The sequence below is a fragment of the Pollicipes pollicipes genome, unplaced genomic scaffold (genome assembly GCF_011947565.3).
Source record: "Pollicipes pollicipes isolate AB1234 unplaced genomic scaffold, Ppol_2.1 Scaffold_4002;HRSCAF=4701_pilon_pilon_pilon, whole genome shotgun sequence".
NCBI classification, from domain to species: domain Eukaryota; kingdom Metazoa; phylum Arthropoda; class Thecostraca; order Pollicipedomorpha; family Pollicipedidae; genus Pollicipes; species Pollicipes pollicipes.
The window spans coordinates 33,339,934-33,405,691 of NW_023596420.1; the positions used below are offsets into that span (position 1 = coordinate 33,339,934).

At 56.5% G+C, this 65,758-nt stretch overlaps 2 protein-coding genes and 1 long non-coding RNA gene across 3 annotated transcripts; 2 read left to right on the forward strand and 1 right to left on the reverse strand.

Moving 5' to 3' along the window:
• Window positions 1-12,585: 12,585 nt before the first annotated feature.
• Window positions 12,586-45,243, forward strand: LOC119094397 (uncharacterized; the record flags this gene model as incomplete). The annotated part of the gene is made up of 23 exons (XM_037217458.1): window positions 12,586-12,748; window positions 20,477-20,544; window positions 26,773-26,931; window positions 28,707-28,919; window positions 30,581-30,766; window positions 31,531-31,671; window positions 32,797-32,991; window positions 33,585-33,794; window positions 34,282-34,491; window positions 34,847-35,707; window positions 36,101-36,238; window positions 36,954-37,172; window positions 37,591-37,920; window positions 39,187-39,351; window positions 39,717-39,968; window positions 40,513-40,703; window positions 41,007-41,107; window positions 41,515-41,714; window positions 41,961-42,117; window positions 42,681-42,877; window positions 43,169-43,333; window positions 44,139-44,305; window positions 44,656-45,243. Coding segments are annotated over exons 1-23 (5,139 nt in total), but the record flags the coding sequence as incomplete, so codon positions are not given.
• Window positions 45,244-45,369: 126 nt separating this feature from the next.
• LOC119093898 (uncharacterized) lies at window positions 45,370-46,418 on the forward strand. The gene is made up of 2 exons (XR_005093715.1): window positions 45,370-45,555; window positions 45,818-46,418. It is a non-coding gene; the product is annotated as an uncharacterized LOC119093898 (long non-coding RNA).
• Window positions 46,419-48,219: 1,801 nt separating this feature from the next.
• LOC119094398 (tubulin polyglutamylase TTLL5) lies at window positions 48,220-58,582 on the reverse strand. Its single transcript, XM_037217459.1, has 14 exons — window positions 58,433-58,582; window positions 57,608-57,754; window positions 56,768-56,888; window positions 56,220-56,312; window positions 54,990-55,246; window positions 53,521-53,623; window positions 52,777-52,873; window positions 51,827-52,035; window positions 51,204-51,450; window positions 50,251-50,490; window positions 49,702-49,730; window positions 49,144-49,340; window positions 48,440-48,526; window positions 48,220-48,328 (listed from the first exon to the last, which is right to left on the reverse strand). The coding sequence occupies exons 1-14, from the start codon at window positions 58,462-58,464 to the stop codon at window positions 48,220-48,222; spliced, it is 1,968 nt and encodes a 655-aa protein (XP_037073354.1). The 5' UTR covers window positions 58,465-58,582.
• Window positions 58,583-65,758: the final 7,176 nt, after the last annotated feature.

Consider the following 65,758-nt stretch of genomic DNA (forward strand, 5'->3'; position numbering starts at 1 on the left):
CCTAATACTGATCACGTTGTTTTTGTGGCCGTTTTTAGCGCTACATGATGTCGCCACACGAACATTTACGTCGAGTGAGCGAGGAGGCCTTTTTCCGAAGCACATGAGCCACACGGCACGGAAGCGCGTGGTGGTCTTTATCGTGTCATTCTCATCATGCTCAGAGAACCCATGAATAGTGTTATAGCTGAAAACCCTGCACTCTTTCGCTCAGTTTGCCGTTCGCATACGCGTCGTGCATCAGTCAGTCACTAAACTACCATCCCCTCAGCCGCCGGGCCCCGGTGAGTAAGCGCCACGCTGATGACAGACCACAGACCGGCTTAGCTGTCCGGCAGCTCTGCTGACCCGGCCCGGGTGTGGGCCGACGATCAGACCAGCGGCTGCAGACCGGCTCAGCTGTCCGGCAGCTCTGCTGACCATCAGGCCAGCGGCTGCAGATCGGCTCAGCTGTCCGGCAGCTCTGCTGACCATCAGACCACCGGATGCAGACCGGCTCGGCTGCCCGATAGCTCTACTGACCATCAGACCAGCGGCTGCAGACCGGCTCAGCTGCCCGACAGCTCTACTGACGATCAGACCAGCGGCTGCAGACCGGCTCAGCTGCCCGGCAGCTCTACTGACCATCAGACCAGCGGCTGTAGGCCGGCTCAGCTTCCTGGCAGCTCTACTGACCATCAGACCATCAGCCACAAACCGGCTCGGCTTCCCGACAGAGCAGCTGCAGCTCTGCTCAGCTGCTGGCAGCTCTACTAGCCATCAGACCAGCAGCTGCAGACCGGCTCAGCTGCCCGGTCGCTCTGCTGGCACGGCCCGGGTGTGGGCTGAACATCATACCAGCAGCTGCAGACCTGCTCAGCTGCCCGGCAGCTCTACTGACCCGGCTCTGGTGTGGACTGGCCATCAGACCATCATGGTGTTCATCTAGCTCGTCTGAAGGGTTAGGAATTGTCGGTGAGAGCTATAACCTCTTTCATGAGATATCGATGAATGTGTTATAGATCTGGATGGCTGCACGCACTGAGGCGGCCTAGTATTTATTCTGGTTTTTCTTCCGATCTCTAGGCTCTAAATACCAAAACCTCATTGGAGTTTCTAGCTCGTCGTGTTTCTTACGGAGGGAAGAGCTCCAAACCGGACGCAGACATGCTTCCCAACAACTGGCTCACCATCCCACCATCCCACCCTCTCGGGTCAGCTTCGCTCCGATGCGCGACACGCCTAAATGACGACGCAGGCAGAATCGCCTCTGATTGGCCGGGGCGGGGCACTGCACGGGCGTCACAAAACATCTGGGGCGTGCAGTGGCCGCGTTCTATGGACGCCAACAAAGGAGTGGTCAGAAGACCATACCGCTTACATGGAGAACCGCGAGACAATCGTGAGAATCGACACACAAGGACGCAAGACGCTGACACAGGAAGTCGGAGAACACTGCCGAAGGGCTCCGCAGGACATTCAAATGGTTTACAGAGGGCTGCAAGCCACGTGAAGTGGTTAGTACTGAGGACCACAAGACACTGGCTCAGAGGGCTTCAAGATACCGACACAGAGGACCGAAGGCACGAAAAATGGGCGACGCGAATGGCCGCAAAGCAGTGACAGAGAGCTGCAATGTTATCCGCTCCGCCGTTTTGTTTGGCGCTCCAAACACAAGACAACGCGGTCACCTTTGACCGCTTCCATCACCTCCCCACCTAGCCTCCATTTTATCTCGCCGAACCATATCGGGTACCGCTCCCGAACGCCAACCGGCCTGCCCGCGAACAAGCACAATTCCGTCCCGGATCTGCAGGTGTCCAGCCGCCCTGAAATCTCTCCCGGGTCGGCCAGGGCCTGCCCGCCTGCCCGGCAGCGGGCCGCGCAGTGCCAACCGACGGCGGTCGCTGAGTCAGGCCTAACGGTGGCCGACGCCTGGACTGGTTCTCACGTGGTTCGGGGCGGCGACGGGCTGCGCCGGCCGGCGAAATAGGCCAGCGCGGCCGGCCGGGTCGGCTTTGGGTCAGCGGCCGGCGCCGCGGGCCGCGTCGGCTCGATGCCAGGCTGACGGCTGGACGGTGAACTGGCCGGCGAGCCCGCCGCCAACGGCCGGCTGGGGCCGCCGGCGAGCCCGCCGCCAACGGCCGGCTGGGGCCGCCGGCGAGCCCGCCGCCAATGGCCGGCTGGGTCCGCCGGCGAGCCCGCTGCCAACAGCCGGCTGGGGCCGCCGGTGAGCCCGCCGCCAACGGCCGGCTGGGGCCGCCGGCGAGCCCGCCGCCGACGGTCGGCTGGGGCCGCCGGCGAGCCCGCCGCCAATGGCCGGCTGGGGCCGCCGGCGAGCTCGCTGCCAACAGCCGGCTGGGGCCGCCGGCGAGCCCGCTGTCAACGGCCGGCTGGGGCCGCCGGCGAGCCCGCCGCCAACGGCCGGCTGGGGCCGTGGCTGCTCCGCAATGGCCAGTTTGGGCACTTTCACATGTGTACGTGGAAATCACGGAGGAATCTTTATGTGTAGGTCGTAATGGCTGTACGTTACTAATGTTTTTGTAGCGTTAACAACTGTCACCGCGCGTCAACGTCTTTAAGCACGGTTTGAACGTTTTGTCCAGTCGTTGCTTAAGCCGTATGCATGATGTGCAAAGAAGGTCATAGCAATTATGGGCAGGTGCTGGTGCGAAGAAGACACGGATAACAATCAGGGACTGTCCAAACCGGTACAGTCGCTGGGGTTCGTTTGAAAGAAGCCAAGGCTTGCGTGACTGTTCGGACTCGAACAGTTTAAGACTCCTAGATGGTCGACGGAGGCTGCTTGCTTATTTCAAGCTGTCGGAATCACCAAGTGTTATTTTCTTGCCCCAGCTGCCAATAGCTACTCATGGCTTAGGCACATGCTCTCGTCCAATTTTGGCAAATCTGGCTTTTGACCATCATATTACTGACGCCGGCGATTGTTGGCACATCGTCCCCTGGAAAATCATTTATGTCGCCGTGTCCCCCAAGTACTGCTATGTCGTGCTCTCCAAATATGTCCAACTCTAATCATGATAATCGCGTGGTATTTTTGTTTAGTCAGTACATCCTTGCAAAATGTCTTTTTTCAGCATGACAAGTCCTATCTCGGCAAATCGAGTGGCTTGGTGCATGGATGGAGCCAGAAGGTGGAGCACGCGATGAACACGGACGAGGCCGCATGCCAGACCTGTCAGAGTACCAGCCGAACAGAAATCTTGCAGCTTTAGCGGCCTGTCCCATCCCCAGCCGGACAGCCTTTGGTGGGCTGATATCTCTGCAGCCACTGATGGCGCCGCTCTATCGTGGGAGTATGTTCAGTGTTGACAGCAACAAGTAGCACGACTTTTTGATGGCTGCGCTGTAAGATTTTAAAAGCATTTGCTGCGGTTTGTTTCACAGGGTATGGTTTCTCTACAGAGTTACAATATCACGTAAGCTAATCTTCTGCATTCTGCATGGGATACTGCGATCTGCAAGCCTCAAAAAGCTGAGCGGCACAAGTCAAAACCTAGTTCTGCTCACGGTAGTCCAGAGCCGCAATGACACGAGATCAGTATCGTTCGACGCAGCAGAACCCGGATAATCGTGTTGGCCATGGTATGATGTAAACAACCGGCCTGGCCTTCCAGTCGGCCACAGGCACTCGAGCAGAAAACATTGATCCACCGCTTTGGATCGTGTTTCAGCGAAGGTGTCGAATCTTGGCGACCAGGGAACACCATACAAAACCAACTGTACGGTATAGGTGAGAGTACCGTCTACAAATCACTAAGCCAGCCCAACACTTTCCGACCAACTTGTAGTGATACCACCCTGTGGTGATATTCCACTGTGGCGATACCACCCTGTGGTGATACCAGTTGGCCGGTAAGCAATGAATATCACCCTTTTACCCGGGCTCGAATATCGCACACACTGGGGCCTTGTGAGAGCCTGATGAATGAAAGCTGCACAAAAGCTGCACATGAGTGTGTGCCGGCTCACTGTGACCGGCATCCACATCAGAGCTCTGCATGGTCGCCATACCTTGGCCGCAGTTAGCAAAAGCGTACCACATTGCTTCAAGTTCCACCACTGTGTTGAGACAGGTTGCCGAGCCCGGACACACGCGAGGCCAGTTAATTTCCTTCCAGGATTATCTGTGGATTTGCGCGCTGACGCTTTGCATAAGTAAAGTTTTAATGAATCAGTCGGCTCAGGCTAATTTATCAGTCTAATGAGGCAGAAACGTTCGCAAGTTCTAATGAATCAGCAAGCCTTCTTTGTATTGGCGACCAAAGGCGAGAACGGCTCCATTCGGTCAGGTTTCGGGGCTGTTTGTATGACGACAACATTTTTGTTATGCAACAACAAGAACAGCATTATCACCTCGGCCGTGCCACGCCACGCAAGGAGTCTTGTTGTATCTGATTGGGAATGCCCAACTACGAAGTCAGACTGATACCGATATCAGACCGGTTCATACCGGTATAGTATCATAGCGATACCATTTTCAGAACAACCTCCTTTATCGTCGGGGCACGGCGGCTTGTATTTTGGAGCTCGTTCTTAAACTGCCGACACGACATGCCCCCTCGTTCTTTTGTGCTCCAGATGCCCAGTGGTGGACTCCTTTCCTTATAGACAAGGTAACCATATTCGTTGAAGTATTTTTGTTGGTGGCCTTTTTGCTCGTTACAACTCGTGACAAAGGCTGATGGGTTTGCCGATTGCACCCTTGAAGTGGTGTATTTTTCACTGCAACGACAGCGGCATGCTGCTCACCGAGCCGCAGATCCCCAGTGCCGACCAAGGCGGACCTTCGTCGCGTTTCAGTGCCGTCCAATTGAGGTCCTGTGCGGAGACAGATCACCGCAACTCGCCTGATTGCCTGGAATGTGGCATCAACAACAGCAATATGCAACGAAGGACTTGTTGCAGGACGTAGCTCGAAAATGCGCTATGGTTGCAATACTCGCAGCTATAATAAGACGGCTCAGACCTGCGCGAACTCAGTTCAGACGGACGTATCAATGTTCTCATCTCGATATCTATGTCTAGCTCTCGAACAACTCGGCTGGAAATGGGCCCGGAACTTGAATTGGCTCACTAACAATCTGATCGCTCTCGATGATGTACGACTGACCACCAGCAGATCAATGTAATGGTTTGTTCCCGGATTTGATAGCATATTAGGGGATGTTATCGCCATGCGCACATTAGCTTGATGACACCAATGATATTTCGTGTCAGTGCTGGAGTTTTTTGTTTCATTTATTTGCTTGTTACTGCAAGCAAGTTGTTTCTCCTGCACGCCGTGCGTTTGAGGCTTTATCGCTTAGCTGTCAACGCTTTTCACAGAGCAAAAATGACCCCGATGGAGCATTAACCTGCGTTGCAAAAAGGTAGCAGGGGAGCAAAGACCTGCGGCGTTATCTTTCACTTCTTTTATATGTGTTTATCGGATTATATTGGCGCTCCCCCACATGCAAACGTTCACGCGGTGTCGGGCTCTCTTTCTAACGACACATTCCGCCCTGGCCAACACTCCCGCCACGGGCTCGTCTCTCCGTTGTTGAGGCTTTCTCGGCCAGGTGTAAGATTTTCAAACTTGATCCGAGCTGGGGTTTGCTCGTATGCTCAATGAGACAAAGTCGTTTTCTATAATTATAGGTTGTCATTAAGTGCACGTGTTTACATCGCTAATAGCCACGTCCCATTTAAGATCGCACCACTTGAATGTGCTCACCGACTGCGATGCATTTTAAACAGCTTCAATGTCAATGATGTCCTTGTTCCGGCCTAAATATCTCTGAGACTCGCTTTCTCCATAACAGAGCATACACGGGCTTCATGCCGCGGAGTGCAGAACAGTCCGAAACATGTTTTCAGTAGAGGTGTAACATGTAAGAGAGTTTTACCCGGGGCAGGTCCTAATTTTTTCACTGCTGGGGGACAGTTATCTCCAAAATTACTCAAAAGATGGTAACCATGATAACCGGCCTCAACAATTTATCAGGACTTTCCCGGTGCGTTGGTTGAGGGCCTCCGTTCTAAGCCATCGCGTCTTTTGGTCGGAGATCACGGAGGGATTGCGCATATACATTCATTCGAAGAGCACATGCATCGGATGCTGATTGTCAATTTACGTCCATGAAATTTTTGGGTTAAAAATATGCTTTGTTTGAGCCTGTTGCAAACACGTGCAGTATGAAATATTTACTTAAAACTTAAACTTAAGGGTGGTTATTGGTCAGCAGTGGGTTTATTTCACAAGTACGCTTGGATTATGGGCCAGTGCACTCGGTTTTGACCCGGGAATGTTATATTTGAGACCACATGTTAAAAGCGTGGCATCACACACTATCCGGTCGATTACCAGCATTCTTGTACATCTTACTGCATCGAGTCATTTAGCGATCTGTGGGCGATACTCTCCTCTGCACTGGTATTTTTATCAACGGCGTGTATTTCCTCCGGCTTGAGATAACGTCAAGTCCCTCCTGCCCTCTTCCTTCCTCACCATAGCTGACGGATGTTTCGTTGTCTCTCGAGTGCACGCGACCCATCCCTTCGAGAGACGCGAAATGATAACGACTCGACGGGTCGTTCTTCTCTCAGCCGGATGTTGTTGGTTTTGTGCTGCCCTAACCCTGCGTTGTCGCGATGCAGACCCGTTCTCGACCTGTATTGTGACACGTTTCATAACTCGCGGGTTGTGTGTTTCGCATATTGAGTGAAAGACGCGCGTATGCTCGTACTGGCAACGACACAGCGGCACCACACACCCAAAGCCTGTCCTAAAACTCTCATGCACACGAGTCTGACTTGGTGCGGAAAATCGGCTCAGCAGCTTTTTTATTTACCATCTATTGTGCAGAAAGCCAAAAAAATCTGGCAAGCGCACGAACATACGCACAGCTCGTAATTAGGGAAAATATGGCAGAACATTGTACGTAACAGGTGTGGGTGCTGTGCAGAATGCCCGTCAAAAAACGGAAATATAGACCCTGTATACCGCTCATGTTGTTTTACAGGTACCTGAATCGAAATGATGCGCAATGCCACACTTTCACACCGAAAACTGAGCTGGAACAGTGCACACCTGCGGTAGCTTCCTCATGCACGAACTTAAACATATCGTACAAGTGGACTCACTGATAGCACAGCGATTGCGCTGAGCACTCAGCGCTTGCCTAATCATGCCGATCGTGTATTAAAAAAGTGATAGTAGACTCCACTACAGGTTTGGCGTTCTTTCCTGACCATCTTCATGGTAAAATGTCTTTGAAAATGTCATTTGTGCAGACCGTCATAAAAGACAAAGGTGACCCGCAGTATTCTAGAGCAGCAGGGAAAACATGCTACGGAGTCGGTGAATGTCATTCTTATGCCGTTTCTATTTCGCGGTACACCAGGCAGGCAATGAATTTCTGAAGGGTTGATGAGAGTTGTCTGGCTTCAATTGGATTGTACTTACTCAAAACAGTCTTACTTGATGTTCTTCGCAACGAACAGAGTTCCGATGTCAAAAAAGGTTATCCCTTTCTACACATCCTGAACGCGCGATATATGACTGCTTCTTCGCATCGTCTCCGGTACTAATGACCAAAACCGTCACTTAATTGCTTTTTCCACGATGTTGCACTGATCCCCATCGGGCCCATGATAAGAATAAAACTTAATAGAATTGTTACGAGCTCTCAGAAAGTCTAACTTAAGCGATCTAGTCGTCTACATTCCAGATACTGATGGGTTTGTTATCATTGATTTTGTAGGCTCATATATTTTTCGAAGACATGCAGAACAATTGAATAAAAAGCTGTACTGCATACATTGCTATGCCAACTTGAACGATCCCAAATATGGGATTCACCTAACCTATCTATCAATTCCGCTTTTTTCTCGGTTTTAGGTCACATTGGCTTTGTGTTCGGGCCATGACGAAAAATGCAGTGAATTGATACATAATGCGGCTGGAGCAGAGCTAGGAGAGAGTTGGAGCAGCTGTAAGCTGGCGGAACGAGGTGTTGAAATATGCGGTCAGCGGTGGGAGATTTAGCCGAGCACAGGGGTATGCCCTCCGCGAGCGATCAAAAAAGGATCTGGTGTAAATCCATGTATATCGGCAGCGAAAATGATAGCAGCGTTTCATCCTGTTTTCTGCCTTTTCCATCCAAATCTTTTGCGTTTTTCAAAAGCTTAGTGACAATTACCAAAAACTTAAATCGTAGCAAATTCAGTTACTTTGTTGACTGAAAAATTGTCGTCCCTTACCAGACTCAGTGACGGCTGTTTTTATTTTCCATCAGCCCGTAAATATTACATCAATGGAAATCCACCCGTTAGATTTGCGTGGACAGGAGCTTTCCAATGCTGTAGCCAAACCTCATACCAGTTTGAAGGTCATAGCCCAGCTTAGCTTAATACGCGATCTAAATGAACATAATGAGAAATTATCACATCTGTTGTGGTCTCGGTCCTCCCGCGCCTCAAAAGGCGTCTTACTGTTTACAACGTAAAGATGCAATTCCGAGGACATATAGATACAACAGATTACTTGAAGAAACTTTTCAAAATTTGTCACATATTTCATTCCAGTGCTATTCTTGAGGAGCGCAACCCATTAATGGTTCCCAAAATGGTATCTGCCATGCGAAAGTTTACTAGCCAGCACCAGTCAGTTTGTTATCGTTTTAGATCATTTGGAGACCATGTTGAACGGTGCTACACACTAAGCAGTCCCAGCCAAGCATTTTGCATCATAAGTTTGTTTGTTTATATTATATAAATATACATATATATATATATATATATATATATATATATATATATATATATATATATATATACATGATATAATATTATAAGTTTATTTGTAGAAGTTTGTAATTGTACCAGCGGGTTTAGAAAGCCTTTAATTCAACCAGCACCGTTCTCCGTTTGGCAGCATTCTCATAATGCTCCACGAAAGTTCAACAGTATTTGCACTTCTATATAATAAATTCACTATAAGGTTCGTCGACCCCAACCAAAACGCTTGGCCTCACCAACACCGAGCTACCGCACGAAACCTGTCGACAGCGACAAAGACGGAACACGCCGCGACGACAGCGTCCGAGTCGTGTCCGCCTGACGGCGCGCTGGCGCGAAGGCATCGTGCTAACAGAGACCTGTCTGAGACCGCGCGGGAGCGGTACCGCACCGAGACCTGACCTCGACAGCGTCCGAGTCGTGTCCGTCTGATGGCGCGCCGGAGCGAGGGCATCGGGCTAACAGGGACCTGTCTGAGCCCGCGCGGGAGCGGTACCGCACCGAGACCTGACCCCGACAGCGTCCGAGCCGTGTCCGTCTGACGGTGCGCTGGCGCGAAGGCATCGTGCTAACAGAGACCTGTCTGAGCCCGCGCGGGAGCGGTACCGCACCGAGTCCTGACCCCGACAGCGTCCGAGCCGTGTCCGTCTGACGGTGCGCTGGCGCGAAGGCATCGTGCTAACAGAGACCTGTCTGAGCCCGCGCGGGAGCGGTACCGCACCGAGACCTGACCCCGATTCGACATGCGGTCCATCATTACCCAATTACGCTCGCGTTTCGGCCGGCGACGCCAGGCGCTGTGTCTTGTTACGCAACGGGCTCGGTCCCTCCATTTGATCTGATACCGGGCCACCTCAGGGGGCTTGCTCGTTTTGTGGTAATCCGTGAGCATTTGTGACATTTCATGCCGAGATCATATTAGGAAAGCTAGAGCGTTCTTTACATCGATCGCTGGTCTTCAGGATTGTCGTTACGCGAGGGAGTAAATCTGCGGCGTTACCTAAACTCCTAAATTCTGTTGCGAATAGCGGTTATTGAACTTCCCACCCCTCGAAAGAATCTCTGGCATGATGCCAGGGTCGTCAGCCCACAGTGTGGACCATCTAGGTATGATATCCGGGTGCAGATGCGCTGTGCCGGTCAAAAGGAGCGCTGTCGCGTCACCGCCTTACTCATATCGGGGTCGAGTAGCCAGGAGGGCCTGCACGTTGAATAAAATGTTCGGCGATTGGTGACAACTTGATCCAACGTAACAGGGTGTATATTCATGTAAAGACATATTCGGGTGACGTCATGACTTGAAAGGGATGAAATATGACGTTGTTGTGAACCTGTCCTTAGTGGATCTATATGTACTTAGTGAATTCCAGTTGCGCCGGCAACTGCCAACATCCCGCGGTGAGTTGTGCATACAATGTATATGTGCACATACATGCATAAATACGAGCCCATTAGTTTCACGCAGACTTTGGTCATGACTTTTACCCCTAGGTTCTGTTCACATTGCTTCGAGGCGAGAAGCAAACACGCGTGGAGGTGGGCACCGGGTGGGCTATTGGGTTCCGAAGGCTTTCCCAACATCCAATAAAGTAGGCAGGGTCAGCACTCAATCTCCGCCTGATGAAATCGGGTCACTCGAACTCTCCGCCCGACCGCGCGGACAGCGCAGACACGACCAGCTCCTAATGATCAGTCTGGGTCTCGAGGGTCTGGGCCAATTTCGGGGGTAGGTGAACAGCACAATGCGTCCTTACGCCGAGTCGCCCGGCCCCCGACGACCGACATCTCACCGCGATGTCTCGGGGGCGGTTTGGAGGTCAGGCGTACAGCGGGCGTCGCGGCTCGGGAGATCACATCGGCTGGCTCCGAGACACGCTGCAGCGACACTAATCGATGGATGAACGTGTCATGCACGACGTCGCCCCGTTTGGCTGGACCGCAGAGGCGGTCAGATCAGGGCGGACTTTCCAAACGGTGCGCCGAAGGTTTGGAGCGCGCCAGACGGCGCTCCAGCTGCTAGCGGATGAGGCATTGCCGGCATTAACTTTGTACATGATACAGGCGTTTCTAATTAACTTTTTATGGCGTGAAATGAATGGTTCGCAGGTTTATGGGTGTGGGGAAACGGGCAAGAGTACGTTTTCTCTCTCATGGGATATCGGCTCGAGGGGGCCAAAATATTTGACGCTCAAGAAAGCACGGCAAGGTAAAAGTTGATTATCACCAAAATTTGGAATTCGTCTTTACCTGTCAAAAAACCCTGCCCTCCAGTCAAAGAGCAAGTGACATCTGCCAGCATTGTTCACAGCAAAATGTCAGGGAGCGTTTAAGGACAAGTAGCGGAATGGCAATGGACATTAACATAACGCGCGATGTGCGATCGTTTTCTTAGTTGGCTTGTCGCAAGCAGATCCCACTCTAGCAAACAATCTGGTTGTTAACGAAAGACTAGTCGGTTCCACCTTTGCTTCGGTTTCAGCCTTTGCGTATCAACGCATATACCGCGTTGCATATATTTTCATGTGTTTGCTTCCTGTAGTTCATTACACTCAACTGTCTGGACACGGAGCATGAACAACTCTATACGGATTGTTCAGACGTGTCCAAAGCTAGCGCCATAACTAATCAGCTCCTCACTCATTACTTACGGCTGTGGGCTTCGGACCCCGTGCTATTTTTAGGCCTTAAGGCGCTGGGTCCTGCCACTTCAGATGCCTAACGGGGCGTGGGGCCTGCGGTGTTGTCATAGAAGAACGTGGGATATCTCAGCAAGGCTTTCCTTGAAGTGACGGTGATGTGCTGCTTCCGATGGGTACTTGCCAACTACCAGACAGAATATATATGTATATATATATATATATATGTATATATATATATGCATATTTGGTTCATAGACGGCATGTTATTGCTATTTAAGGCATTACTACAGCCCTGCCGTCTTTTCAGTTCAATGCATGGATTATTACTGGACCAGCTTCTGCTCCCGTCTGTACTGGCCACCGTTTCCATCTGCCGGCGCATGTCCATTGTTCCACATTTCGTCGCGGCATTCTGCCTGCTGGGAATATATAGTAGATATTGAACGTGACATAATTCACACTTATTGAGTCCGCATTTCTACCCGCATGTTAACAGTTTGGAATTTGTCTTGATCGTTTTATTCATTGTCACAAACTTCTGAAAATTAAGTGCATTTGAGTATTTATAATAAGCAATATCTTGCGTCTGGTCATTGATGGATATGTTAAATATCAGTTTCCATGAAGCGTGATCAGACCAGAATTAACGTATGTACCTCTGAGCTGGCATGTTTTTACTCTCAATTAGTGCAGGAGCCAGCGCCGTGCTTGGCATGCATCTGGGCGGTTGAAATATTGATGAACAGTGCATGTGTCCGCGACAGAGACACATTTTTCTGACCTCTGCGGACATGTCTTCTGGTCCCCAGGTCAGGACGTCGCGAGGTCAGATCAGACTGTGACGGGTTCAGTCACGAATGACGATCTGGATCCTGGATAAAATTAGCCCGTGAGTGCACATCAAAGGATGTCACAAACTTGCAATCGTCAAGCCTTCCCACCCATCCGCCGCATACGTGTCCGACTCGCCCGTCGCGCAGTCTCGGGCACCAGCTGTCCGTTACATCCGTCTGCCGCCCCGGGTCGCGGCGCGGCCGGCGGGTATCCGGCCGCGGGCTGACCCAGCTTCGCTCTCCAGCGACGCGGCGATGACGCGCGCCGGCGGTGACGCGGCGCCGGTGGCGGCGGCCGCCGCCGCCGCAGCTCAGTTCGCCGCGCGCCGCCGAGGAAGTGGGTTGGACCGCGCGCCGAGCAGCGAAGCCGCGCGAGACAGAGTGCCCGCCGCCGCCGCCGAGTGCCCGCCTCTTCGACGTTCGTGTCGGCACCGTTCCGTTAGAGGGAGCCGGAGCAGGGCTCGGGACTATGTCCCCCCGACACATTGACGCCAGGTGAGGACTCGACCGCCGGAGAGATCCGGGAAAGAGGCGCCGCCGCCTCTGGCCGGTCGGTGACGCTCCGCCGGTGAAACCCTGTGCGCTCGGCCGGCGCAGGGGCGTCACCAGCGGGGCATTGTCGGACGCCAGCCGACCCTGGCCCGACGCGCTGGCTGGTGAACCGTGGCCGGACCGAAAACAAACGGCGCGGCGGCGCAGTCAGCGGCGACGGCGACTATTTGCGATGGGGTCGGTCGTTGGGGACTGTTCCACCAAAGCGTGCCGTCTCACCGTCGGGGTGTATCAGGAGTTGGAGCCGGGCCAGCCTAACGGCTCACCTTGTTGAACCGCTCGAATGTCCCACTGTGGCTGACACCGAGGTCTCCGGGCTGTATTGCGGGCGGCAGCCAAGGACTCAGCGAACGTTGCGGAGAGCGTTCACCTTTAATGCACGTCCCGAGTTTATGGTTGTGACCCCTGAAGCTGCCTGCAGAATGTTACAGAACGAACAGCTCCTCGCGGTGCCTAGATGACTGTCAGTCGCCAGACAACGAATTCTGACTGACGTGTGAACCAGGCGTGTCTTGCCTCGCCCAGTAAACTAAAAACGCATTTTCCTCGGCCTTTTATGGAGCTAAGCTGGTACAGAACGCTGATTCGCGTGTTTGAATCAACAAATCCTCCGTGTTTTTATGCTGGCATGTTGTTCGTTGTGCCCGATAGGACTGTGCTTCCCGTCAGGAATGACCCTCGCGTGCATGTTCGTTGGCGCGACTTTTGTCCCGCCCGTAGCCACGTTAGGGACGTGGCCGTCGCCGTCAATCTGTCTTCCAAATCACCCGAAGCGCAATCCCGCAATCACATGATTTGTAGCGGCGGTGGTACCGTTCGCGGCACCGGTGCGTCACTGGAAAACAGAGAGCCGCGCCGGCTCCGACGCCGGTGGGAGCCCGCCCGCCGCCCCCCCCCCCCCCCCCCCGTCTCTCCTCACGACGGGCCCGTCCTTGCCCAGCTGACTGCGCGGCCGCAATTCCCTGCCTGGGGCGTAAGAGAAACGGCCGCCAGACTGATGGGCGTCCTGCGGCTGACGGCCGCCCGGGCCGGGGAGCGGACGGGGCGGCGGCCGCGGCGCCGGCCAGCGCCGGTCTCGGCCAGCCAGCTGGATCGCCCCTCCGGAGCGGTGGGGGCACCATGGAGAAAGGCTGGATGCGGAAGGTGGGATGGAGCGTGCAATGGTGGGCTTAAGGCAGAGACACCATCCAAGAAAATAAGCTGGGGGCAGGGCACGAAAGATTTGCTCGTTTTCATCTCAAAGTTGCGGTTGTTGAAGCCTCCCCCCCCCCAACAAATAAAAATTACACCCCTGGCGTAAGGGAGCGCACGAGGAGATGGCCAGACGACGACCAGATGGCGAGGTTGTGATGATCGTTGTGAAAGGCCATTGCTGCATTGTTGCTGCCGTGTCGATCCCCTTCAGTCCCGCTCTTGCTTTTCCAAGCATGGCCACGAGGAAGCTGTGTTATCTGTGACATCCCACGAGATGCTGCAATTAGAAGGCTTTCTTGACCGCGTTGCCACACCACACAATGGCGATTTTTCGATTCCGGCACACAATGTGCCCGATGTTGGGCAACGGCACGCGGTCAGAATGAAGGGGCCCAGCCCGCCACACACACACACACACACAGCCAGACAATGGACCGAGCGGCCGACGGAGCCGACAAGAAGCCGCCGGGATGCTCTGACGAGGGTGTACGGTGGTGCAACGCCGGGGCTGACCGCGGCTGGGAAGCTCCAGACGGGGCTGCTGTCACTGCCGCTGGTGACGTGCCGACCGTTCCGCGCCGCGGCGGTGCAGAGCTGGTGCTCGTCACGGGGGGCTCTGGCTGGTGTTGGTAAGCGGAGAGTTGAGGACCACCACTTGGCTTGGACAGCAGTATGAAGGACACAAAAAGACCCATCGCGACAAAGCAGGACTTGAGCGCCTTCTCTGTAAAGACTCTGTGGCCTCTCGAAGAATGCCTCTAGCCTGATCCTGGCGTGAACGAAAGTTTTTTTCTAGTGTAAATATCATATCGATCACAAACGTTAGTGCCTACAATGCGCTTTTGATCACCAAGGCTGTAAAACGCATCCATGGCTGATGCCAAGCAGAACACATGCCGTTTCTCCTTGTCAGGTGAAAACGACGCCGTAAAATGCGCTGGCGGGGTGGCGGACATTAATTAAGCCCGCCGTGCGTTACGTTGGATGATATTCTGCTTGCGTTCGACCCCAAACCAGTGAACACGCAGTTCCGACGCTTATTGTTCGTCCCAACTGGCGTCAAAACTGACCCACTTGCGGTGATTTAGTGTCGCGGGTGTAGGCACGCACGTAGCATGTTTGGCCGTTGGGCATCGTGGGACGGAGGACCCATGTGCCCGGTTTTGCTTGCGTGCCCCCTGACCGGTCCAGCAACGCGCGGGTATCTTTGGGCGGTGCACCAACACGAGGCGAATGGCGCGCACAGCACCTGCTCCGCCGTACGGTTCCGGGTTGGCCCGGTAGTGCGGAGCAGTAGGTAAAGTATGCTTCACTTCGTAAAAGGAGAGAGCATCCGGCCAGGTCAAAAGAGTCTGCAATTCTGAGCTTCTTCGGTAATGCAGCGTTTGTTCCTCTGTCCTTGTCGCAAGGAACGAGAACTGTAAACGTTTAGTTGGTTTGGGTGACGATATTTATGCCGACATACTGATGTACCTTAAAGACAGTATAAAAATTAATGACTGTTTGATTCTGGCCAGATTGTTTTCTAGCATGCCTGAGTATGGTGAGCTGAGTATGTCTGGACTATGGGATTGAGGCTCCGTATGCTCAGAGCGTTCCCTCACCTGTTGAATAGCCCATTTGTCGTTAAGTGATCTATTATGCTCGAGGTCTTAACCCATTTTCCACGGCGATTAGCTGGCGCAGGCCCTTGTGCGGATCCGGCCGCTTTTATTGTTGCTCGGGTACGCTGATCAGCTGCGCCTATGCGCTTCTGAGCCGAACCGTCGTGCACACCCAGTCTGACCTCTACCCGTGACTGGAATGTGTGCGCTCGATACGCGCGCATCCCGTTGTCCGGTTGTCCACGTGCCTAACTCGCGTGTGACCCAGCTCCATCACCCACCGTGTGCTTGTGCCAGCGCCTTGTCATCTCTCGCTCTTTATCCCTGTCGAATCCTGGTCTCCGTTCCTGACCCGGTTTTGACGCCACTCTGCCCTCTTTGGTGCGTCCGGGCTCACCGCCTTAGCGCTGTTTATTCGACTCTGTAACGGTCTGACATTCCGCGGGTCCGTTCTAGGCCTTGTCAATCGTGCTGGCTTTGTTGTCGTATCGAGCCCAGCGGCTCTACCAGAGAGCTACCGTTTGTGGGATCTGGCACACCCCGCCACCTGGTGCTTATTAACCACATGTAAATCTCAATGTGTGCTGCGCTGCGTTGTCCTGATTGGGGCCCGATGGGGCTCCGGATGGGACCCAGCACGCGGGGATGCGGCCAGATTCATTGCAGCTTATCATCTCTCTCGTTCGAAACACATGCCTCATTCGTGTAAATGCTCACCTCACCATTAACCTTTCAATGGTCACCTGTGTCAGCCTCACCATTATTCCAGGCCTCTGGAACGTTAGTCCCAGCCTCACGTGTTTCTCACCTCACCTCACCCTCGCTGCCATCATTCTCACTGTTAGCGTAAAAGTGGCCCTGGTCCTATATCGATCTTCACCAGCTCCTCGCAAGATAGCCTGTGGATGGCCATGCTCGCACCTCGATCCTTCTCGGCTCCCTTCACATGGGGTCCTGTGGATGGCCATGCTCGCACCTCGATCCTTCTCAGCTCCCTTGACATGGGGTCCTGTGGATGGCCATGCTCGCACCTCGATCCTTCTCAGCTCCCTTCACATGGGGCTCTATGGATGGTCATGCTCGCACCTCGATCCTTCTCAGCTCCCTTCACATGGGGCTCTATGGATGGTCATGCTCCCACCCCGATCCTCCCCAGCCCCCCCCCCCCCCCCGCTTCAGTGGCCCGGTGGATGGTCATGCCCCCACCTCGATCCTTCCCAGCCCTCCACGTCCGTGGCCCTGTGTGTGACGAGGCCACGTCCTGCTCAGCCGGCCGCCGGCTCCCTGCAGTGCGGCTGGCGCGGCTGGCAGTCCGACCATGCTGCCGACCGTGACTTCAGGGATACGTCCCCACTCAACGGCACCGCAGCCAAGGACAGCTGACGGCCTCCGCTGGCTGTCGCGCAGTGGCCACTTTTCATGGAACGCCGACAGTCAGCTGGTGTTAACTTGTCGGTTATAAATGAGCCTGTATTTTACGACTCGTTGCTTTGTTAGTGCGGAAACGTTCCCATTGTGATGGCGTATCCGTTTCAGCTATGATATCCCCTTTTCGAGGTTATTTCATTTTAGCTGTCAAGACTGGAATAATAAACAGGTGTCTGCTGTTTTGAACGAGACTGAGACATATTAATTGACACTTGTTCCAGAACCGGACATAAAGAAGTCGACCATTTTAAGGTGATGTGGAGATGAAACTTTCCTATTGAGTTATTTCGATAGATGGTGGGAACCACAAAAGCGTCCAAATTAACCGCGATTGAACATCCTCTATAACTCGCACTTGCTGTTGCTGTAACTCCGCAAGACCCAACCTCAGAAGCATTTAAATATCCAGCCCTCTTAGCCTTTGGAGCCTCCTCCTGTCCACAATCATGCCTGAGCTCTACCCAGCTGATTCTTGGTCCGTGGGCTTCGATCGCGGAGCGCGGCTCTGACCGTTACCCGGACCTGTCGGGAGTGACGCCGTGAGTCGGCCCGTTTCACCGCTCCCCACCGCCGCTTCCGGCCCGCAACAGCACGCACCGCGCTGCTGCGCCGGCAGCAGCCCACAGTCGCCCGTTACCTGCCTCCCCCCGCCCCCCCCCCATCCCCACCCCGTCCTCCTGCCCCTTAATCGAATGGTACTGCCGGTCAGCTGATATCGGCGCCCTCGGCAGCGGCTTCTCGAACGCTCGCCGCCACCTCCTGTGGGCCACGTCCGGACGCCAGCGCCGCCGCCGCGCGCCTGCTGACCCACTGGCCTATATGGCTGCGCGCGCGCATCCGCCTTCCCACCTGGCCGCCGGTCCCGAGTCGCTGTCCCCAAAACGCGGCACCCCTCCGCCGCAGCGGCGCTCCCCGCGGCGCCCGCGGCGCCCGCGGCGCCACCAGCGGCCGCCGCGCCGGGAGAGAGGCGCCCAGGACAGGACGTCCGGCTCTTCTGGCGCCAGAAGCTGGTGACGTCACGGCGGCAGTGAAAGTTATTGGTCATCGGCCGACACGGAGGCGCCGCTCTTTCGCGCGGACGCAGTCGGACTCTGCGCCGGTGTCCGTCGCGCGGGCGGGTTCCTCCGCGTGACCCGCCGCCCGCCGGCGGGGCCGACGGGGGACCGCCGCTGGCCTCCTACCCGGGCGACTCGCGCCCTCATCCGGTCCCGGCACGGACGGTCCTCTTGCTGCCGGCCGGGAGCGACGTGGCTGGCGTTGCGTGGGCGCGGCGGAACGCTTCTACCACTGGTCCGAGGGTGGCCACCGCCGTCTGGCGCCCTGCCCGCCGCCCCGGGCGTGGGAAAGTCCGTTCCGTCGGCGCTGTCTGCCTCGCCGCCGTCGGACCAATGACCTGGGCCTGCGGTCGGCGCGTGCCAGGAAACCGGGCCACCGCGCTGCCGCCGCTGGAGACCCTCGCCTTTTGGTTCTGGGGTGCAGTTGATTAAACTGTCTTCGGGGAAAAGTCGTCGTAGGTCGCTATTTTCTTCTGTGCACAGGGGCCCTTCTGCGTCAACCTTCTGGGCGTTGATGCAGAAGGCTGTCGTTGTCTGTGTGCCCCGCTAGCTCTGCCGCGCGCTCCTGTTGTTGAGCAGCATCCGGCGTCAGCTCTCGTTCCAACTCCGCTGCTGCAAACGCGCCCGTCAGCCGCCGCTAAACGGCGCCGGGCCGTTTGTCTGGCCGAGCGAGCCGCCTGCCGCGTTATTGGCTTAGCGGCGGTTGCCGAGACCAGCGCGCGCGCGCGCAAAACGCCGCGTAACGGTCGGCGAAAACGGGGCCCGGTGGCGGCGGCGGCGGCCGCCACCCGGCTGCTAACTGCTGTGCGACCGCGGCGGCGAACGACGGCGCGCGGCGGCGTTCTCACCGCGCGCCGCCGTCGCGTGGTCTATCACGGCGCGGCGACATTTCGCCGCGACTAACGGCGCGCGTCCGCGCCGGATGGGCCGCGGCGGCTGTAGCCATGATTTGCTTCCTCTTGCGGCAGCTGGCGAGCGCGTGCGGCGGCTCCCAACGGCCGGTGCGGAACTCGGGGACGGAGAGGGACGCGGAGGGTGGCGCGCAGACAATGGGGTCGGGGCTGCGTGGGGAGTGGTTTCAGCTCCTCCCTCCAACCGACCCTGTCCAAGAGCCATGCGCCGAATGCTCGATGGCGGCGAAGTGAATCCTGCGATTTTGTTTTACGAAAGGGCTACGGCGCGCACATTGTCTCGCGCCTTTGTGGAGGGCCAGTGGGTACGGTATAAAAATGTCATAAAGGCACTGAAAAGCCCTACCTTAAGTCAGGAAGCGAACCTATGTGCCAGACAGCTACAGCGAGTTACCCCAAGTCATAAATACAGCCGCCTTCAAAGCATCCCTGCGGAGGCACGTGAAGAATTTCCCTGGAATCTAGAACGGCTGGCGTTTCGCGGAGGAAAATGCGTGCGTTCTGGAAATAGCATGTGCGCACTTCCGGCTTACTCACATCCGGTGTTACCCAGAGCGCCGTAAAATGGGGCGGATTCTGTTTGAGTTGTCCAGGAGAAAGTGCGACCTGTTAGCATTTTTACCACGGAATATCGCCAGCGACATGAAATTCGCCGCACTACCATAAATCCGAGTCCGGTACGCGCATTAAAGCGAGAAGAAAGAGTGGTCAAATATCACCATACGTCTGGAGAGATGGGGAAGTATGGCCGATAGTGGACCTTTGGAAGGCCGTCATTACTTGGTGGCCAGGAAAGGATTCTTTTCAGCGCTTTGACGTATTGGGCGTTTGCATAAATTGATATGAAAATTCCCCATGCACATGTTGTCCATGTACTTAGGAAAAATGTTTTCATTCAGGCTTAGGTGGCTATGCGTCAAGATATAATTGGTCCTTATCTGCCTTTTCTCATTTTTTGTATATGACGATTCAGAATGAGCTGTCCAGGAGAAAGCGAGACCTACCAGTATTTTTTGTCCAGCGGGTAAGAGAGAGAGAGAGAGAGAGAGAGAGAGAGAGAGAGAGAGAGAGAGAGAGAGAGAGAGAGAGAGAGAGAGAGAGAGAGAGAGAGAGAGGGAGAGAGGGAGAGAATCAGAGACAGAGACAGAGACAGACAGAGAGAGAGAGAGATGTACACACACACACACACACACACGTATATATATATATATATATATATATATATATGTATATATATACATATATATATGTATATATATACATATATATATATATATATATATATATATATATATATATATACATGTGTGTGTGTGTGTGTGTGTATAATCATTCTACTTTAAACTCCTGGGGGTCGTCTAGTGATGTGTCTGATGAATATGTTCCAAGGGATCTGGTGCCATCCAGCAAGCACATCGGGTGGCCATTGTGTGACCTCTGTGCCCTGCGCCCGTGCTGACCCGGATGTTCTGCTTTCAGGTTACCATGGGCGTGCGCTGTCCTAGTTGTCGCCCTCACGCTATGTCGTCCTGTCGCGTCTGAGAAAGGTGAGATGAGCGTTTTTTGTGCTGTAAGAGCCTGTCTTGTTTGGCCCTTTCTGAGCCGTCATCTTAGATCGCACTTAGTATCAGTAGCACAGCTCACTGGAGGTGACCATCAGAATCGTGCCGCGGTCGAAAAACACGTCGTGCGTTTCGGGCCCCGCGTCCCAGATTTTGGATCCGGATGCAGGATCTGAGACTCAGGTGTGTCGTGGCCAACTACGTCCATCACCACGTCTTTTTGAGACGGCAGAACATTGGCCCGATCGGACGGTTATGTTCGGAAGAAGGGTGCGTGCGTGAAGGGTGCGAAAAGGGTGCCCTTTCTGTGACATGAATCCTACATCCGGAATTACCCATAATGCAACTCACGCTTTGGTTGTAGGACATTCTGGGTCCCAGATTGTATGCTCCATTTGCCCTTCACGACCCGTTAATGATGGCATGCATATTCTTGCTATCTGTGGAATGTTTGGTTACTGCTATGACCAGTGACCAGTGGCCAACCCACTCTGCTTTTGAAGGGAAGGATGGCGCTGTGCAGCCTATGGATAAACATGAAATCGAGATCAAATACACTGTCTGGGAATAAAATCAAGCCAATCCCTTAGAGTGAGTCGGTATATATAGGCACCATGTATGTTGGAAGGTGCTGTACTAATTGCCCACTGAAGTACGTTTTCGTGACGCATTGAATTTAAACGTCACAGTAAACGCATTGAGACTGACTGGGTAATATTTCATGCCATGCCCACTTGTGACAATGTCCCAGCAACTAAATGACTCATTAAGTGACCTGACCGGTCGAGCTTAGGCCCACCACGTTAAACTACACACAGTGGGAAAGTCGTCTGATGACTGGCCCTTGCACGTCGGGAGCATTTCTTTTCTCATGGGTGGTATTCTAGCCTGCATGAAAATCAGACGCTCTGTCCATTGCCGGACATGCCGGTAAACCAGCCGTCTCCTTTGAGAGACCGCTGTCGCCGCCGCCGAACGTCACACCGCGGCCGAAGCCGTCCCATCCGCCCGCGGCTGTGGCTCTCGTGCCCACGCTCCGACCGGAGCGTGGGCACGAGAGCACCCGGAGAGCGCCGCTCGCAGTGTGTTGACGTGACCTGGACAGATCCGGTTGCCTTGTTGATGCGACCCGGCCGCGCGCTCCACCGCCGCGACCGCCGGCCGAATGGAGCGTAATTGTTATTTACCGTAGACGAGCGGACGGGCCGGAAGCAGCCGCAAGTGGACTAGGGCTCCGACCAACCCGCTACTTTCGGAGGCGCAAAAACGGCCGACGAGGGAAACCGGCGGACGTCACACGAGACGTGCTTGGTCGGCCCTGGCCGCCTCCGCCGCGCTGCGCCGAAAGAACGCGGGCTCACACGGGTGCGACTGGAGGGCGCGGGCTGACGAGGCACGTGGTTCCCGGAAGCGGTTGAAGGCGGTGGTTTTCCATGTCGGTGCCACGTAACCCGGCGATTCCCAGGCAGGCCGCCTAAGACATCGCTTCGTAACGGGACTAGAAATGTGTGCTGCCGCGAAACGTGTTGATACAGGCGACGAGAGTGAGAGAAAAAGAGAAAGAGACACGGGAGAGAGAAGGAGAGAGAGAGAGAGAGAGAGAGAGAGAGAGAGAGAGAGAGAGAGAGAGAGAGAGAGAGAGAGAGAGAGAGAGAGAGAGAGAGAGAGAGAGAGGGTGAAGCCACTGGAAAGCTTATCATCCTCACGGTTATCACTGCTTAAGCGTTGTGTTACGTTTGTGCCTCATGTTAGGCTCGTTCAAAAACATATTGTGATCAATGGAAAAACGATCGATTTGCCACGCAAAATAGGGCAAAAAATGTGGACCGAAAAGTGATGTTGCTGGGCGCTGAAATGCTGCAGCGGCAGCCCTTGCCGTCGGCTACGGCTGCGGAGCGGCGCGGCCCCGCCTCGACCTCGAGAACGCAGGCAGTGCCGACCGTTCAGAAAGAGCAGGGTCGATGGCACTAGGATTCAGCTCCGCTTTGTACGCCGCAGGGATGTGTATAGACGACAAAATAGACCAAAATATGTTCCAAGAAAGCGACTGACTTTGTAGAACGTTAAATGTGCACGACCCTCATGGCCTGTGGGAGCTGTCTACGTCAGTTATCATGCCTTTCTTTGCGGACATTTGAGGAGATGGTCGCAGTTGTGCAGAACTAGAGTCAAACACGCGAGGGGGCCGGTGCGGAAACCATTTCCGTTGCTGTCCACGTTTAGATGCGAAGTCACGGAAATGGTCTGTTCATGTTTCATCAGCCATGATTACCAGAGAAGCACAAGTCACACAGCGATTCAAGACAGGCGCGACGGGATCGTTTATCCCGAAATAAACACGCCCCGACGTCGCATCGCTTGATGTACGATGAGATGTTCAAGTCACTGGGCAAAGCTTAGTGCATTTTCAAGTGCCTTCATGCGAACAATATTCTGAGCATATGCCGTTTTGATGGCGTCCTGGACGATGGCTTATAATGATGCTTTCCGAGAAAATAGTCGTTGCAGACCTGGCACATAGGTCACAGCTCGGCATATGTTCGCTGTTGACCAAGAGGAGACATTTGTTGCTTGGAATCAGTGGTGTGGTGCAGTTGCGTCATTTGGAAGCCTACCTAGATTGAGCTGCCCTCAAAACAAACAATCGTATTGTCACAGTTGTAGGTTGCTATGTGCAAACAGTCACGTGCTCTGGACCGCAAACCATGGATCACACCGTTTTTAGGTCGTTTTAATGATTGCTGTAAGATCTCAGCTGCCATAGAAAATGGAGGTAGGACGTGAACTGCGCCGTGCAGACGAGTTTGCCGTCAACAAACCTGCTAACGGATCTAAAATTTGCGATAGTTGCTCCGGTAATCGACCGGAATGCGGCTAATGTCACGCTTTCCGAAATGGATCCGACGTACACTCGAGCTTTGCCGAGAGAGATCGGCAGTCGAGAATTACACGGGCGCGTGGCTTTGTTCATTAGGAGGCAATATTCTTCCAAATATTTGCGTTTTTCTCAAGAGTTTTATCACAACTGCCAGAGCCGTAAATCACGGCGACCTAATCGATTTCATCGATTAAATTGTCAAGCCCGTCCAGATGTCTGGCCGACTTTATTTCATGTTTTCTTATCAGCAGATTGGCGTACAGGTGCTCATTAGCGGGCCAGGGCCTGTTAGATTCTATTCAAGGTAGACTTTCCAACGTATCGATCAAACCCATTGATGTCGGCGACTGAAAGTGTCCGGCTTTATTAGCCCAGCTTTTGCTATCATCTGGGCGATAACAAGTGATAATCCTCACAGCTTTCTTGAACCCGCTCGTCCCACGCTGCATAGCGAGTTGCTGTTGATATTTTCGTTCCAATACGTGTGTACGCTGCCAACTATACTGCAACGTGATTGGCTGAGGCAACACATGTATGATCAAACACAGCATAACACAAAATTGCTACACTCGTACACGCGCGTAACGCCGGAAACACGCTTTCATCAATTTTTTTCTCATTTATTCATTGTCTTCGCTAATGCCCGCTTTGAAAGTTGAGCTTTGGAGCACAGCTTTGTCTATTGTGTTCTGTGAAAGTGTTGGCAGGCTATAATCAAGCACATTCATCAGACCATACACGTGTGGGCAAACAGCCTACGAGACATCACAGAACATCTGGTGTCCATGTGACGTCAAACACACACTCAGCATAGGCAGCGCAATACAACTCACAGGTCAAAGCGTCACAATCAACCCAAATGCGATGTCGCCAGTCAGTGCCCTGTTCTGCCCCGCCTGCCCGCCTCGTGGAGCGTCATCCGCGTCGGAGCGGCCCGGCCCTGATCCGTGACCCCCGCCCGCGGCCGTGTCATCGGGCCACGACCGCCTCCGTCACGGCACGGGCCCGTGACGCAACGGCGCGAGCCGGGTCACCGCGGCCGCCGAGGGGCATCGCCGGAGGCGCCGCGGGAGGAGCAGCCTGTGACGGCCGGCTGCAGGGTGGCGCGCCTTTCACGACAGCAGACGGACGTCATTAGAAAGGAATGCCGGGTGGCGGAGGTCGGGGACTCTCCGAGAGGTCTCCGAGAGGTCTCCAAGAGGTCTCCGAGAGGTCTCCGAGAGGTCTTGGAAAGCGTCATGCGGGCGGCGCCGGGTCCTCGGGCAGAACGCGCGGCTCGGGAGTAGTTGAGAGGATTCTCAGAGGCTGCCACGCCCATCTGGGAGAGCGCAAGCAGCCGGGAGGTTGGTAGTTGGCAATGCTTGACGGTGATAGCCATAATTCATACTCATTGGTCCATCACATGCATGCGGAATTCGGGAGCACTCGGAGCTCACAGAGTTGAATGGTCCCACAGAGACGTTCATGGATACACCATCGAAGAGCAGAACCCCTAAAATGGTGTCAGGTTGAGTGTTCACCGACGGCAGTCGGATGACGCCTTCTTATCGACTTTCGAGGCAATGACCCATGGAACTGAGTGGGCCATAACTAAACCATGTTTTCAGCAGTTTTCACAACGCGTGCCTAGTGGTTGCTCTTCCAGAATTATCTGAGACGGACGCGACCCGCTGCCGCTTACGTAACAGCTCGGGTAGCGAGCGTGGTCCGAGCTCCTGACCTACTGTCGGCGCGTGCACGCTGTTGGGCTCCCTTCACCGATGCCGTGTGCGCGCTGATGGGTTCCCTTCACCCATACTGCGTGCGCGCTGATGGGCTCCCTACACCCATGCCGCGCGGTCCAATGGACAAGTTTGGCTGCGCATCCAGTGACCAGCGGGCAGGTCGGGACTTCGAGGGATGGGACTACCACGCATGGTAAAGCCTGTTCGCCTGACTGCGGCTCATGTTGAGACGTGTATGGAGTTTCCAATGCTGCCTTCGACGCCGGATCATAACATAATGGTCGATTGTAACGGCAAGGCTGCAGGCAAGAACTGCTGGCAAAATGTGACACATCACCTTGAAAGGCGACGCCAGCTGACCCACAGTGCTCACGCCGTGACCGGATAACCTCCGACGCCACCGCCACATGCCCCGGATGCTGCCCCCCCCCCCCCCCCCGAAGTGTGACACGGCGGCGGCTGACCTGGTCTTTTTGCCCGCCAGGGGGCGGCGACGCCCCGCGCCGGCCGGGCCGCCCAGCCCACCGCCGTACCGTCACACATGCAGAGGCGGGACAAAGCGCGGCAGGCGTCCCGGGCGGTCGTGTTTGAGCTCCGTGACTGGGTGGGAGCGAGCGGGCGCTGCCGGCGGCGGGCGCTGTGTGACGCGATGTTTGTGCGCGCCGTTGGGAGGGGCTGGGAGCGGCGGTCACGCAACCGTCGGCGCTGCCACCAGCGGGCGTGTGTGTGTGTGTAAGTGTGTGCTCACGGCTACAGAACGGGTGATGTCGCAAAACACGAGCGGGACGGGCAGCAAAATAAGAGCGCTTGGGAGATGGTGCTCTTGCAAGAAAAACTCCGGAGGAAGCAAGGCTGTTCTCTAACGTAGGTGAACCATCTTCGGGTAGCGTATCCCCTGTGAGTTCACTAACAAATTTGTCATGGACATTATGCCTCATGTGCATGAAGTCAGTTACCAAGAATTCATAGACATATGTTGATTCCATGCGGTCGGCAGCGTAGTCAATTCCCGTGAATCATGCCTGTCATGTAATAACAGTGTCCGGTCGCGAAGCGTCCAGTGAGCCGTGCTCGGCCATTGCCGTAACCAGACCGGTGGCACACCGCCGTCCGTCTCCGGAGAAATTCTGCAGCCCTTCCAGCCATGCACCTTTCCTGGAAGTGAAACGCGATGGTGCGTGGACACGTCTGGCGGGCAGACCGGCCACGGCGGTCTATGCAGGGCCTAACCGCCGGCGCCGGCCGGCGTCCAGCCACCCAGGAGTCTGGTTTCGATCGGCACGGGACAAATGCCACGAGCCCGGTGATCACGCTCGACTGCTTTCCCCCACTGCAAGCGATGCAACGAAAGTGACCCGGCGATGAGCGAAAAGTCTTCATTCTTTTCAAGCTGGATCAAGTCATCAAATGATCCCTACGTTCGTTGTGCAATAAACGCTGCGTAATGCGCCGTGTGGTGTTATTTCTCGTATAAGCTGGTTTTAAAAACCAATATTTCCTGACTTACAACACCACTCTCCGTCACCATTCAGGCTTGGCGACCCAAGCTCCCATGAGTTGGCGACCCAGTCATGTTTATGATCCGTCCGTGACCCCCGTGACCTATTGCAGGTCTGGTGAAACCGGGCAACTGCCCGCGGCATGTGCTGCCATCTAGCCGCTGCGTCTGGAACCAGACGGACGAATGCGTCTCCGACGCGGAGTGCAGCGGCGTCGCCAAATGCTGCTCCACTGGCTGCGCCAAGTTCTGCGTGATGCCGCTGTACACCGGTGAGCAGGGACGAATCGAGGGAGTTTCACGGACACCGATAGCGTTCACCCCCAGCAGAACCCGTTGTTGTCTGTGGCCTCACCAACATCAACTGTTGCGACATGCTTAACAGCACATACACAACACAGCAAACATGAAAAGGCGCACCGAAACGCCCATCCGTTACCTCTTCTGACTAGACTGAAGACCAAGTCGGCTAAGCAACATCAGGAAAATCGCTCGGCTGCCGTCCGCGCGCCGCCGGCCGCCGGTAGCGGCGGGCCGTCGCGAGTCTCTCCCCCGCCGAGCGGCAGCCGGCCGGCTCCGGCCGAAGCGGCGCCGTTCCTGCACACTTGACCGAGTGGACGGCGGCCGGACCGGGCCGGCCGGCCGGCCGGACCGGCGCCGTTTCACTCTCTGTGACATACTACCCCAGTGTTGCCGGCGGTCCAGGATCCGGTCCGGGCCGGGCCGCGGCCGGTCCGCCGGCCCGGGCTGCCTCCTCGCGACTACCGGCGCAGGCCGCCGGCAAAAACAGGCAGCTGTGGACGAGCGTGTTGACGCCCCAGCGGCACCGCACTGTCGTTAGGGCGGCCTGCAAATGGTGTTGTGAACGGCGGGTGGTTGGCGGTATAAGTGGAGTGCCACAAACAACAGGCACGGTGGGAAGCGTGGGGCAGACCCACTCTTAGGTCGGCTACAGCGCGGCGCCCCTGTCAGGTGTCTGCACTGCTTATTTAGTGGGCTCGTTGCCCTCGGGCGTTACGTGGAGCCGCCGCAGCCCACGCTGGCCCATTTGCAGCTGGGCCTCCCGCGCTGGGAGGGGCGGTGGGAGGATTGCGGCGAAGCCTGGGTCATCACCCGAGCAATGGCGGCTTTCTCTGCAAACTGGGGCCTCCTGCAGAACACAGCGCCATGCGCGCGGCCAGGCTCGCAGGGGGCTGCAGAGAAGGGCCGCCACACGCTCGGCCCGAGTCATCAGCAGAGACACGGTGACAGAGGACTGTGGCGGGCGAGCGGCACAATTATTGCACACGTCTTGAGTAATTCGGCACGACAGAGCTGTAGTATAGAATATCCGTGTGGTTAAGGATGCTACCCCACATAGTGTGTGGCCTGCCATTTTCTGTACAACTAGCCCAAGGTTTTTCAGATGTCCCAAATACCTTTCCCCACTTGATCAAACCAAACCAAACTAAACCACGGGCCGAAGCCGTCCGATTTGTAGCATGGCTTCATTGATAACACCTCCAATCATAGCCTCACTTTACGGAAAATAACCACCTACGCCAACTTCCCACTCCCATGCTACCGAATGACGGTGTGATGTAATCGCTAACATGGTAACACCTGAGAAACGCTCCACAATGACCACCGTCGGCGCGGCCGGCCCCCGCGCCCCTGTCCATGTGAGGCCCGCGGCTCAGCCCCGCTGCCCATCCATGTGACCCGCCGGCCCGGCCCGCTGCCGCCACCGTCCTGTGGACCCACCGGCCGGCCCCGCTGCCCTGTCCATGTGGGACACGCCGGGCCGGCGCGCTTGCCCTCCATTTGGGACCCGTCGGCCGGCCCCGCTGTCCCGTCCATGTGAGACCCGCCGGCCGGCCCCGCTGTCCCGTCCATGTGAGGCCCGCCGGCCGGCCCCGCTGCCCCGTCCATGTGAGACCCGCCGGCCGGGCCCCGCTGCCCCGTCCATGTGGGACCCACCGGCCGGCCCCGCTGCCCTGTCCATGTGGGACCCGTCGGCCGGCTCCGTGTCCGCCGCTCTGTATGACGCAGCGCCTGACGTCGGCAGCGTGTGAGCAGCAGCTGAAGTTCTCGCTGCGGAGGAGCCGTGCGCTGACGGGCGAGGCGGCCCGACGCGTGCGCATCCCCGACTGCACCCCCGACGGCCAGTTCAGGCCGGTGCAGTGCGACCCGGTCAAGGAGATCTGCTGGTGCGTCGACGACAACGGCTTCGAGCGGGCTGGCACGAGAGCGCGCTCGCTCGAGCTCACCAACTGCTCCAGTGAGTACCGACGCGATCCTTACAGAGACTGTCGGGAGAGAGAAGCGATGAGTAGAGCCCACATATTGTTGGGGGGAGTATCGGCGTTGTGGTCAATGCCCAATTTCGGTGGGTCCTTATTCTCTTACCCGAATTGGGGGCAGGTATTGCTCCAGCGTTTCTTCGATGCGTCTTTGCAGTGAATAGCTTAAAAAGCAGAGTAAGGTATTTCCCAGCCCCACCCCTACTCCCACCCCCGCTTCGCTAAAGCAACGTCCGCCAGACATGCCCCGCGGTACATCCGAGTCATCTGAAGTCATCTGCACGCTTACGCCGCCGACTCGCGGTAGCGCAAGAGAACTGGGTGAATGGCATGCCACCGGTGCAGTTTTCCGGTGAAAACTCGCCCCGGCGGGACCGGTCGGCGACGGGGGCGTTGACACCGGCGTCCGCCGAGCCCGAGCGTCCCGCCGCCCAGCCGATGGCCATCTGGGAGGGGACTCGTGTGGGCTGCACAGCCGCTGCAGGCACGAGATCAAGAGACGTCTGGCGGCCGGCCACCGGCCAAACACGAGCCGCCAGGCGGATGCGCGGAGTGGATTGGCACACTTACTGGGGCGGGTGGTCCTGACAAACGTGATAAGCTGCGGTGTTGGGGGCGCCAGCCGGTCAGGTTTTCACGCGATGTGTTACAATAAAGTCACGATTCCTGCATCAAAACTATGGCCTGGTGTATGCATGACATGTTTTCATCTTGACAAAAACGACATTGAAAAAAGCAATGGAGAGCACGATTGAGATGCCTTTTATAGTCGGCTCCTGCGGGCGCAGCAAATACAGTATTCATGCGCGTATTCGGCGGGTGCAAAGGAAGCCATGTGTCAGAATCAGTCCATAGGTTGACGTGTTAGCCCTGACGAAGCCATTCGTACTTCCTCCGGAAATCCGTCTCCCACGGCCACGTTTGAGGCCGAGTTGTTTGTCGCCGACCCTGCGATAGTGACGCGCTGGGCGGGCGCTTATACGGAGCCAACAGGAAGCTGAGACAAAGGGAGACAGACATATTAAGTGGGAGAGAGGGAGGGGTCAGGCTAGCAGAGAGAGAGAGAGGGAGAGAGAGAGAGAGAGAGAGAGAGAGAGAGAGAGAGAGAGAGAGAGAGAGAGAGAGAGAGAGAGAGAGAGAGAGACAGAAAGAGAGAGAAAGAGAGACAGAGAGGGGGAGAGACAGAGAGAGAGAGAGAGAGAGAGAAGAGGAGAGAGAGGGAGAGACAGAAAGGAGAAGAGAGAGAGAGAGAGAGAGAGAGAGAGAGAGGGAGAGAGAGAGAGAGAGAGAGAGAGAGAGAGAGAGGAGATAGAGAGGGAGAGAGGATTGCGAGAGAGAGAGCGATTAGAGAGAGATGAAGATGAGAGAGAGGAAGCGAACGGATGAACATGGAAAAAGAACAGATTTTGAGTGCGGAAAAATGTCAGATAGAAAAGATGCTGACGGTACAATAAGAAGGAAAGGTGACACAAGTACATTGGGCATCTATTACCGAAAAATCATCTCGATCTATCTTATCGGGGCGCTGTATCAGCCCGCTCAAGTTCGAGCTCGCCCGCTATCAGCCCCCCTGAGCTGCTGTGCCGGCCGTGCAGGCGCGGTCTCGCCGCCCTCTGACCCCCTCGCCCTCACCCTGCAGGGCAGGACGACTGCGCCTCGGTCAACTGCCGCATGCTGTGTCCGTACAGCTTCAAGCTGGACGAGCGGGGCTGTCCGCTCTGCCAGTGCTGGGACCCGTGCCAGGACGTGCAGTGTCCCGGCCAGCTGTCCTGCCAGCTGGAGGAGATGCCGTGCGCCAACGAGCCCTGTCCGCCCGTGCCCACCTGTGAGTATGACGCGGATCCCCTCACGCTCCGCATGGCTTGTGACGGACATCAGCTGCATGGAAGCGTCGTTCTGTGATGCTTAGAAGGCTTGGTTTGTACGTTTAAAGTTTGAATACAGAGTAGCCCATAGTGGTGTTGTGAATCGACGCGGTTAGTCGGGCATGGTCTTTGTGACGGCTTGGAGCGCTGAAGTAGAAAATGGATTGCTTAGATTACTGGCCCCAATGGAAAAATTCATACCTTCCCCCCATTGACCATAGCAAACATAGTGATGTGGCCACCACGGCCCTTAATGCACTGCGTGTGGGCGTCGACATATCTATTATAACCGTTTGACTGTGGGTGGGGTGAGCCTTACACCAATGTGTTGTAATGAGCGGCTGCAGATGGACGTGTTGCTTTTCTGTGAGGACCTGTCATTCCAAGATAGTCGTCCAGTCTACCTGTTAGGCAACAGCCTCAATCATCGAGCGTAATCGACCACATGTCAGGCATAATTGTGGACAGAAGTCCGGTTACGTTGTACAGTTACCAGCGCATGTTATGCCATTCGGAACCATATGGTGGGAAGGCTGTGCTATAGGAAAGTGAAGAAATTTGTTAGCCACTGCCCAAGTGGTTATAAAACTATGTGCCAACAGCTTGGAGGCACCATCTTTGTTTCAAAGAAATCGGACAGGCGCTTACGGAACAGATCGTAGTGGGCACAAGGAAGAAACTCACTTTCCCCAGCTCACTATCGCTCTGACGTCTTCCATTCCAGGCAAACAGCCCCGTTCCCTGGAGACGCTCTGCCTGGCGGGACGACCCCTGACCTTCGCAGAGGGCAACCGACCGTTCCTGTGCGGCACCGACTCGGGAAAACCTCAGTGTCCGCCCCTGCACGAGTGTAACGTACCCTCAGGTCAGCCACGGTGTCCATTTGGCGGCGTCCACTTCCCAGTGTGCGTCCCATGATATGAGTGAGTCTGCTGGCGGCATTCCGCAAGATCATCGCACGTGCCGCGTCAGAAAAGCGGAGTTCATGACGCGTCGCATCTTCGGTTTGCGTGCCTGGTGTGGCTTGCTGAGAAGGGCGCGAGATACTTAGAGACAGAGTTTTTTAGAGTTTTTTTTTTACTTAGAGTTTTTTAGCGTTGCGCCGCTTCTGACAGCATCCTTGTCGTCCCATGACAGTTGTCACACCACAGCTGATCTGGGACAGTTTCGACGCTCTATTGTGATGAAACCGGTCTTTGTGGAAATAGAAAATATGAAAGAGAGCGAGAGAGAGAATGTAGCGTTCGGGCAGTTTAAGATTCAAGAATAACGGAGTTTGGCTAGTTGATTAGACACGCACACACACACACACACACGCACACATCAATATTATATCATATATGTATATATATATATATATATATATATATATATATACATATGTGATATAATATTGATGTGTGCGTGTGTGTGTGTGTGTGCGTGTCTAATCAACTAGCCAAACTCCGTTATTCTTGAATCTTAAACTGCCCGAACGCTACATTCTCTCTCTCGCTCTCTTTCATATTTTCTATTTCCACAAAGACCGGTTTCATCACAATAGAGCGTCGAAACTGTCCCAGATCAGCTGTGGTGTGACAACTGTCATGGGACGACAAGGATGCTGTCAGAAGCGGCGCAACGCTAAAAAACTCTAAAAAATATATAGATATTGGAGAGGTTTCATGATTGACGTTAGAGCGCTGGTATCTTTCGGTTCGTTTTTGTCATGAAAAGATTTTGACAAGTTTGAGCATTCGTGCTCCTTTCTCTTTGATTGACTGTACTCTCACCAACCATCCCGTTCACATATTGCGGCCAGCTTCTCTGTGCCATGCCGGTGTCGATGTCCCCACCACACGCTACACGTAGTTAGTGCTCTGATCCCAACTCGAGTGCGAAACAAAAATAACGTAGATAAACCTATTTAAGAACGACTACCGACTTTCCGCCCACCATCTATGACCTGTCGGAGCTCTGGCTTGTGTGACCCGCGTCGCCGTTTCGCCAGGCGCTGACTACGGTGTATGCTGTCCGTCGATGGAGAAGGCGTTGGCGCCACCGGCCCGCTGCCCGGCCCCGCCGCTCGGCGAGCGGGAGGTGTGCGGCGTGCCCTGTCAGTTCGACTTCCAGTGCTCGCGCTACGACGCGTGCTGCCGCTCGCAAGAGTGCGGCACCCACTGCGTGCCCACCACCAACAAAACCAGTGAGTGTGATGCCGTGGCTCGCCCCGCCCGCTCGAGACGAGCATCAGCGGCATGGCGTTCGAGGTCTGGGGCTGAGGCTCCAGGGTCCGTGGCCTGGGACTGAGGCTCCAGGGCTCGAGGTCTGGGGCTGAGGCTCCCAGGGTTCAAGGTCTGGGGCTGAGGCTCCAGGGTTCGAGGTTTGTGGCTGAGGCTCCCAGGGTTTAAGGTCTGGGGCTGAGGCTCCCAGGGTTCAAGATTTGGGGTTGGGGCTCCAGAGCCCGCGATCTGGGGCTGAGGCTCCCAGGGTTCAAGGTCTGGGGCTGAGGCTCCCAGGTTTCAAGGTCTGGGGCTGGAGCTTTTAAGATATGTTTGGTTCATGTACTGAAAACGTTAATGTTATGACCAGGAGGTACCGCCAGACGAATACGCCGACCTATCGGCGGTACCGCAAAGGTACCGCCAATAGGCCGCCATACGTTCACCAGGGCTTCCGTGAGCATTTCTTGTGTTCCTATCACACCTGAGTGGGTCACCGGCCGTCCTCTCTCGGAGCGCGGACGAGCCGCACGAGCCAGCCCTCGCAGCCCCCTAACCCGTCGGCGCCGTTCGACAGAGTGCGAGCAGAAGCGCCAGCTGGCCGAGCTGATGATGATTAACGAGAAGCAGGGCCGCGGCTACGTGCCGCAGTGCACCGAGGACGGCAGCTTCGAGCGGCGGCAGTGCTCGCGCAACGGCCTGGTCTGCTGGTGCGTCGATCCGGACGGCACCAACGTGCGCGGGACCATGGGCCCGGCCGACGGCGTCGTCTGCCACCCGTCCGACGGTGAGTCACCGGGGTGGCGACCACGCGGGCACGGGCGGGGCCGAGCACGGCGGCGACGGCCGCGCCCGAATGACCTTTCTGACCGTGTGAAATTAAGTGATAAGCTAGGGATTTATTTCGCTTCCCATTGTGAGCTTTTGTTGTGATTTATTTAAAAATTACAAGACTCGTGTGCAGCGATATTCTATGCATGAATGATTAAGTTAGATGTATAAGATGTTAATAAAGCATGCCTGCATTATATATGTTTATATATATATATATTTATTTATTTATATATATACATATATATATATATATATATATATATATATATATATATATATATATATATATAAATACAGTACATAATCGAACGTCCATCGTATGTAGCATCAAATGTTATGAGGCACACCGCTCAACAAAGGTCACACTTCCTCAAGGGAAGTACAAGTCCCCACCTCACCCGTCACCAACTGACATCTGCCGTGCGCCTGGCTCTCGGCAGTCAACCGCATCAGCAGCGGCCGCTCTCTGGGCTGCGCAACGCTGCGCTGCGCCGAGGTCTGCCAGTACGGCCACCAGCCGGACGCGTCTGGCTGTCCCACCTGCCAGTGCGTGCGCCCGTGCGACGAGTACCCCTGCCCCGAGGGCACCGTCTGTGTGGCCACGCCCACGCCCGGCTGTCACGGCCCGCTCTGCCAGGCCACGCCCAGCTGTGAGTGTGGGTCGGGGTGGTAGCAGGGGCGTCGGCGGGAGACTTGAGAAGCCGAAGCCGGCTGTTCTGGAGATGGTTGGGAATGGCGGGATGGAAGATGGGCAGTGGCCAAGGGGATAGCCTTAGTGGATACGGATTATTCCTTTTTTCCTGGCATCTGGCGGCTTAATCTTGTTATGGAATGCATTAGCTGCTGACAATGTGTGTGCCATCGTTGCGATACCACGCAGTTCGATCTATAACTTTTTCGGCTTCGATACGATTGGCAAGTAAAAAAATCATGTTTTATCCGAGGCCAACCGTGTATCTCGTGTTCAGGGATAAAAGTGTTTTAATACCGGTACCGGGTCCGCAGGTGTTGCGTTCGAGATCCAGGGCACGCCCGACATCCCAGAGCAGCCTCAGACCGACAGTCAGCAGACGCCGAACGAGGGACTCACAGAAACTCACCAAAGCGAGCTGATGACTACCAACATGCACCAAATGAAGGCAGCCACGGAGCAGAACCAGCTGCCGACCGAGGGTGCCACCGGCTCGGACGCGACCGCCGAGCCGGTCGCGGCCAGTTTCCCACTGGAGGGCGGCTGGACGGTGGACGAGACTCCCAACGGTGTGGCGCTGGACGGGGACTGGTCGGCGCCGACGCCGGTCAAGGTGCCGCTGCAGGGCGACTGGGTGGAGTTCGAGGAGGGCAGCGGCGAGCTGGAGGAGCCGGTCGCGCGAGGCGCGGCGCCGCCGGCCGACGGCGTCCTCCAGGTGGTCGACAGTGTGGTGAGCGTGCTGATGGACCACCGCGCTCAGACCGGGGACGGCGAACAGGCGGAGGTCGTCAGGGACTACCGCCAGCAGGGCCAGGGGCAGGAGAACGTCGGCGTCGCGCCGGAGGAACTCGACACTCCGGAGGATGGCGGCGAGCAATCCCAGGGCAGCGTCGAGAGCGTGCCCAGCGAATACGTGGGCGACGCCGACGTAGGTGACTTCGTCGAGTACGAAGTGGAGCAAAAGCTGCCGGCGCCTGCGCCTGAGGACTACACGATCGAAGCCAGGGTCAGCCACCAGGGCCAGGGGCTGGGCGGCAGTCGGATCCAGGCGCTGGACGCCACGGAGTTCCAATTGCTGGAGCATGAGCCAGAGAATGCCGTCGACCAGAGGTTCCCAGGCAGGCTGGATGCTGGTGGTGGCGATCTACTGCCGCAGCGCCCCTCTGAAAAGCCAGGTAACTCGCATGTTTAGTGATAGACGGTGAATAATCCTTTCCGTCCAACATTGTTCAGTAGCGTCATGTGACGACAATGCTTTCATATTTTTGCTTTCAAAGACGAATCATCTGTCATGAGATCAAACTTGATACATATCCATGGCTCGCACACCACAAGAGATGTCTAAGGATGTTTGACCTTCTCATACCTGTGATAGAGATGAATTTGCAATTCAAATTTATGTTTTACACATATCGTCCTGCTACTTGCGCCACAAACTGTGTTTGCCGTCATGTTAAATGACACCCTCCCAGCGCACAGACTTTCGGCCTTTATCACGCCCTGCCCACGTGCCGTCTAAGCGGTGCGTGTCGTCACGGCGCGAGTGTGATGACGTCATCGGTGCGCAGGCCAGTGCCCGTACTCGGGCCCGGTGGGCGGCGGCAGCTGTGACCTGCAGTGTGCCGACGACGCGGACTGCACCGGCGAGCACAAGTGCTGCTCCAGCGGCTGCGGCACAGAGTGTGTCCGCCCCCTGCTCGCCACAGGTCAGTCCCGCCCTGCGCTGGTCACAGGTCAGCTCTGGACCACGCGCACTGGCTGTCGAGCGGCGCTGGGGTGGGGTCACGGGAATGGTGGGGCCCCGGGCTGTATGGGCTCCGCACAGGAAAATGTAAACAGTCGACTTGTTGGTAGTGAATGCGTAGGACTCCTCCAGACTCAATGCTTGCGTTGTTAATGTTTGCATGCTCTGCAATTTAGTCATCCGTTTACGATGACGTGTATACCCACGTGGGATCTTCTACCATGGTCAGAAGGCATGCTCCCCTGACCCGAGTACATGGTGCAAGCTCGGGGTTGCCACATCGTGAGGAAAAGTGTGCGTCACGCGGGAACTGCAGGCCTGCATAACACAATAGCACGCACCTGGAGGCCGTGTGCGCCCACCGCAGGCCGCGGCAGCCGCGGAGACTGCAGTATCACACAGCACAGTATCCTACACTTGCGTCAGGAAAAATTGGAACAGCAAGTTTCGGCAACCGGTAGCTGAGCTGCCACCACTGTTGTCGTTACCTTATGGCCTGCCGCGATTTATGGTGGAATGTACTCACCATGACCGCCTCAAAACCGGGGACGGCAAGAACACTTTCGCCAGGATGTGTTCGGCGTTTCGTGTTCGCCCATTGTGAAATGACTTTTTCCGCGCACGGACATTCCGCCATGGCCACCTTGACAAGCGCGCCAAACGCCCGGGTTCCGCAGCGTGCCAGCACGAGAAGGCGGTGCTGGAGGAGCGGGCGCGCTCGTCGGGCGTGCCGCTGGGCCGCACCTACATCCCACACTGCCGGAACGAGGACGGCCACTACTCTCCCGTCCAGTGCCACCCGGTGCTGGGCGTGTGCTGGTGTGTGGACGAGGCCGGTCGGGAGCGGCCCGGCACGCGCGCCGCCGGCCGACACAACGTCAACTGCAGCCGGCCCGGTCAGTGGCGTGTGGACGGATGGATGGCAGAGACGGATGGGGCCGTAGAGACGTCGGCTGGTTACAAGTGGGCTGTTCGGTACTTCAGCCCACGCAACTAGCAGTACTCGATGTCTGACTGAAGTTAATACGGAAGCTAAGAGCTTTGCGACCATCCGGGACCAATCACATGAAAAAGAGGTGCACCTACACTACCATGCAATTTCCAAGCAAAAGTGGCTGTTGTAGGTGTCATAAAACGGGGTTTCTCCCACACTGCCACGTTTTGAACTTCGTTTGCTCGAAGATGGTCGATCCCGCCCTTTTTGCAATCGTATTACGCAACCAATAAACATGAATATCCAGACAGGTCTCGGCGTGTTCCCTCCCGCACGCACTTCTTCCCCGGCGCGGCTGACGCGTTCCCCTCTGCTGGCAGCGCTCTCCTCCTGCCCGCGGCTGGACTGCCCGGCCTACTGCCCGGCCGGGCGGCGGCTGGACGCCCGCGGCTGCCCCACCTGCCAGTGCCACCACCCGTGCGAGGGTGTCCGCTGCTCGGAGGGCCTCGAGTGCCGGCCGGTGCCCGTGCGCTGCGTGTCGGGCCCCTGCCCGCCGCTGCCGCTGTGCCTGCCGGCCGTGGCCGACCCGTGCCCCCAGGGCAGGCCGCTGCCGGGCGCCCGGTGCGGCCCCGGCCAGGAGGCCTGCCCCGGCTCGCACCAGTGCCACATCAGCCCCTTCCACGAGTACGACGTCTGCTGCCCCAAGCCTCGTGAGTACTGAGCGGGTGTTGACGGAGCTCTGGACGGGTGCTGGGTGCACAGGCTGAGTAATGACGCTGATTGGCTGATTGACTGAGTTCAGATGGTCTTCGATGGTGTCTCATTTTTTGCACGGATACTTCTTTTAACTGACGAATAACTAGAGTTGTAACGGTGCATACATGGCTTTGGCTGAACTGACTAGTGCTCGGAGCATGCATTCTGGCAATGTTTCGGTAACTCAGGCTAAGCTTGTCTGAGTATTTCTGTTAATTTTATTACTGCTGACTTAATTCTTCGCGTTCGTTATCAGAAAGGGTTCAGCTTTGGCGACGAGACTGATTAGCAGAAACATATTATCTTGTTATGAAATAGTTCCATTGTGATTAATGCATGTTCCATCAATTCGCACTGTGTTTAGTTATATATTTGTATTATACACTAGCATGCAAACACGCTCGGGGAGCGCGACTAAAATATATGCGTGTACTTTTTGTACCTAGCACTTTGCTGTAGATCGTTTCATTCACCATGTCGTGTCTCTGCGAATATTGTCTCCCGTCAGCGTAGTCTGGCGATCCTGTCATGCGCTTTGGATGCTTTAATCCAATATTTGGCTGGCACGAAGACTCGCTTCGAAAGCCATGCTGAAAACAATTCAGGTCACAGTGGTTGAAAGCTGTGATTGAAACGGTAAGGAATTTTTTTAGCTCAACTTATCCTTCGACCCGAATTTTTACACCATCGCCTGTCCAATCATTGACCGCACTAGCACTTCGGGTGTCAAGATTTGCAATGCCTGTGGTGGTTACATACTGCCGATTTAAAGGTGTGCATGCGTGTGGCATAAGGTGGAACCGGATGTGCGACTCGCTTGTACGCTGGGGACCATTCTCGCATGTCATAGTGTGCATGCCGTCTCGTTTGAGCTGATTTGTGATGGAAATACACAGCATGCTGTTACGGCGGATTGAGTGCATTTTATTTTGTAGCGACATTCCAAACCGGCCGCAAGTTTGATATTCGAGAGCGAAGTGCATGTGTTGCACGCGACGCGTCGGGTTTTTCTCGGAACCTTGCGACATCCCCTCCCGACACCCTCTCACAAGAACCGTCCGTGACCCTTCTGGCCCTCTTAGCGGACACGCGGTCTCCAGATCATGGCCGTTCGCTGCCTGTCTCCGGTTCCAAGAGTCGACTCCGCACCTTCGCTGTGACCTTGACCTGGTATGTCTGCGGTGGCGGGTCGGTGACTGACCTTGACCGGACGGCCACAGGTGACGTGTGCCAGCTGCCGGTGGCCGAGGGGCGCTGCGGCGAGAGCCTTGTCCGGTGGCACTTTGACCGCGAGACCGGATCCTGCCGAACCTTCACCTTCAGCGGATGCGGCGGCAACCAGAACAATTTCGACACGCTGGAGGAGTGCAAGGCCGTCTGTCCAGGTGCGTTGGTGCAGTCGTCAACGAATGCATTGGTCACAGGAATCGTGTATTTCCATACCGGCATAGTTCATGATTTCAGTGCTCTGCCAATCTTCATTGGAAAGACAGCACTTGTGCCGTGCTCATTGTGTACCGTGTATCATAAAATGTGGGTTTTTGTAGGTCACAGAGTCCTTCACAGCCTTTTAGTGCTTCGGTGTATCATGCCTGACTCATTCACTCCATACTTTGCACTTACATAAAGCTAAAAGTCGCTCAAGGTCTCATATCCCCTTCTCCAACCGACTGCAGGATATCACGTGTAAACCCAACCCCTCGCCCCCCCAAAAACCTCGCCACTCACCTTCCCCTCCCGCGCCCGGCAGTGCTGACCCAGTGCCAGCAGCAGCGCGAGAAGAGCCAGCTGGCGGCGCAGCTGTACAAGCGGGTGGCGTTCATCCCCAAGTGTCACCCGGAGACGGGCGCCTGGGAGCCGGTGCAGTGCCAGCCCGAGTTTGGCCTTTGCTGGTGCGTGCATGCCAACGGCACCCAGGTGCGCGGCTCCATGGTGGCCGGCGTTCCCTCCTGCTCGGCGCGCCAGGGCCGCCGGCTCAGCCTGCTGCCGCAGCGCACGCACAGTGAGTGGTCTCGAGTGGACAGCTCCGCTCGCCAGCGCGCGCCGTGTGCGGAACGTTGCTGCGCTGTGCGTAGCGACGTTCCGCAGCTGTTGCTGCGCTGTGCGCTGCGACGTCGCGTTTGACGAGTCACAGCTGCATCGTCGTGCAGCTGTGGCAGCGTCGTCTTATGTCCGCCACAGACAATTTTTTGGATTCGATCAGAACCTTTAGATCGGATGGATTTCTGGAACCGGCGCCAACGCTATGCACTAAGAAGTGCTCGTTGCATGAGAACCTTGCTCCCCGTCCGGGGTCTACGGAAAAAAATTTGCGGCAAAAGCCGAGCGTGACGCAATGCTAGGCACAGTCCGTCCCTCCCTCTGACGTCATCTGACCTCTAGCGTGGCCGCCGTCACAGGCCACAAGCCATCTCAGTCTGCATTCGACCTGGCTTATCTCGTAGCGATGAACTTTAGACCACGCGGTAGGTACGCCCTTCGCTAATGTTAGCCTGCCGCCCGCGTGACTCTGCGATGTCCACTGACCGCCGTCCGCGGCCCGGCAGTCTGCGAACGGGGTGAGACGGTGCACGCGTGCCCGCGCTCCCTCTGCGAGAACAAGGTGTGCCTGTCCGACCCGAGCGCCACCTGCCGGATCGACCCCTGCGGCCGCTGCGGCTACCGCTTCTACGACGCTGGCGGCAATGAGGTCGACTGTTCCCGCGGCCTGACGGCCTGCCAGCGGGAGCGTCAGGAGGTGAGGCGGCACGACCCGGGCCGCTCCGCAAGCTGTGGACGCGGTTTGAGGCGAGCCCCTATAGCTCCGGGATGGGCGGGGATTTACAAGCAGCGATGGCCTACACATTCTGGGTGCGTCCTTCGTGGTTAAAAGAAATTTGGTTAATCAAGGTTGCGTTGCTTTTAGCAGTCTTTCTTTGTTTTGCGTGTCAGCTAGAGGAAAGGGTGATATGGAAAGCGTAGTAAGTGTTACAAACTTTCTATGACCTCGTCCGATTTTTGGCGTGTACCCCCACGTGACGGCTCGTGTCTGCGGTGCCAGGTGTTGAACTCGGCCGCCTGGAGACAGCACGGCCAGTACGAGGCCCGGGATAGGTCGTCCGTGCGGCTCTACGCAGCGCTGCGGGGCATCCTGTCGCAGAGGTGAGTGTCCGGAGCATAGCGCCGTCCCGAACACGTCACACTTGCGAGGGCTGCGCCTCGTGACAATATTGGGAGATGCTCTGCATTTCTCAGCTTGCATGGTGCTATGAAACTTCCAACGTCCGGTTCGGTTTGATTTTCGCATTTGAAACCGTTTCGTGGCAACACTTTCAAACGCGTTTGAAAGTGGCCAGCTTGGCTTAAAACGAGCGTAACTGCCCGCCAGGTTGTGTCGTTGTTCAAATTTAACACCTAAGTGTTACTGCGCCGGTCCCAATCATAGCTGCAGACCAAAAAGCGCAAACCTCAGCTGAACATGTTTGATAACCCCCGTCGCCACCGCGCAATGCTCCACCGGTCGATGTATTCGTGGGGTCGCCGTGTAACCTTGCACCGTCCTGTGGCAGCGGCGCCGAGCCGGGCCGCGGCTCGTCACTGCACGGAGACCTGCTAGCCGACGGTCTGGTGGTGGGGCCGCCCGTCTGTGACGAGCTGGGGGGCTACCGGGCCGAGCAGGGCTCCGGCGGCCTCATGTGGTGCGTGGCCGAGGACGGCGCGCCCCTACACCGCACCATCACCCGGGGCCTGATCCGCTGCGACCGACAGGGTAAGCACGCTCACGCTGCGGGGGCAGCTTCCCGGGGCTCAAGTGGTTACCGCCATGCTCGTTTCTAAACGTGTAGCAGCAATCCCGTCGCTTCCACCGCATAAGCTAGGTGCAAATGCTTTGGATCGATGTCGCTGAGATGCGTGACGGATGGGAAAGTGTATTTCTCAACCAGATAATCCTTTCTCTTTTTTCTGCCTTTCCGATTGCTGGACAGCATCGGTAACTCGCCTGGCGCGTCCCCAGGCAACGTCGTGGAGCGCCAGGCGCTGTCCCCGGTCTGTGACTCAGAGGTGGCGCCGCGGGTGTGTCGCCACGAGTGTCTGCGCGCCGCCTGCCCGGGACACACGGACGCCGTTTGTGTGGCCGACCCCTGCAACAACTGTCACGTGACCTTCTTCAGGTGAGGCGTCCGCATTGGCGAAGAGCTGGGAGTGGACGAGTGAGGGAAAAGGTTGTCTGAGATGAGTGAGCCGCTAACCTTCCTGTCTTTCCAGCATGATCTCTCTCCATCCCCCTGGCGTGACCTACCTCCACTCCCAGCGTGACCTCCTTCCATTTCCTCAGCGGGACCTCCCTCCCGTCTCCCCAGCGTGGCTTCCCTCCGCCTCCCCAGCGGGACCTCCCTCCACTTCCTCAGCGGGACCTCCCTCCCGTCTCCCCAGCGTGGCTTCCCCCGCCTTCCCAGCGGGACCTCCCCCGTCTCCCCGTCGTGACCTCCCTCTCGTCTCCCCAGCGTGGCTTCCCCGCCTTGCCAGCGTGACGTCCCTTCGCTTCTCCAGCGTGACCTCCCTCCGCTTCCCCAGTGTGACCTCCCTCTGCCTCCCCAGCGTGATCTCCAGTCTCCCCAGCGTGACCTCCTTCCGCCTGCCCAGCGTGACCTCCCTCCGTCTCCCCAGCGTGATCTCCAGTCTCCCCAGCGTGACCTCTCCGCCTGCCCAGCGTGACCTCCCTCCGCCTCCCCAGCGTGACCGGCCGCGAGGTGCAGTGTGACCGGCCCTGCAGCCAGCCGGTCGTCTCCGGACAGTGCCGCGCCAGCATCCCCCGCTTCTTCTACGACCAGCAGCTGGGACAGTGCCAGCCGTTCCTCTACGGAGGCTGCGGCGGCAACGACAACAACTTCGGCAGTCTTGATGACTGTCAGGCGCAGTGCGAGCAGCCTGGTAAGCTTACGTGGAGCTGAGTGTCGTCCTCGGGTCTTTCCTGAGAGGTGAAGTGATCGATTCCCAGACGGTAACGGCAAACTCAGACCGAGGGGCTATGCATCGGTTAGTGTGTGTGCTTTTTGGCTGTTTCTAAGTGAATTGGCTCCCGAATTACTTCACTTAAAGTGCCTATCACCATCACCAGTCGAATTCAAACCAGCTGTGTCTCATGTGTAGGTCGCCTGTAGGTTCCTTTCCTGACCTCTGTCACTGTCTCTGCGCTCATGTGAGCTGTGGGTGCCGTTCCAGTGGACATCTGCTCGCTGCCGGTGTCGAGCGGCCCCTGCTCCGATGCCCACGTGCGCTGGTTCTACAACTCCGTGACCGAGGACTGCGAGCCGTTCACGTACGGAGGCTGCGCCGGCAACGGCAACAACTTCCGCTCCCGACAGGCGTGCCAGGCCCGCTGTCCAGGTAATGAGCGGCCAGTCACCGATCCCACCTTCCGCTCCCGACAGGCGTGCCAGGTCCGCTGTCCAGGTAATGAGCGGCCAAACACCGCCCCCGCCTTCCGCTCCCGACAGGCGTGCCAGGCCCGCTGTCCAGGTAATGAGCGGTCAAACACCGCCCCCGCCTTCCGCTCCCGACAGGCGTGTCAGGCCCGCTGTCCAAACAATGAGCGGCCAAACACCGCACCCGCCTTCCGCTCCCGACAGGCGTGTCAGACCCGCTGTCCAAACAATGAGCGGCCAGTCACCGATCCCACCTTCCGCTCCCGACAGGCGTGCCAGGCCCGCTGTCCAGGCAATGAGCGACCAGTCACTGATCCCACCTTCCGCTCCCGACAGGCGTGCCAGGCCCGCTGTCCAGATAATGAGCGGCCAGTCGCCGATCCCACGGGCGCTGGCTGCTGCTATGTAATGCCACGCTCATCTTCTGTTCATCGTATCTCTTTGTGTGATGACATCTGCGGGCTCTGGCTGTCGACGGTGCTTTAATAACCAGCATTGTGGTGGGATTTTCTAGCTTGTGCTCAGAAAAAAATCACATTGTCGTTGCATGTTATTCTCCATTCCTTGAGTGGAAATAAATATGAGGAAATGAGGAATTTAAAGACTGACAAACATATGGTTGACGACCGGTTTAGGCACTTGGACGGCTGCAAGCCCAGCTGTGTTACGGGCATAAATGCATGATGAACGGAAAATAGCTGAGGGTGAGATGAGACCAGAGAAATGGCTTGACGTCATGCCTCACTCCCTGCCCGCCCTGCCGGCAGACCTCGTGCTGTGTCCGTCGGTGCCCGGCTCGCTGACGGCCTGCAGCCGGGGCCAGAGCTGCGGCAACGCCACGTGCGCAGCGCGGCCGTCGGCCGTCTGTCGCGTCGAGCCCTGCTCCTGCCAGCCGTACTTCACCGACGTCAACGGCGAACGCATCGACTGCCAGGTGCCACTATAATGCGGCGCTAGACACGACTGCCACTGTCGTTGCAGGTTGTCAGGCATCAAAGAGACGTCTTTTGGAGCCCACTTCGTGAAGTATATTTACATTACAGTTACGGATGTTTTTTATTCGATTCCTTTAATAATTTTATTCGCTTTAAGTTGTTCCGTGATCGCGGTCGGCGAGCGCCAGACATGGCATGCGCAGTTTCGCTATGACAGTGAATTGTTTCTGAATCATGGTGATGCAGCAACACTTAAACTTGCTACGCGACGCTACTTGAAGTATTGTTCACCGATATCAGAACTGATTGGCCGATCCCAAAATGACGCGGAGCTGACTGGCCCTTGCAGGCTGAGCCGGAGGATACCGCGCAAGGACACGCCAAGGTCGTGATCGTGAATGCCGTTCCCAAGACGGTGACGTTGAAGAAGGTCATCAAGCACATCCCCACTGAGCCATCATCAACGACGACGACGATGACGGAGATGGCCGAGGAGGACCCGACCACAGTACCGGTGCCGGCGGCCGCGCCCGAGACGGCTGGCCCTCAGCACACACCCGTCTCCGCCGGCCCACAGTACATCCCGCTACCAGCCGGCCCAACCGAGCAGGAGGCGGCTATCAGTCGGAACGAGCTGACCGACGACGACGGCGGCGACGCTACATCAGCGCTCGAGGGCATGCGCGAGGTCACCTTCACCCTGAGCTCACCGGCCGGCGAGGTGAGCAGCCCGTGGGGTGCCGACTTCGACGCCACGCCGGCGTCAGAGGTGTCGTCCGACGTCGCAGAAGACGGCCTGACCGCCACGGTGGCGGTCGGGTTCGACCTGGCGTCAGATGAGCTGTCGATGACGTCAGACGCGACGGCACGCCAGCCGGCGTCGACGGACTCGGCGGACGCGGCGACCCTCTCTTCCAACGCGTTGCACGACGCCGCCGGTGCGGCCACCGCCTTCGCCGCCGCCGGCTGCGAGCGCGGCGGCGGCGGAGGACGTCGGCCGAGCCGCGTCGCCGCCAGGCGCGCCTGCTGGCCGGCCGGGCCGACCGCCAGCTGTGGGCCGAGCTGCGCACCGGCGGCGCCGACCGGCTCGCCGCCGCCGAGGACCACTACGTGGCGCTGCAGCGCGAGGTGGTCTCGCGCCAGCAGGGTTTCCCGCTGACGGCCGCCGTTATCGTCATCGCCGCGCTCACGGTCACGGTCGTCGCCGCCACCGTCATCGGCGCCATCGTGTACCGGCGGAAGAGCACAGGTGAGCGATTGGAGCCGCGGGCGCCTTGGCTGTGCGCTTCAGAGCTGCGATGAACTCAGCGAGGCGGTTGAGGGCCGGTGACACTCGATGGTAGTGCCAGATACTTGTTTGGACTGAGTTCGGATTCAGAGTTATTTGGACTGAGTTAACATCGCGCTTGCGACCAGGTCTTCTTGGCATTATCTGAGACACGAGACAACGCCGGCTTCGTTGGGTTTGGACACCCACGTGACTGACGATGATCGCTTACCTGGCTCTGCAGGCAACTCAACGGACGAAGCCGCGTCATCCTCGGTCGACAGCGGCGCCATCTGCAACGGTCGCAGTCTGCACGAGCAGCTGGGCCGGCAGCAGCCCAGCCAGCAGCCCGCCTTCAGGTGGAACTTCTGATCGACGCCGGCAGGTGGCAGGCCAACAGTAGTTCTCAACGTCACCAGCAGATGGCATGTTTACCGAGCCGTCCGTTTCGCGCGCCGCGGGGCCCGCGCGCGCTCTCCGAGTGATCCACGACAAGCGTGAGAAGAAGCCAAAACATTCGGGCGTGACCCGGCAAACGGTGCGGGCGGCCCGGGCCTCTGATATCCGTGAGTGTGTGTCCAGACGTAAACGTTATTTATTACCTACTGCTGTCGAGGTGCATGCTAATGTGGTGGCCACCGCCGGGCTCGTGTTATTGCTAGCGCTGTTGAAGAGTCGGCGGCCAATGTGACAGATTTCAAATGGACTACGAGGTCTCGAGACTTATTACGACATGCAGTGTGCAAATGTGTAAATAGCAGTGTATGGCAGCGTTAAACAATGTATGTGAAAACTGAATGCCGATATTCGAGCTGACGTTCGAATAAAGTAACAAATGATGCCCACTTGCGTTTCATAATGCTCCAGGGCATGCAAGGCTTGCAGTACACAAAAATGTGCTGCAGTCTGAACGGCTGCCAAAACATTTCAACCTGAAACTGAAGTCACCACGTCATGCCCGAGACGCTGGAAACGACGCTCAGGACATATTGTGATACGGCAAAGATGCACTTGTCTCAGGTTGCAACCATGACAGCAATTCGAGATAGCACAAAATGCATTGCACTCGGTCCCCAGCACGAGATGTCCTCGCGGTCAGCGTCCTCGGCCCCCGCACGGGGGCCCGGGCGCGGTTGCGGTAAATCCGTGCTGCGGCATAACATCTGAGCGCGTGTGCGGTCGCTGCGGTCCTCCACGCTCCATAAAAGGACGCGGCGGGACGGGCGCCGCACCCCGTTAACAACCTCTCGGCACGGTCTCCATGAGCTGCGCAGGCCATTGAGAGTCGGCGTCACGTGACTGCCTGTATTGCTGCACATCAGCGCCCTCTGTCGTGGCCAGCATCACGCCGACGGCCAGGACTACACCACGTCGCGTCCAGCGCTCGGCGAACTCAATATCGAAGGTATGCACCTGCTAAAAGAAACATTACAGCCGTCGCTAACCGTACATCTTGTGCGCGTGCGTTCACTTGTGCGTTTACGCAGTTGGTGTGACATAACGGTGCTGGGCCGTAACATACCATACTGCACGATGGATATTGCAAAACAGATGCGAAGTACAATGCCTAATTCGTTGCGACTGATTCGTTGATGCCTGAAATCTTCACCACTAGGCTCATTCCGTTGAACGATAAATAGTTTAACCGACATGATTTTGGCTCCATAAATATGCCCTTAAATCAAGATGTCGCAGCAATGTTGATCTAGCCATGACAAACGGGCAGCACATGATGGAAAGGTAGAAACAGCACTCACAGAACCAAAAGCTGGCACCAAAAATAAACGGCAAGATGATCGACGATCGATGAACGACGTGTTTGTGCCTAATCGGGTCATGTGGCCCTAAGCAGCCGACAAGAAACGTCGAACAAGCAGGGGTTTCATCATAACACGCTGAATATTGCAAAATGATAACAGGAGCAACACAAACATGACTATTTCACAACGAAGCGTGACGGGTCCCACCATAAAGCGAAGCGATAAAGGTCCTAAGCTTGCGTAAGAGCACTCAAGCCTAGCATCCAGTAATCTGCAACAAAATCCCTCAGCGCATCCATTCCGATAAAGCTTTCAAGCCAGCAACAACTAATTTCACCTGTTAACCTTCAATTAAGTACTCACATCTCATCCAATCACCCTTCTAACCAAAAATGTGTCACCTGGACGGATTAGTGAAAATAAAATGCTACCGGACCGCAGTAAGTACTATGTTAATGGTTTCGCTGACTAGCATTGTACGCAGACGCACAGGTACCAAAATAATTTGCGTCCCCGGCGCCGCCGCCGGGCCCGGGGCCGGCGGCGGCGACGCCGCGGGACCGCTCGACTGGTCGGACGGTCGAGTCGACTCTATCACCAGACTCGGATCGGAAGGGTGGCGCGCCGGCCGAACGGCCGCGTCACGGGCTGGCAGTAAGACGAGAGCGGGGCGGCAGCTGAAGCAGGGCGGCGCGCGCGCAGTCCGGAGCGGGCGCCGTCGCGCTCGGCGCCGCCGGGCCGGCGGTGCGAAGCCGGCAGCTGCATGAGCGCGGCGAGGCGACTCGGGGCCCAAGAGCCCAAGACGGAAGCCGCGGAGCCGGGAGCCGGGAGCCTCGGAGCCGGGGGCGGCCAGGCGCCCGCGGCTCCCGCTCCGACGGCGCCTCCGCTACCGGTAGATCTTGTTAAGCGTCTTCACCTTGTCGCGGCCGCCGGTCGTCGCGAAGTCGCGCAGCGAGCTCTTGAGCAGGTTGCCGACGGAGAGCGGGCTGGGGCGACTGGCGGCGCGCGCCGCGTCCGTGTCGGGCGCGCCGTCTTCTTCGCGCGGCGCCGAGCCGGAGCCGTCGGCAGCGCCGCTGGAGGGCGCCGTGCGCACGCGAGGCGCCGGCTCGCGCGCGCGCGCCCGTCCCAAGAACAGGTCGGCGGAGTGGAACAGCGACGTGTGCAGCGTCAGCACCTCCTCCAGGTCCGACTCGCTGCAATGACCGGCCACCGGTGAGTGACATCATCGGGTCCGACAGCCAAGATGGAAGGGCGTTGGGAACACCGGATGTTAGGATGTCTATGAATCGCAGCTGGCTTCAAGGACGACTGGGCAACACAGACAACTGCGACACAAATATTGAGAACGCCATGCTAAAGGTGCTATGTTTTGAATAACCCGTACGTCACGGCTGCAAAATAAGCAATCAAATATACTTCGAGCAAGGGAGCCTGAAGCCAAAAGCACGTCGCGAGTACGTTGTGCAGATGTCCAGTTCAGATGACCCAATGTTGGTGAATGTACATAAATCAAACGGTCACAGCAAGCGAGTCGGGCAATCACACAGGAATTCATCGCTCAAGACAACCCCACGCCCTACATGACGACGCTGACACCAGACACGACCCCACTGACACCAGACAGGACACCACTGACACCAGACACAACACCTCTGACACTAGAGACGACACCACTGACACTAGACACGATGCCACTAACACCAGACACGACGCCACTGACACCACATATGACGCCACTGACACTAGACACGACGCCACTGACACCAGACACGATGCTCCTGACACCAGATACGACGCCTGACACCAGTACAGACAGCTGTTGCCGCGCTCCTGCCGCACCTGGCGACCGGTGACGAACTGTTTGTGCAGCTGCGGCTCCAGTATGTTGAGGCCTTCGCGCGGCGCCACGTGCTCCAGCGTCTCCCGGTTGTACAGGTGGATGAAGTCACCCAGCTGCTTGGCGATCAGGATGGCCTTCTCCACCGGCGTGAAGTGACGCCCCGGCGCCTGAAAGAACGGAAGCCATGACGCCTCCACGTGACCGCGAGTGACACCACCCACTTCGATGACGTGTCAATTTGAGTCACGCCACCCCCTTCGATGACGTGCGACCGCAAGCGGACCGCCCGCCTCACCTGAGATCACGTGTAACCAGAGTGGACGCCGCTCACCTTATGACGTGTCAACCCAGAGTGACGGCCGCTTTGTTTAGGGTGACGATAATACCAGAGTGTACGCCCGCTCACCTGAGTGACGAGTAAACCCCGAGTGACGCGCCTCACCTGGATGACGTGGTACCCCGAGTGACGCCGCTCACCTGGATGACGTGTACCTCGAGTGACGGGGGACGCCCTCACCTGCCGCTCACCTGGATGACGTGTACCCCGAGTGACGCCGCTCACCTGATGACGTAGGCGTCGGTGAGGTTGCGCGCCGCCTTCCTGATGAAGCGCAGCACCATATCCAGCTGGACCGGAGCTCTGCACCTGCTCCATGTTACACATGAGCCGGCGCTGGATGTGCTGTAGGTAGAAGGCTGAACGCCAGCCGGCGCCTGGGTACCGGCTGCCGACGCGGAGACAGGCAGCGGTCACCGGTCAGCCGGCAGTCGGTGACGTTTCACTGCGGATGGTTACCGGGCTTTTCACGGCGCGTCGACTTTCTTCGGTTACACCAGCGCCTGATGCAGCTGCCCCACGGAGTACCGGACAAGGATAATGACGTTCCGCAAAAGCGCGGGTCCTTCAAAAAAATTAAAGCATATATGCAAATGGCTTCCCATATTCCATGTGCGAAGTCAGTCTATATTCAGGATAGTCCATATTCCAGAACAGTCCATACCCGAATGACTTCCCTTGGCGTCTCAACATTCGCCAAGGCACCAAGGCGGCCCAGGCCGGCGGCGTCGGGCCGCTGCCTCGCCGGCCGCCGTACCTCATGCGCACGCCGCGGTGCATCTCCTCGATGATGGTGCGCTTGACAGTGAGCCGCTCGGACGCCTGCTCCTCGGGGTCGCGCGTCTCGCCGCAGCCCACGAACGCGTCCTTGGAGCCGCGCGCCAGCGGCCGCTCGTAGCAGGCCGTGCGCTCGTTGCGCGACTTACTGGTGATGCTCAGCGACGGGATGCTGCTGCTCTTGCGGCTCAGCGAGCGTGGCCCTGCGCGGGAGGTGCTGTCAGCGACGCGGCGGTGAGGTCCGGCGCCAGGGACGCGTCAGGGACACAGTGAGCATCCGCGCGGGAGGCGGTGTCAGGGACGTGGCGATGGGATCCGGCGCCAGGGACACGTCAGGGACACAGCGAGGGTTTGCGCGGGAGGCGATGTCAGGGACGCAGCGACGGGATCCGGCGCCAGGGACACGTCAGACACAGCACGGCCCTGAGCGGGAGGCGGTGTCAGGGACGCGGCGATGGGATCCGGCGCCAGGGACACGTCACGGACACGGCGAGGATTGCGCGGGAGGCGGTGTCAGGGACGCAGCGACGGGATCCGGCGCCAGGGACACGTCAGAGACACAGCACGGCCCTGAGCGGGAGGCGGTGTCAGGGATGCGGCGACGAGACCCGGCGCCAGGGACACGTCAGGGACACAGCGAGGATCCGCGCGGGAGGCGGTGTCAGGGACGCGGCAACGGGATCCGGCGTTAGGGACACAGTCTGAACGGACCTAGGTGTGAGACGAGCGGGCCTAACGTTGCGCGTTGGACTACAAACCCATCACACGCCACTTCTGCACGAGCATCGCTCGGAACTGGTTTACCACCGAGCACAGCACAACTCCGCACGAGTGTAACACGTGCCATTAGTTAACCCACGTGATCCAGAGCCCCATCCCTTCCGTTGTGCTCTTCCCTTCCGCCCCGTTGCCATACCGTGTGGCGCGGCGCTCGTGTTGGGGTACAGCTCCTCGTGCAGCATCTGGTTGAGGTGCGAGTTGATGGGCGCCAAGAAGCAGCTGTACAGTGACCAGGTATCGGGTGCCGGGAATATGCGGATGAAGGCGCCGCGGCGCGCCTGCTCCTCGCGCACCTCGCGCACCACCCGCGCCTCCTCGGCCGAGAGAGCCGAGCGCATCTGGCGGCCGCCGCGCGGCACCGAGTCCATCGACGGCGCGCGCATCTGGGAGAGGAGGCCCGGCGTCAGGCGCGGAGAGAGCGGCCGTGTGCCGCGGACGGCAGCGTCCGGCAGCCGGAGCCCGCGCCACAGCCCGGTGAGGGGGCTGGTGGAGCGTTGATTTCGACACTCTCGCGACGCCCGCGTGTTTCGTCACCACTGATTGGAGTTCGCCAATCATGGGGACTATGCTTGCCACACCTACGCAGTCACATTTAACTTAGCTTTATACTGCCTTATTTTCTCCAAGATGTAAACAATGGCTATCCCTCGCGTCTTCCTCTTTAGCATGCTCAGCTCATGACACCGGCTGCAACCCTCAAAGGCACCGCTCGACCCTATGGTGGTGATCTGCCCCTGCCCTGGCAGCCGTGTCACTGACCCGGACGGTGGCGCGCTGGCGCTGCTTGACCTGGCGGGCGCGGCTCGGGTCGACGGCCGGCACGCCGATCAGCGTGAACAGGTCGGCGACGACGGCCGACTTGACCTTGCTGTCGAGCGGCGTGTCGCAGCCCAGCGACGGCGACAGGTTCACCTCCAGCAGCCACGGCCGCAGCGACGAGTCGATCAGGATGTCGAAGCCGTACAGCTCTGCGGCGCACGGCGCGTCATCAGCCGCGCCCGCCAGCGGCGCCTCTGGGCCTGGTACCCACACACTAGGGACACGTACCTTATGTCGTGTTAGTAAACATGGATGAGTCACGCACCATAAGGACATTGTATGACAGTGGGGAAACAAATCAGAGTGCAGGGCTGTCGGTGACTCCAGGAGTCGGCCCTACTGCCAGTGGTGTGTTTTCTTTACTGATAAACACAACACTGCGCATTCTGATCGTGCGCTCCAGATCAACCTTTGATCATTGATACGAACGAGTTTCTGTTTGTCAAGTACAGGCGCAGTACATCACGTTGGTTTGCGCAATGCTATTTTTTGGCATTGATTGATTTAGGGCACCAGCTTGCACGCATTGGTACTGATTCGTACAAACAAGATGGAAGCGTGCAAAGCTCACGACGCCCGGCACAGAGGCTTCCCAAGAGCTGTGTCCATAACTGATGCCCTTTCTGTAATTTCGGAATGGAGTTCGCATGCAGCATTTCTCCTGCCACGCTTCCCTGTCCAGCTACAAATAGCAGCCAATCACGCATCACCTACTCGCACCGAACAACAGATAGCCAAGATAGGGCATGCAACAACAGGGCATGCATAATGCAACTATTGGCCATTCACGCCTGCTCCACAGTTACAGAAAGCCCTTCCCCGAACGGCGCCAGCACATCGGACCACCCGCGACAGCCAGCCGTCAGTCGCCAGCCAGCGGCGCGCCTCACCGAAGCAGTTCCTCCTGGCCGGCACGAACATCTTGCAGGCGGTAGTGACCGTCGGCGCCACGGCAATCACAGACTTGACGACAATGGCCTCAATGTCCTGCCGGCAGCCGGCCGAGGCGTTACCTCCGGCAGCGGCGGAACGCCCGTCGACGATGGCACGCGCGCCGGCGCGCTGCCCGGGGTCATCGGCCCAGGCATTCATACCTGGACCGCGTGATGAACCGCTTCCCTTTTTAGCATTCGCGCACAGAATAACAATAACCTGGTTCGTTCCTTGCATTTTGATGGGGGCCGGGAATGGGACAACTGGGGCATAATTCACCACCTTTCAAAAGCCGACAGCGCAGCTAACGTTGACATTCATAAATCGCGATCCATTGTGACAACGAGGGCCGCCGACCATAAAGAGCTTCCGCCAGCAATGCCGCAGCGGACAGCCCGCGTGCCATCCCCAGACCCCACGGAGGCAGCACACGACACGACGACACACTAGCACCACCACGTGGGGGCGACGCCTTGCGACGTCGTACGAGGGGGAGCCTTATGCCAGCATCCGCCGGGCATGCCGACTGCCGCCACCGTGCGCGGCAAAAAAAAACACCCCTGTGGACCGGCCGCTATCCAGTGTGAGGGCGGCTTCCGTGTCAGCGCGGGGGCGTTTGCCGCGCCCGTGTGTGGGCAGCGACCAGCGTCGCCGTGCCGGGGCCGTGGGTGCTGCTCGGCGCCAGTACGGCGGCCCCTCACCTGCATCAGGCGCGTGGTGTCCTCGCCGGCCAGCTTCAGGTGGCGCAGCAGTGCCGACAGTGACCATTTGTTGCCGTAGTCGTCTACCTCGGCGTCATCGTTCCTGCGGCAGGAGCACAGTCCGGCTAACGGCCCAAGGCGGCACCGCCCACACAGCACTCACTGTCTCAACACCACACGGTGCTGTGTGGACGTCACACGGCGCTGTGCGAACGTCACACGGCGCTGTGTACAACGACACGCGGTGCTGTGTGAACTTCACGCGGCGTTGTGTGAACATCACATGGTGCCGTGTGAACGTCACACGGCGCTGTGTGCAACGTCACACGGCGCTGTGTGCAACGACACACGGCGCTGTGTGCAACGACACACGGCGCTGTGTGAACTTCACACGGCGTTGTGCGAACATCACACGGTGCTGTACGCACACCGCATAGCACTGTGTGAACATCACACGGCGCTGTACGCGCACCACACGGTACTGTGTGAACGTCCGACGGCGCTGTGTGAACGCCACACGGCCCCGGGTGAACGTCACACGGCAGGCCAGATTCGAGCCGGCCAGGAGTCATGGACGCCGTTTTATGGTCTGGTGCCCTACGATGTCGAGTCCCGTGAACCATTAAACGGGTTTGTCGTGCACGGAGAGATTTATGTTAGATACGGCCTGCAGAATAAAGGGATTCTGTGGATTTCCAGCTAAAAAGAACGGAAGCAACCGGCAGACTGAAGACCTTCCCAGGCACCGAGCCTAACGCGTTTTTCGGCTAGATACTACGCCATGCTTTGACGGACCACACCACGCTGCCATGGGAGATAATTTGAAGAATCAGTGTTAGACAACTGGTGTATGCAAAAGCTTCACATCCGCGATATACGACCCTAGAATGCAGCAACATGCATTTACGACATACAACGCGTCAACCCCACTTCCGTTTCCATATCTAACGGAAACGGGTTAAATACGTGAACAGTGCACGTCACTCCTGCAACGTCACAGCCTCACACAATGCGGCCGACCGGTCCAACAGTGCACGTCAGTCCCACAGCGTCACAGCCTCACACGATACGGCCGACAGAGCTAACAGTGCACGTCAGTCCCACAGCGTCACAGCCTGTCACGGTACGGCCGACAGAGCCAACAGTGCACGTCAGTCCCACAGCGTCACAGCCTGTCACGATACGGCCGACCGGGCCAACAGTGCACGTCACTTCCACAGCGTCACAGCCCCACACGACACGGCCGACCGGGCCAACAGCGCACGTCACTTCCACAGCGCCACAGCCTCACACGATACGGCCGGCCGAGCCACGTCGACGACGATGACGATAGCAGGCCCCGACCATTCGCAGACACCTCCGTCAGCCCGTCTTACCACAACCACTTATACAAACTACAAGCCACACACCCCTCACGACCTGTTTACCCGGAAACGGGTTGAGAAACCGCACTCCCGCCGCGTACTCACTGCACGTAATTGGTGTGGTACTTGTTGACGCTGTAGTTGGTGAGGTGCATGCAGGGGTTCCAGAGCATCTTGGCGCTCTGGTCGTACTTGACGGCCGCGAAGCGGATCAGGCCCTCCTCGTACAGGTAGATGACCAGCGGGTCGTAGGAGGTCACAGCCACGTACAGCCGCACGTCGCACTTGTAGCCGTCCACCAGCAGCGGGTTTTCGATGTACTTGCACACGACCACGCTCTCGTCCAGCGGAATCTGGTCCGGCTGTGTGACGTCAGACGCGCGACGTCAGACGAGTGACGTCTGGCGGAGTGACGTCACGCGGCACGACGTCGGATCACAGGCACGGTGGGGAACTCGGCCTTGGAGCAGGCAAGACGAAAAGGATGTGCTGTGAATACCTCTCTGACAGATGATGCATAGGGGGGGTTCGGGTGGGACTAGGGGGGGGGGGGAGGGTCCGCCCGAATGGACGTAAGCAAGTAAACGCACACGTGAAAACAGACGCATTCGTATCAGAACACGCACCCAGGAATCATGGTCGAAAACGCATGGCTATCGCGTTCGCCACGACATTCGACACACACACGACTTTCAAATTAATAACGTTTACCACTAAATGTCTTGAAACAATCTACGTCTTGAAACCAGCTGCACCAGTGTAGCACCACTGCATGCGATGAATCAACCGGACACATCAAAGTCCAAAGCCAGGCACAACAAAGCCGGCCGTATGCCCTGACGTTCAGCGCCGGCCGATAGCTGCCAGGGCGTACGGCCCGCCCTCGTCGGCGATGAGCTCACCGCACCCAGCCGCTCCTGACTCAGAAGCATGCAGACGGGCACGGACCGCGGTGCCTGTTGCAGCGCTATCACAGCCGCACAAGCTGGTTCGCTCCACACGGCGACGGCGATCAGACGTGATTTTACTGATTCTGTCTCTGCCTCCCCTCCCCGCATGCCTCGTCACTGACGGGATGAACCTACATGTCGCCAGGACCGACTTCAACCCGCTCTCCATACTTACGAGTCCATGGCATTCCGTTGCATTATTGAGGCCTTGTCCGCCCCCCCCCCCCCCCCACATCAATGCAATAATCCTCACAACGCCTTCCCAGTCACGCCAGCATGGACCATGCAGCACCGCTGCCCACAACGACGTGGGCGTCCCCCCCCCCCCCCCCCAGGCAGCAGAGCCGTGGGCGGCGCCCCCCCCCCCCTTCCCTGCTGCACTGACGTGGTTAATGAGGTAGATGCCCCGACCGCGGGACGAGGCGACCGGCTTGACGATCCACGCGCCGCGGTCCTTCAGAAACGCTGAGCAGAACTCCTGTCGGCAGCGAGGTCACGAGGTCAGGTCAGGTCACGCCAGGTCACAGAGGCGCGGTCGCGACAGTCCGCAGTCGCCCGGGCCGCGTGGGCCGCACACCGTTGTCGCTAAGCGGCTTCGGACGGAGCGCTATTTGGAGTTGGGCTAACGCGGCGTGCTTGGCGGCGTGAGTCATAATGTCACGTGACGAACGGGCTGGGGGAAGCTCGTGTCCCAAGGTGCTCGAATACAACGAGGGAGCAGGCGCCCTGGCCCAGGAACCACCAGTCCGCCAGAGTTCGTTGCATAGATAAAGCTTTACTATACAATAATGTTATGTGGTTATAAAATTGGCGAAACTCGTATCATATCAATACGCCGCCATGCGGCCTCGTATCAATAACTCGTATCAATACGCCTTACATGAATCAAATCGACTGGGCGTTTGCCAGACATCCATATCTTTCAAACATTACCTGATATTCGTTTGGCATGATATAGCTGGGCGGTATGAAGTCAAAGTGCTTGGCGCCGCGTATATACTTCATCCTCTCGATGTTTTTACACAGCCGGTCCTTCCTCGTCAGCTCGTAAGACCTGACAGCAGAAAACAAGCCGGCTACAGCAACCGATCCAGTAGCTGCACATAACCCTTCCCGCCGCCGCTGGCGCCCCGCCCCGCTGCACACATGGCCGCGTGCAGCGGGACTGCACGGTACAGCGGGCGGCCGAATCTTGCACGGCGACGTGGAGCCTGCACGAGACAACTGGCGCGATTTCTGGATCGGGAGAAAGGCTCCACACCCCAGACAGCCTCGCCTTCCGTGGGAGAACACGGTAGCTGCGTGATCGGGTGGACCACGGGATCCAATTACACCGACACGACGAGGTTCGCCGGCTGTCAACCAACGACCAGGCCGATTGGGCGCTGCTGTTTGTCAATCCTATGCCGCACGGCGGTTACTTTTTTATCTCGCCCCACGCCCGCACGCAAGCGGAAATAAACACGTGGAACTCGGCCAGCTGAAACCGACGCTAGACCAAACAAACCACTATCTTTAGAACCGCCCACCAAAAGCGCCGCAAGTCACCCTGTCAGCCCAATGCCCCAAGTGACATGGACAGCGGGGCGCCGCGGCATCGTCTGCGATTATCCCTGCCCCGACCCCCGCTCCTCCTCCGCTCGGCGAGCGGTCCTAGATAAGCCGCCGCTCTCGGGGATTACACCGCTGGCCAGCGAGGTCAATACCTCCGGCCAATAGTCAATACCGTCCGAGGCCGGCGGCGCCGGGGGAGCGGACACCGGCGGCGCCCACCTGGGGAAGTGGTTCACGCGCTGGTAGTCGTACAGGTTGCGCAGCACGAACGGCTTGGGGTGCACGCCCGTCCAGAGGATGTTGAAGTCGCAGACGGACGGCGACGCCTCACGGACGCCGTGGACGTCCATGAGCCGGCGGAACAGCCTGCCGGCGCGGCAGCACCAGCGCTGTGTCACCCACTCAAACGGCCGGCAGAGACCCGCGCATTGCCGCCGTCATGGATAAATAAAATAAAATGCACTATATATATATATATATATATATATATATATATATATATAGTGTTATTTATACATGTCAGACAATGTGTACAACAACAAAAATACAATATACAACAAAATATGTAAATATGAATTAAATGCAGTACATCGGGTCAGACGGGAGACATGTGCCGCACGGTTGCCGAAACGCAAATTTCAGACACCAAAGACCGACGTGAACGGTAAAGCAGCGCCCGAGGCACGGGCGCTGCTTTACCGTCAGCGTCAGAAGCACGTCCGTTAGATGACGCTGCTGCGGCCAGCGAACGGACTTGCGTGTTCCTCAGAGTGAATCGTCAGGAAGGGAGTCGACGGGGAAATTGAAACAAACAATATAACTTTGTTCTGACAGTGGGGAAGCTGCCAATCTCGACGAATCCATCAGCCGATCCCCACTATTGATCAAACGGTGAAAAACAGCCCCCACCGGAAGGTAAACGGCCCCCCGGACTGAGTTTGCAAACAAAGGGGAGATAGAATCACCAGCGGAACGACGGCCACTCTTCGACCCGCCACGCAGAATACCGAACAGCGCCGCGGGCACGCGGTCAGCCCCACTCACTTGCTGTCGGTGTTCTGCATCTTGAACAGCATGTGGTACTGCCTGCCGACGGGGCCGATGGGCTCGTCGTCCAGGTTGCCGCAGCTGAAGCGGAGCAAGGGCTGCTTCCGGCCGGCGCCGCCCACCCAGATCAGCCAGTCGTCCTCCAACATCGACCTGAAGAGATTGGCGGGAGAGCGTCACCCCGCGCTCAAGACGGGACGAGCACGACACGCCTGCTGTGGACCTGCCGCCAGGGTGATGATCACCACCGTGCGCTGTTCTCCCATCAATGGACAAACCCATAATTCCGCTTAATCAGCTCGAGTGCGGTCCAGACTTCCTCCCACGCACGCATGCAGAAATCGTGAGGGATGTTCACTTCAGGCAGCTGATGATGGTGGTTAGTCGTACAGTGACCGGTGGCGTAAATCACCCCTCTCCAGATAACAACAGCACGTCCGCGTGTGCTTCACGTTTCCATTGAGCGAGGCCTCTACCGGCAGCGGAGCACGTGACCTCTCCCGGCAGCGGTGCACGTGACCTCTCCCGGCAGCGGTGCACGTGACCTCTCTCGGCAGCGGTGCACGTGACCTCTTCCGGCAGCGGTGCACGTGACCTCTCCCGGCAGCGGTGCACGTGGCCTCTCTCGGCAGCGGTGCACGTGACCTCTCTCGGCAGCGGTGCACGTGACCTCTTCCGGCAGCGGTGCACGTGACCTCTCTCGGCAGCGGTGCACGTGACCTGTTCCGGCAGCGGTGCACGTGACCTCTCTCGGCAGCGGTGTACGTGACCTCTCCCGGCAGCGGTGCACGTGACCTCTCCCGGCAGCGGTGCACGTGACCTCTCCCGGCAGCGGTGCACGTGACCTCTCTCGGCAGCGGTGCACGTGACCTGTTCCGGCAGCGGTGCACGTGACCTCTCCCGGCAGCGGCGCACGTGACCTCTCTCGGCAGCGGTGCACGTGACCTCTCTCGGCAGCGGTGCACGTGACCTCTCCCGGCAGCGGTGCACGTGGCCTCTCCCGGCAGCGGTGCACGTGACCTCTCCCGGCAGCGGTGCACGTGACCTCTCTCGGCAGCGGTGCACGTGACCTCTCCCGGCAGCCGGGTGCACGTGGCCTCTCCGGCAGCGGTGCACGTGACCCTCTCCCGGCAAGCGGTGTGCACGTGACCTCTCCCGGCAGCGGTGCACGTGACCTCTCGTCGGCAGCGGTTGCACGTGACCTCTCCGCTCCCGGCAGCGGTGCACGTGACCTGTTCCGGCAGCGGTGCACGTGACCTCTCCCGGCAGCGGTGCACGTGACCTCTCCCGGCAGCGGTGCACGACGTCAGCGCGTTCCCCGCGGACGGCCGTCCGTGACGCGGTGCGGTCTCCGACACGCGCGCCGCCCCGCCCAGCGTCGCCCAGAGGCGGCTTCGAGGGACGACAGGAGACGGGTGGCGGCGCCCGCCCTCCGACACTCCTGTGTGGGAGGACGGACGGCCATGGCCGCAGACGAAGCGATCTTATCTAGCGGCTCCCTGTTCCGCACTGACTAGGTCTCCTGCGAATATTACGCTCGCCTACAAAGACTGTTTCAAGCCACAGGATATCGGAACTAGGTAGTAAGTGCGTACCTTCTACGCACGATCTCTACGTGGATGATCAATCCATGCAAAGACAGGCTGCATGTAATATAGAAGCTGCTAATGACAGAACATGATGTAAGGCATCACTATATTACGATATAGACATGGAAACGTGTTCTAGGGATAGGTCCAGTCCGCAACCATGTTCTTGCACGGATGCTTTCCCACAACCACCGCAGTTGCACCGCTGCAGCGTTGCTTACAAGCATGAACACATGGTGTTTGAATGTTACATGTCGTCACCACCACGACGTCGTTTGCATGCATTATTTCGTGTCCACAGCCAGCGGCGAACGTGTCTCGACTCTGCAAAAGCCCGACGAACCCGCGGACCTCACGAGCACTCCAAAACGAGACTGTCGCCGGGGACGTCCGAGTGGAGTCGGGCCCTGCTTAAGGCAGGTCACGTCCACCACACCGTGCGTTGGGCGGCGGCGGCACGAAACTCATCCGCGCCACGGACAAGTCGGGCCGGCGGCGGCCATGTTGGGGAGGGGCGAGCCGGGGAGACGGGCGTGAGTCAGAGCTGGCTGAAACGCCGACCGATGACCACATGGGCGCGGGAGGTTGGGGTACGGCCGTGACACACAGAACGGGTCATTTCTCGTGGGTGGAACGTGGAATAAGGTGGAAGTTTTAAAAAATGTTTGCCGACGAACGTTCCCACTAAGACCATACATTTTCAGATACGTGACAGGAAGTTTCAGCGTTGAAAACTACAACAGAACGGTTGCAATGCATGACAGGGAGTGCGAGAGAATACGTTTTGCACTCGCATCTCCTCGCGAACGAGCGGATGCGTGTTCACTTTATCAGCATGAAATGAGCAAACCCGTTATTAAACCCATTAAATATCATAACCCGTTACATATATTAAAACCCGTATATAAAACCCGTTAAACCCTTACGACCAGTTAAGTAGGCGTGAGTACGAAACTGACTTCGGCTGAGGTTGAGGCTTCACTAGCCCGCAGTTTTCCTCTAGTGGCTTCGTGCTCGGCTTTGGCTGCAAGCCGTTTTCATGGTTGCCTTTTGCTTTCGTTTTGGCTTGATCCGATTTTTAAGGGCTCGCTTCGGCTTCGGCTGTGTGGCCATTCGTAACAGTTGTCTTCAGCTTAGGCTTTAATTTTGTTAATTGAGCTTCGGCTTCAGCCTCATGCGATCTTGCACTGCTGGCTTCGGTTTTGTCATGGTGATTTTTCTAATTGTAGTTGAGACTTCCCTTCACAAAAATAGTGAGACTTCCCTTCCCTTCACAAAAACGCTTGTCCTGTCAACACATCACACAACTTTCCAACACTCAAAACGCCACACAATTCCTTTGAAAAAACACAACTGTCCAAAACACTGCGATCTTGCTAATCGCAAGACGAGGAAGATGATCCCGAAAATCTTTCATCGGCAATGTTGCACTCGTCCCAATCGCTCTCCAAAATCCTGACTATATTTTCTGATCCCTTGCAGTTTTACCAGAGACGAAAATGATTTCGGTTTCGCAAAAACAACATTGTAATCGGCTTGATTCAGCTCCGAGTTCCACCCTGTGAGTTCCTGCTGACGGGTTCGGCTCTGACTTCGCGTTTCCTAAGTTCGAAGACATTAACTTCGGCCTCGGTCTCGCGTGATCAAAGTTCGAAACCACTGGTTTCGGGCTAGGTTTAACGTTCCAGCCACGACGTCCCTGGCCCCGGCATCGGCCTCGCAGTTCCGGACTTTGAAGCTGCCGCTTTCAGCTTCCACTGCGGCTTCATGCCACTGTCGTGGCCCTGGCTTCGACTTCGAATCTAAAAGCCTGGCTTCATCCCCATGCCTGCTGCCAACACCATTGATTTTCCGAGCGGCCCGCGCCTCGCGGCTGGCTTCATCGGGAAGTCACGCCACTGGCGCAAATAATTAATCACGGGCACGTGCTTTTGGCAAAAAAAAAAACGCGTCGCAAATAGCTCGATAGCGGGAGGAAACATTCTATTTAAACATAACTGCAACATACCACCACATAGGCTGCGGCAGGCCACTCTTTTCCGTCCAGGAATCCAGGACCATGGTGCTACGGCAGTGAATACTTCGGCGTCATTTCCTGAGACTGTGTGCCAAAAAACGGGCACATGGCATTCCAACACACGCCGAGGCTATACAATATTCAACAATTTTTGCTGCCTGTGGGAACTCGCCGATATACAAACAAGCTTGACCTGGCGCGCATCCGCGTTGCCAATGCCGTGGCATAGTACTCAACACGCCTTTCGGTAATAAATAAAGCGTACACAGCACGCCCCAGTTTTCAAAGTAAAAGAGCACATCACACGGTATACTGCTGACTTCAGTTTCCAATTCGAATGGAATGGAGTAGACTGCAAAATTCATTACATTTCGGTTTAACGAAACTGAAGCCGAAGCCCAGCGGCTTCAAAGCTCGGAACTGTGAAGCCGAAGCCGACACCCAAACCAAGTCACAGCGGGCTGTTCATTCTTCATCTACAACCGTAGGTTGTCAACCGCAGCACAGACAGTATCGTTCATACATGCCAAAATAAAAGATAACCCCAAGGCTAACTTCAAACCTAAACAAGTTGTCCACCAGCGTCCCAGCCCCGACCAACCGCCACAAAGACGAAAAGGATATATGATGTACCTTACGCTATCCCCCACCTTGTAGTTATGGCCGCAAAGTCGAAAAATTCGTGAAAAATTGTCAAAAAGGACAGAGCGGCTTGGACCAATTCAAGAGCAACTAAAACAGCACCCGTTCCGCACCGACTGCGCAGACCGACCGTACCTGATAGAAAGGGCAGGTGCGTCCCGTGTGCCTCTGGATTTGATAGCACTCGCTCTGCCCAAGAATGCAGTTTGTACCGAGTCACATGCATTCTGTGTCCGGGCTAGCCAAACAGGAGTGTACACGTCCGGTCTGTGTCAGGTTTCGTGGTCCTCGCGCGGGGGCATTCCGCAGATTCATCAATACCCGGTTGGGCTTCACTTTTCGGACTCAGCAGGGCTTTGGCGTTGCTTCCTGACATGCCGATACAAGGGAAAATATCATGCAAGCGTCTTTGGGTACGTAGCAAAAAGAACTTCACGCAGCAATTTCGGCTACGTGGCCCTATAACATTTCATAAACAGCGTCAGCAGTTGGCCCTTACTAGGATAACCGAGAGCATTTGCACCAAATGGACCCAAGTACACTTCTTTCGTATGTCCTGAATCAGCCTTGTGTGTCCACTTTCTATTAATATTTCCTTGATTGCCATTTGTTCGTCATCTTACTCTCATAAACATAAACAGCGTCCCGCTGTTCACAACCTGCGAAATATTTGCGAGGGTAAGATTGACCAATGTGTTAGAATGTCTCGGTAAATAGAAAATTTTCACATAAAGTGTCTCCATAAAACGTCCTACGTTCTGGATTCTTGTTTGTCTTTGCATTATATTTACGGTGAGCCAAAATATGAAAATTTCCAAGCTTCCACCTAGTTGAAGAGGGCATACTGCCAAAATATAGTTAGTTTTGCGGCCTATCGTATTGTACTCGAATTGGAGACTTAATGTCACCAATTCCATAGGCAAAGACTCATTCCTCGCCTGGCCAGTTTTTTGCCTCCTACGCTGCCATCATGTTTGTTTGCCCAAAGAGCTGCATTAATTACCTCGAATTCGCTACGTTTGTGTCATCTTCCCATTACATGCAGGGGGTCGCCAACATTACACTTTTCCTTCGTGTGAAAGGGATTGAGCACGCCGAACATTGGCCACGACCGCAGAGCACTGGCCACGACTGCAGAGTGGCGGAACCTTTTAATCCATACATTTTCTCGCGTGTCATTTACCCTTCCCACTGCAATATTTCTGCAACGTTTTGCTACGATGCGGGCCTCACGTGTGTCAAGTACGCTCCAGTCGTACCTACAGTACCGCAGAGTACTGGGTCACAGACGCAGGGACGTAACCCGACGACATAACACGCAAAAAATACTTCAGCGGTGTCTGCGTTTGTCGCGGCTGAAACCAGCCCTTTCGGAATCACCATTAATCAATGGTTCTAAAAAAAACTCCGAACGCTTTTCACAGGTCTTAACCTTTTAAAAAGACAGGGCTTAATAAAAGGCTTTCTGGTTTCATTTTTCTTAGGAAGTCTGGAAAATCGTTGTCCGAAGCTGACAGCTTTCAACTCCACCCGAGAACGCCTGAAATAATGTTACTCTTGCGCCTTGTCATTTGGCTGTCGTGTGATGGATTAAAGCGCACCCATAATGACAGTACCGTCATGTGGGAGTTGTCTCTCATTGGGAACGTGTTAAGACCAAAACTCTGCAGCCTTATTGCGGCGTTTAAATGGAAAGCTCCTGACAAAAATGGGTACCGCAAGAATAAGGAATTCGTCACACATTTCTGCACAATTAACTCGGACAGGCTTATTGGCAGGTCCTATGTCATTAAAGGGAATATCACAGCTTTTCAAAAAAAAATCAAAAACATGCTCTGGTGAATCCACAGGATCATTTTGATATATTAAGAGCACTGCGTAGTGCCGCTGCGGCACCATCAATATATAATGGGGAAATATATTTTCTCCTTATTTTACCGTCCAAATAATGCTGTACACGTCTCATGACAGCACTACACTTCTTCCTTTTTTGGTAGCCCAGAAATGTATCCAGAGTCTGCGACAACCGCAGTTGTCGCGACCGCCGTCGTTATACAGACAACAGAATCTGCAGAGGGCTGTTGTCAGCTGTTGGGAGTTAAATGTACCACTTTATGCATACATATATATATATATATATATATATATATATACATATATATATATATTCATTCTTGTCCAAACCACCCCACAATTGTTTTTTAATATTCATTCTTGTCCAAACCACCCCACAATTGGTTTTTATAACAACTTTGGTGACTAAACATGCGTCACGAGCAAGCGTCAGATAAACAATAGTCAAGCCTGCCATCCAAGAATAGAAGCTAACTCATTACTCTGCTAGCGTAGAAGCGAAAACTAGTAATTATTTACCAGATTCAACTGCACCACACCATTGATTCTGCAGGTCACGGCCACGTTATTCGGCTGTTATTCGATATGCAGAGACCCATGTTCTTGATAATGACAATAGGGGTCTTAGAGACGGTCATTTCATCGTGAAACCCATGTTTCCAGCGACAACTGACTAAATAGGTTATTGCGACCAAAACGTTACCTCACAATGCTATCAGCAGACATCATTCCGGGAGAGACACAAAACGAGCAATGTGGCGCGCTGTGCCCCATGGATGGTGTATTACTATCGATCGCTGAAAATGAGGAACGCACTTCCAGCTACCCACCGCCTCTAGCGCTTCCACTTCCAAAAACGCTTTTTCCCGATCTGACATCCTTCGACGGGGACGTCCGTACATGACCCTGTGCCAGATGGGCAGCAGATGCAGTCATCTGCCAGACCGGAAGGCTGAAGGCCACCAAAACACCGGGAGAAGGCCCAAACAAATAAGCAGTTTTCAATCAAACTGCGCAGCGGGCGTCGGCGCTCCCTCTCTGAGCTACATGACTGCGTAATGTCAGGTCCCAAGGCCAAGCTATCCGAGCGTACGCCGCTCTCGCCGCAGGGCGGACCACCTACCAATTACTCCCCGCGCTCAAATTACACCTGACATCGACGCTGGTGTTTTGCGTCGCAGGCACCGTCCACGGCATGCGGTTTTGGGATACCACCAAGCG

Excerpts from the sequence above, each read along its gene's own strand:
- LOC119094398 (XM_037217459.1), bottom strand. The coding sequence starts at position 58,464 with ATGCTGTTCAAGATGCAGAACACCGACAGCAA. Across the intron at positions 55,247-56,219 it reads GCATCTACCTCATTAACCAC|CCGGACCAGATTCCGCTGGA; the intron begins GTCAGTGCAGCA and ends GACGTCACACAG. Across the intron at positions 48,527-49,143 it reads GAGCGCGGCAACAGCTGTCT|CGAGTCGGACCTGGAGGAGG; the intron begins GTACTGGTGTCA and ends CGGTCATTGCAG.